The sequence below is a fragment of the Papaver somniferum genome, chromosome 9 (assembly GCF_003573695.1).
Source record: "Papaver somniferum cultivar HN1 chromosome 9, ASM357369v1, whole genome shotgun sequence".
Taxonomy (NCBI): domain Eukaryota; kingdom Viridiplantae; phylum Streptophyta; class Magnoliopsida; order Ranunculales; family Papaveraceae; genus Papaver; species Papaver somniferum.
In genome coordinates this window covers 88,928,097-89,000,185 of record NC_039366.1, presented here as the reverse complement: position 1 = coordinate 89,000,185, position 72,089 = coordinate 88,928,097, and the positions used below count along the sequence as shown (strand labels likewise).

Genomic DNA, 72,089 nt, shown 5'->3' with positions numbered 1-72,089 from the left:
CTATAAGTGTTAGATGAATGTGGTTAATACAAAACTGTTCATATGGCTAACTTCGATTAACTATTGTTGAGCCAACTCAATATACACGTTTAGGTAAGGCTACCCATATCTAAATGAAGGTTTATTTCATTTGTGTGTAACAAGCTAAGACCATCTAAAGGTGGAGAGATATTGCTTTGGTTTTAAGCAAACTTAGCTTGAATCTTAAATCAGGTTTTCATTTAACAGTGAATATTGATTGCTTTGTTTCAAAACTATCAAACCCTGATTTGAAGACTATATAAGGGGGAACTCTAGCAATTGGAAAACCTAATCCCCAAACCTCATGTGTGATACTATTTGCGACTAGAGTCGATTCTCCTTTAACCTAGGTTTTTCCTAAAAACATTATAGGTTAACGACTTAAAGACTTCATTGGGATTCTAAAGCCAGACCCAACTATTTTCTCTGTAGTTGTGTGTTCTGATCTTACTTGTTCTATCGTGTTGAGTACTATCTTCTCTAAGATTTGCTCGAGATTTATCTCTGATAAGTAAGATATAAAAAGTAATCACAAAGCTCTTCATCTCATTCTTTGTGATTCCACAATAACTTGTTCTACTACCATATAGTTAAGTTATTGTGAGGTGATTGATATTTTTAGGTTGTTCTTCGGGAATATAAGACCGGATTATCAATTGGTTCTTGTTCACCTTGATTTATTAAAAAGGGACAAAACTTCGTAGGTATTTCTATGGGAGACAGATTTATCTATCAGAATAGACTTTTCTGTGGGAGACAAACACCTAAGAAGAAAATTGATCCAAAGATATATCATATACTTGTGTCATTTTACATTTCTTCGTTTCATTTGAAAAATATGATTTAGAAATACTGGATAAAAATGCATGATAAGGAAGTGCAAGGTTTTTTATTACAGCCGAACCAGCAGGTGGGCCATCAAAAACATTGTCCCAATTCATATCAATATATGTGTATTATTAAAACCCAGTACATACCAATATGTACTGTTAAAAACCAGTACATATCAATATGTATGGTGCATTTTGAACTATATTGTGTTATTTAACTTTTCTCAGTTTCATTTAAAAAATGAGCTTTGAAAATAGAACACGCAATTGGGAGATATATAAAGTAATTGGGGGATATGATAATATGACAAAATAGGGATTTAAATAGTAAATCAGAGTCATCCCTTATCCATGTATTTTAACTAATTCCTAATCTACCCCTCACTAATCAGGTTTAGTGGTTAATTATAATTAGCTAAGTTAATAGATTAGTATAAATTGTAATCACTTCACTTGGGTGAGAGTAGAAGAATTTTTTTTGAGGTAATAGGAATTTGGTTAAAAAATGAGTACTCCCAACTTACAAAATTCGGACAAATGTTACAAAATGTACATAAAATGGGTACTCCCAACTTACAGTGCCGGCATTATAAGTTATTTATCGAGCATGTCGGCACCATTTTTCGGCATGGTATTCATCACTTCCAGCATGGCCTTCATCACTAATACAATGGCGGCGATGTTAAAAAAAATCACTTCCGGCATGGTCTTCATCACTAATACAATACCACCAACGATATAGAAAAAAAACGTTTTCAAAGTGAGAAGCCGACAGAGAAAGAAAAGAGAATTTGAAAGGGAGTGGAGAATATTTAGGTTTGATTTAGTTTTTATTTGTTTTAAAGGGTATTTTAGTATTTCTACCCCCAAAAAGCACCCCTTGGCAGAAACCATTGGATTGGGATATTAATTCATATCCCCAAATTACTTTATATATCCCTCAATTGCGCGTTTTAAAAATATTGAATAAAAATTGCAGGGTGTTTAGATGAAAGATGGAGATAATGAAGTGAAGGATGTTACATTACAGCTGAACCAACCGATAGGTAATTAAAAACGCTGTCCCATTCCATACCACTATGTACCGTTAAAAACCCAATGCATGCCAATGTGTACTGTTAAAAACCGCTAGTTGGTGGGTAATCAAAAACGATGTCCCATTTTATATCATTATGTCTTGTTAAAAACTCAATACGTGTCAATGTGTACTGTTAAAAATCGGTACATATCAATATGTACCGTGTCACATTTATGCTTGAATAAGAATCACTACATATTAATATGTGATTTTTTGGTCCTCTATCATACATATTTATTAGGTACATATATATGTACTCATGCAAAGAGAAAAAAAATGTATAACAACAACATGTTTTGACAATACATACTGATATGTACTATTGGAAAAACTTACTTCCGACAGTTCATATCCACCAGAACATATTATATATCAACATGTACAATTTGACATGTTTCTGATGCTTCTTTCATGTATATTAATATGTACTTTAGGTTTTTGATGCTTGTTAATTATGCATACATATTGAACTATATTTAGATGTATTATATGCTTGTTTCTGATGCTCGTTGATTATGCAGAAAAATGAAGTCCCCCCCCCCCCAGTCAAACGTCAAGTGATGTGCCACTGGCCACCATGGATGATGCTAAAAGGAAAGTAAATAATGGAGCAAACAGAGTTGTCGTGAACAGAGTACGAGAAATTATCAAGCTAGTGACTCGTACAAATCCAGTAAAGAAGAAAGATCCCACTTTCAATAGTGGTAGTAGGTTTTCTCCATCGTACAAAGAAAATAAGAAGAAGTCGAAAGTTGATGAAAATATAGATATGTAACTTACTTTGTTCTGAAAGAATGTGGATTATGGCAGTACATTTTAATTACCGAACTGATAAATAATTATTTCCTTGAATCAGGATGTTATTACGTTTATATATTTTTATGATTCTTACTAGCACTGTCATGTTTGTGTTCATTTTTCGAGTTCTATAAAAAGACAGTACTTATTCTTACATTAGATAGTGATATGTAATATGAAATATATATGTACCACATTTGCAGATTCATATTGTGACAGTACATATTAATATGTACTAGACGGTACATATGTATCATACCCACAGATTCATATTCTGACAGTATATATTGATATGAAGTATGATACATTGAATTCTTATTTTGCATCTTTGATCAGTACTAAAACCTATATGATATTATTGATAAAAATAACTAATAACGAAGGGACGCTACCCCCTCGACCCCCGAACCACATATTCATACGTCTTTCATAGAGGAAGCAGTCCACCCCCTCGACCCCCAAACCACATATTCATACGTCTTTTATAGAGGAAACGGTCCAAGAATTACAAAGTCTACTTCTCATTTTCAGAACATAATTCAGTTTGGGACACAAAACAAAGTTCTGGGGGAAAAACTTACAATCTCAAATAAGCAGTATATAAATGATTGTACTGTAAAACAAAACGTTAAAAAATGTGACAATTTTGTTCTAAAACAAATTGAATCCCAAGTATACAAAAAAAGTGTACTAGAATTAATTCTCATTGGTATTGACGGATATGATTGCATGTATCCTTGTTGTGATGAGCTCTCAAACCACAATTTGAACGTGTAACCTGAATTTTGCACTTTTGATGTGATTCGTCTTTTTTCTTCATAGTGGAGCCCTATAATTACAGTTGGTGACAGAATAAAATATTCTTCGGTATCCTCATCAGGCCTGAGAAAATTCAAAAATATGAAAATTAAAATAAGAAATCAATAATACATATCAATATGTACATAGTATATGCTTGTGTTGTTTTTTAGTTGATGTATCTTACACTACATATTAACATGTACTGCTAAAAAAACTAGTTTATAGTTGATATATACTCTTTAAACCTATATGCAATAGATATCACATTGACGTTTACTAAGACCATTTTGATATGTACTATAGGATCATACAAAGACAAACAAAAGCATATTATCTGCATTGTGCAAAAACAAAATATGTATTGATTAAAATGGTACACTATATGCAGTGGGTATCATAAAAAAAAAAAATATAGACAGTACATATTAGTATGTACTGCGAGATCATACCAAAAATCCAGAGTAAGAACAAAAATCATGATATCCTGATAAATTAAAACTAAACCAAATCAAACCTATTATCAAATGACATGTAAGCAAGAAGAATGTGATGATCTAATCAACAAATTAGGACGATTACAAAATCATATTCAAGTAAATCAACAGAAAAATACTAAATAACAAATAAAACGAGATTAAATCATGCAATTGAACAATCTACATCATAGAAAAACTATAAAATTTACTATATCGGGAAAGAAAACAGTAAGAAAAAAAACTACATGAAATCGATCTGATCGTTATGATTTAAGTTGAAAAAAATAAATAAAAAATCAGAAAGCATAACAAAAAACAAAAGAACAGAGAAGATGACTATTGAAATTACTTGTAGATTTCAAAGAGGAACCCTAAAACTGAGGAACACTAGTAGAACCGGTGAGAGATTCGGATCTAAGCTGAAAAACACGAGCTTATTGAATTTTCAGTTCTTATAAGTTCGGAACTGAAAAGGGTACTTCAGGAATTTCAAAAAAATACATAAGTTTCCCCGCACGTGGGACGGATCATGGAATAATATTTTCGATCCAAAATCATATTTTTGGACCAGGGAGTATTACTTTTTTGTGGATGGACCACCCGTTAAATGGGTCTTCTAGATTGGATTATCTAGCAATTCCTACTATTTTCGGATTGATTTTTGTTAAAGGGAGAGTGGAAATCGTAGTCGACTTACTAACTAGGTCGATTTGGATACTAAATTTTTATTTAGACTAGAATACCCCTCACACGCTTAACCACCACGTGCTCATAATCAATCCCCATATAACTCGAATATACATGACTTAAGAACAATATCTAGTCGAACTGCTTATTCCTCATTACTTCCTTTTATTCTTCTAACTTCAAGCTCTAAAACAAAACAATGGGTCGTTCCAACTCAATGAAATTGGCTCAAAAGGTCCATAGAATTTACGTTTCACGTCGTGCTATTGATCAGCACTAATGGCATACTAACCTATTATGAAACCCGTGAATCCTTCTCTAAATCATGCTTATTATAGTGGTATACCAGAAACATTATTGAGTCTATGTTCTTGCCACATCAAACATGTACGTGGTTGTGCCCCGTGGATTCTTGTACCAGAAGCTTATTATTTTAACGTCGAGAGTTGACGCCACCAAGGATTCAGTAAGTCATGATTTGGGGTTTAGGGTTTCACAGTGTTTTGGTTGTTGGTGATAATGACAATACAATTTCGATTAAATTTCCTTGAATTTTCGATTCAATAATTATACCTTATGTTAACTTATATAAGTTAGGTTTACAAGAGCGGTTAGGATAAATACATTTTGGGCAAAAAACCCTTAAAATTGACTCAGTATACAGACCCACCTAGTTAGTACAAGTGTATATTCTTCTCCAGTGTCTGCTCTTAGTCTTTTTTGTGTGTGTGATGTTAGCTTTCCCATCACTCTTAACAGAACCATTTATGTCTGTACTGTTCTTTAACTTCTGTTAGTGAAACACAACTCTAGATTACAGTCTGTCTCTGTAACTAACTCTGCCTGCTATACAAAGGCTTGTACTCTTCTCTGTTTTGTTTAATGTGAAAGAACCATTCATATCCACTTAATTCATTATGGTATCAGAGCCGATTAGGCCATGATAACCTGTTTGTAGCTTCCGCCATCAAACCTATAAATTCAAGCTTATTATGTTCTTGAAAATTTCTTGAATTTATCTTTTGATTCGATATGGAATCAAGTATTACTAAATTTCCTTTACATACTATTGCTAGTATAGTTCCCTCTAAACTCCAAGATTATAATTTTCTTACCTGGAAATCACTACTTCTTCCACTTTTCAAAATATACAATGTCCTAGGTTATATAGATGGATCAAAGAGATGACCAAACAAGCTTGTATACGCACAAAGAGGTGTTGATCCTAAAGAAACTATCAACCCTGAGTGGATCAAATGGAATGAATAAGATCAAATTTTTATCCTGTGGATTCAGTCATCTATTTCAGAAAGTGTTATATCATATGTTGCTGGACCGACTACTTCTTACGAATTTTGGAGGTCAATTGAAGAAAGATTTGCAAAAATTTATTCAAGTCATGTTATTCAACTCAGAACAAAACTTTCCTCAATCAAACAAGGTAATTCTACAATGATTAACTATCTTAATAAAATCAAGAAAATATTTGATTCCTTGTTTGCTGCTGGTTCTCCCTTGTGAATTTGAAATGATTGTGAGTGTTCTCAACGGTCTTGGATCTGCTTTCGATTCTTTTTCTACATCAATTAGAATTCGCAATCCACCAGTTATTTTAGGAGAGTTACATAATCTCTTGTTGAGTGAAGATATTGTTGTGTCTGAAAGAGCTAAACATGTAGTTAACTCAGAAGAAGCAAAAAATTTTGTAGCTTTTCGAGCAAATAGACCTTTTTCTCATAACAACAATGTTAGATCTAATTTTCATTACTCTTCAATACCTCAATCTCGTTCATACTATCCATCTACATCATCTTAATCTACTTTTCCTTCCAAACCTTTTACCACAAATCCTTTTACTTAACCACCACAATCACCATCTCATACTTCTGCTAGTGGTACATTCAACATGAGACTTAATCGACCAACTTGTCAAATCTGCTTCAAATTTGGTCATTCTGCCATTTAGTGCAATCAACGTATGAACTTTGCTTATCAAGGTCGACCAATACCTTCCAATATTCATGCTATGTTGGCCTTTGCTGATGTTCTTGGTGAGAATCCATGGTACTATGACTCAGGAGCAACAACTCATATTTCTTCGGATGCATCTGATCATCAAGATTTCCATTCTTACACATGCACTGAAAATATCTCCACAACTAATGGCGAAGGTATGCCAATATCTGATATAGGTACTTCTTCTAAACTCTTACTTACTAATGCTATCAGTTTTCCTAAACTATTACGTTTTCCAAGTGCTTCTCATAAGTTGTTATATGTTCATAAGTTTATTAGAGATAACAATCTCAATATAACATTTGAGGGTGACAATTATTTTGTGAAGGATCTCAAATATGGGAAGAACATTTTCCAAGGGCAGAGTGATAATGGTTTGTATCCTTTACATCTGGCATCTTCACCAACATCTATTTCAGAGGTTACTGCTTTGTCTGCTTTAAAGATTTCTCCATTTTTACTTCACAAAAGACTTGGACATCCATCTTTTCAATCTATGCAGAGATTGAGTCATTTAGAGTCCTTTAAGAATATGTCCACTCACCAGTCATTTACATGTAGATATTTTCAGTTAGGAAGAGCTCATAAGATTCCTTTTACTATTTCTACTATTGTGTCCAATAAACCACTGCAACTGTTGCATTTGGACCTTTCGGGACCTCAACCTATTACTTCTTGTAATGGTTTCACATACTATTGTAATATCATTGATGATTTCAGTAAGTATTGTTGGATATTTCCATTAATAAGAAAGTCTGATTTTATTTCCATCTTCAGCTCCTTTAAGACACAAGTTGAAAATTATTTTGATCTCAAAATAAAAGTAATTAGATCAAATGGAGGAGGAGAGTTCATAAATGAATTGGGTAACTTGTTAGAGCACTGCTCGGTCGAACTCGCAAGCGTTGCTATCTCAAGCTTGTTTGTCAAGTTTAGTTGCCAAAACTATAAGTCTTGATTTCTAGTATACTTATAGCTAAGTCTCGGACTAGGATAGAAAGTGTAGTTGAGCTCTAGACTCCATGACGTTCATCATACAAAGACGAAGAACTACTCAAGGAACTGGTGCAACTTTATCGACTAAAAGATATGTGGAGACTTGAACTTATCTATCATTCGAAAGTCTATGTACTTTATCTCCTATCTTGAGACAAAAGTCGTATTGCTATATAGACTTCGATTATACACATTTGCTATTTCGAGCCGAGTTTATCTCACTTATCTATTTCTCAAAATATGTGTTCGTAAGCTTTCGCTTTGGCCAAGTTCATCTTTACTAGCGACGAAAGTCATATTAGTTTCAATCACTTGAAAATCGCTTTGACGAAAAATAGTTTGTGTACAACAATTATATAACGTTCTCTAAGAATGTTTCAATGATTGAAATGAGAGTTTAGAATATGTAACCATCTTTGGATATAAGCATATAGTGTGTTCGCACATTAGTGGATAAGTCCAAAACCGGGAACCAAATGTATACATACTTGTGTGTGTACTAAATGGTTGATGGAGACTGGGTAAGTATGCGTACTCGTACGCATACTGGCGGAAGTTCACGACCGTGAATTTATGCTGAGTTTGGAAATCAAAATCAACTCAATTCGGTTACCAAAGTATGCGTACCCGTACGCATACTAGCCAAAAAGTTCATGTCCGTGAATTTCTGCTGAGTTTGAAAACCAAAACAAACTCAAATCTGGTTACTTAAGTACGCACACCCGTACGCATACTTAAGTGTGTTACTTTCTAAAATTTGTTTGTTCATGAACTAAAACATTTATATATTATGGAATGCAATTTGCAAACCGTGGCTATAATGTTCATGAATCGATTCGAGTGAATCAAAACCAATTTTGCTTCGATTATGTCTTGTATACTTCTATAATATCTAAGCAATTGAATAACTCTCTAACTAGTTCTTTTGAGTCATTTGAACTAGTTATGGTGAAGATGAATATGGTTGATATGAAAGTGCTCATATGGCTAACCATTTGGTTAACTACTGTTGAACCAACTATGTGTACACGTTTAGGTACGGTTACACAAACCTAAATGAACGTGCATTTCATTAGTGTATAACAAGCTAAGTTCGATCTAACGGTTGAAAGATATTAGCTTGAATCTAATCAGGTTTTCATCTAACGATGAATATTGAATGCTTTGTTACCAAGGTATCATTGATTACAAAACCTGATTTGAAGACTATATAAAGGAGAACTTTAGCAACTGGGAAACCTAATCCCAGCACCTCCTGCGCGATACTAGTTGTATAAGCTAGAGTCTATTCTCCTTTAACCTTAGGTTTCTTCTTGAGACCCTGTAAGTTAACGACTTGAAGACTTCATTGGGATTGTGAAGCCAGACCCAACTATTTTCTCTGTAGTTGCGTGATTCGATCTTTCTGTTTCTATCGTATTGAGTACAATTGTAAGATTGGCTTGAGATTAATTTCTACGATAGGAAAGATAGAAAAGTAGTCACAAAAATCTTCGTCTCATCATTTGTGATTCCACAATATCTAGTTTCGCCATCACACGATTTAGATTATTGTGAGGTGATTGATAATTCTAGGCGGTTCTTCGGGAATATAAGTATGGGTTATCGATTGGTTCATGTTCACCTTGATTTATCAAAAGACGGAACAAAACTCGTAGGTATTTCTGTGGGAGACAGATTTATCTATTACTGTAGGCTTTTCTGTGTGATATAGATTTGTTTATTAAAGTCTTCGACTTTGGGTCGTAGCAACTCTTAGTTGTGGGTGAGATCATCCAAGGGAATCAAGTGCATAATATCCTGCTGGGATCAGAGACGTAAGGAGTGCAATTGTACCTTGGATCAGTGTGAGATTCATTGGGGTTCAACTACAGTCCAGACCGAAGTTAGTTTGTAGTAAGCTAGTGTTTGTAGCGGCTTAATACAATGTGTATTCAATCTGGACTAGGTCCCGGGGTTTTTCTGCATTTGCGGTTTCCTCGTTAACAAAACTTCTGGTGTCTGTGTTATTTCTTTTCCGCATTATATTTTATTATATAATTGAAATATCACATGTTGTGTGTTTGTAGATGGTGGATTCTCGACAATGGCTAAAATCGTAAAACCATAATTGTACATATTCCTGATCCAGCAATCAGATGAGTATTGAGGCTCATGTATCTCATTGAAGCATGAAAACTCATGCCGCAAGAGTCTCTGACTGAGTTTATTGTCTTTCAGAGCATACGTGAATATGCAGTCTCTCAACTGAGGCAACGACATATCTCATGAATACTGAGCTATTTCAGTAATCACTTTTATATAAAATCGAACGATTGGACGGCTCCTAGACAGCTCGCCTGCTAGTATAGAGCATAACGTCTTCAGGATGTAACAATGTTTTCCCTGACTATATAAAAGACATGCATATATAATCTTAACAATTGGGCGGCTCCTAGACAGCTTGCCTTCTAGTATAGAGCAATAACGTCTTCAGGATGTAACAATGTTTTCCCTGACTACACAAAAGAAATATGACGCTTCAACAAGCTCATATCGCTCAATTATTGAATAATTAATGCTCATAGATGATCGTGCTAGTATAGAGCCATCAATTAATTATTTTTAAATCATTAGATTCATTAACTGAATCCTTAGAAAATATTCTACGTTCTTCATAACATTTCATTACTTCAATTCATGGTTCTTCCTAGCATAATTCCATGGGTTAGTGATAAATATTCAAGGTACGGGCATCTGATCTGCTATCGAGTAAGCCCCGACCAAAATGGTGCAAGTGTATTCAACAATAATGCACTAGCGAGCACCTGAATGCACGAACGAGCATTCCAAAATACGAAGGAACGATGAACCTATGCAAAATAGGAAGAAAAAAATAATAAAAAAATATTAACTAAGGCGCTAGGGGACTGAGCCCACCGGACGGCCAGTCATGTCGTGTCCAGTCCCACGCCTAATCCTTTATTTTATTATATTTTATTATTTTTCCTTGATCCCATGAAAATTTCTTCATTTGAACAAAACTCATTCGTTTGAGGAAACTCCTCAGTTTCATGGTGTTTCCTTCACACCAAGGAAATAATATAAAATTGGGAAAGGTGTCATGGGACCGGGTCTAATAGCCGGACGGCTATGTCCTAGTTGTGGCCGGTTCCACACCTCATAATTCCTTATTATTTTATTATTATTTCCTTCATCTTATGAAAACTCTTTAATTTCATGATATTTCCATCAAATCATGAAAATAATATAAAATTAGGGAAGACTCACGCCACATGTTACTACTATTCCTCCGAGTGCTGGTGCTCCAGTGATCACTCCTGTCAATGTTGTAAGCAATGCTACTGGCACTATCAACAATCCACCTCCTAGCGAATCTCCTGAAGAAACCAGAGGAAATCAGCCTACCATAGTTGATCTCATGAAGGTTCAGACCGAAATGGCTGCAATGTAGAAAGAGTTGTGTGTTTATCTCAAAACTCTCACGGACAAGCTTGCGTCTGAACAAACTCAGCCTCAACACGAGAAAGGAAAAGCTAAAGAAACGTCTTTAAGCGTTGATCATGAAATCTCTCCAATCCTTGTAGATGATGAAGAAGTCCGCAAAGCTGCAAACGATCCACCAGCAAAGGAACCTGCAAGTTTCATCACTCGAGAGGACCTGGAGCGCTTTTTAGAAGATCAAGGAAAAGACAAGACACCATCTGTCCACCGTCACCAACCTCCGTACCCTGCTGCTACACAAAGGATTCCTCTGCCAAAAGGTTATACCTCTCCAACGTTCACTCTTTATGATGGAACAGGCAATTCTCGAGAACATGTTTCTCGGTTTCTGGAATCACTGGGTGAACATGAGCACGACCATGTCCTCCGTTTGAAGGAATTCTCAAAGTCTCTGACAGGCAGAGCATACACATGGTACAACAACATTGCACCAGGAAGTATCACCAGTTGGGGAGAAATGATTAATGCTTTCTATAGAAAATACTTCTTCGTCTCAGAGCAGATCACTCTCTCTGATTTAGGAAAAATGTCTCAGAAGAACAATGAACATCCAAACAATTATGTGAAGTGGTTCAGAGTGCAAGCTTTGGATTGTCATGACCCGAATGTCACAGAACAACAACTGATGAACTTTTGCATCAACGGAATGACCCCGGTCTATAGAGCCTTGTTGGAAAATATCCGGTTCCAAACTTTCTCATAGCTTCATGAAGCAGCCAAACGATCAGCGACTACTGCACCTGCTTTACTGCAAAGAGCAAAGTCTGCAAGGTCGAGGAACCTCGAAGCAGCCGACGCCTAGTCAATAATCAGTACAATCTCCAGCCTTCAACAAACGTTGTTGCTGAAAGGAAAGCCGAGACACAACATCAGAACGCTTCTTCAACATCCCAGGATCCTCTGAAGGCACAAAGAAAAGATAACCAATCCTGAAATGCAGAAACCTCGACCCGGCATCAACGAATGGGGAAATGGTCAGACAGACTCAAACTTCTCTCTTCTCATGAAGGAGTGATCGAGTTACTGGAAGTCTGGGTTCAAGATGGTGCAATCAAATTGTCATTCATCGGGATAGAGCCAACTGAAGAAGAAATGGAAAATCTCGGGTACTGTCGCCTTCATAGGTTCATCAATCATCCAACAAGTAACTGCAATATTTTGAAGCACGTCTTCAAAGAGAAGGTCCCTAATAGCTTCAACTGGGGACTGAAGGAGTACACAAGAATCCTCTTCAGTCATAACCTTTACACTCTGAACAACCAATCAAAGAATCAGTTCAATCGTTGATCGAGCATATTTGTGAAATTGCTCTATCTGTCTAAGGCACAAAGAAAATACATGTTCACAACACCGAATTACATTGTGTCAGGCGTCTGTCCATCCCGGAAATACTCCTTAAACCTTCATCCACAGACAAGGAGATGCACGACTGAGGACTGCTTACCACAGACCATATCAGAGGAAATGAATTCGGAAGAATGCTGATCGATGCTGACACCACCATTAACATCATTTCACTGAAAACCCTCAGAGCCGCAAGCATCACTTGACAAGAAGCTACTTGTGATCTATCTCAATCAGAGACCTTGAAGGAATGCTCGGAAATACTTATGGTTATATTAACATAAGTTCAACCTAGGCAGAAACCAAGTTTCACATAATCAGGAAGATCCAGGACATGACATATTCTTCAGAAGAGCGTGGATTCATGCTGAAAAGATGGCTACTGACAAAGCACCTTTGGTTGTACATCTCTCCAATGAAGAAAATTCTGATCCAGAAGATTTGGCGGGTATTCCGTCATCAGAGCACTTAGAGGAATTTTGAACTTTGACGAGGTTGAAGCAAGAACCTGCAAAGATGCATAGACATTCATCAAGAGGTTCCGCACTCAGGCAAGTCTCATTCCTCCCATGTCTATGTCATTTATTTCCTCACATGCTATCCTAGCATGGGGACTTAATATGCTAGCAACTCTGCTATTGCAAGACGAATGGTAGCTTTACCGCATTAGTATTTTACCAAGTGGTTGAATCTGACATTTCTCCGAATCGAACACTGATACATTCATTACTGAGATGATTTCTAAGTTTGGGAAAGAACACTTTGGACGTAGCCTTGCAGGAGTGTTCATGTGTGCCACAAAATCAGAAAGCTCTGATGTCCGCACAAGTGTTGAATCCCACTACTGCAACGAAAGGAATGCTGAATCGACAGAAGATACTCAGGGCCGAGATGATCAAACCTAAGATCTTAAGGGATATGACGTTTCAACGCTCAAGCATCTAAGAAGCCTTCAAATTGTACTCCCAATCAAAGAGTACACCTTCTATAATGACGCCTCTAGCTTCAGCACAAATATATCGACGATGACACACTGATTCAACACCAGCACGATCAAAGTGTAATTGAATTTATCCCATGATAAGACTTCTGAAGCAGATGCAACATCATTCATCCATGGATGGCACAAAATCCTTCAACATACACCGGGGACTTGATCTTATTGGAGAAATCAATTCTATTTCAATAAATGTTATCCACATAACAAGTTATTGCAACCTGATGCGATTCCATGAAACTTCATCAACGGGTCTCTCTACATTACAAGCCCCTGCAGGACTGAGGAACTTCCTTTCTTCACCGATCACATCCAGAATGGAAACTGTCGCTGCCATCTACCGCAACAACATCGATTCCTTGACAAGGAACTTCATAGTAAAGGTTCGGGAGAATTTTGGTTAAACCCTACACCCTCATCTTAGGGACGCTCAACTCATCAACTAGTTCGTGAATGTAAAGGCTCACTGGAAGAAGGAGTAAATACTATGTCGATAATCATGGATCTAGCCTTTTCGGTATCTGGAAAAACTCCGACCATAGTATCGGCATCAACAAGCATTTATGGAGAAAATTCCATCGTGATCCAGCATCAACGACGGTCTCAGGGGCAACATCCTCATGACCAGCTTCATCAACTATCTGTTCTATGAAGTGTTACTCGATGGATCGGACTTCTCCAAGCACTAATGATTCATATCAAGGTATGTAGACATGAAATATGTTCATATGAGGTCTTTCCGAAGCTTACACAACAGGCGGGCACAATCCGAAGTCTTCTACAAGATGTTCTCATCACCTCTACAAATGAGATACAACATACTTCAACCCATGGGTTTACAAAAATGTACCAATGAGTGAGGAATGTGATAATACTTCCTCAACGAAAGATGTTCGCCTATGTCTCTTCTACAAAAGGGCGCATCAATCGGACGTACAGGCTGAAAGATATGGCCTCCACACTCAATTTCATGGAATCTGAAAACTTGCACGGGATTACAAGTTACAAATGTGCACGCTTCGTTGGCTGACCTAGCCAACTCCAAATTGGGCGATTCTTTTCTCATATGATAACTCAGTATCTTAGATTCAAAAGTTGGTGTCAAGCACCGAATTCCGACGACGTATGAGGGTCCTAAAGCCTCCAGAGCATGCAACATGCAAGCAGAAATTCGTGGACGGGATTCAAAACCTCTACAGTCGATCGATGTCCACCAGGTATTTTCGCTAAGTCCTTCATCAAGGTACCTCTTACTTCGACCACCTAGGAGTTTACATCAAGTTTTTTGTACCTGGGTCCTCTATCTAGGTCTTTCCAGAAGAAGGGAAAAAGAAAGGGAGAGATTTAACAAAATACTGGGGACTGACGGTCCACTGATCATGACGATCAGTTCACAGTCCAAGACTCGTGACTGATACCAAGTTCACCTGCGCCAACTATTCATCATAAAATTAATGCTACAACCAAGACATACAACCATGGTCATTACATCATTCCCTCTTGAGAGCAACCTCAGTTAAGGTCCCATGACCAAGGTTTCAGAAGTGATGTTTCTACGACTGACAAAAACAAGATGGCACTGCAAGCACCATGCTCATGTATCAATCACGGGTCCTGATCTCAAATGCGTCAACGTCATTAAAATCCTTCACCAACCGTTCAAGACATAAGCGAATGGTCTAAAAACACAATAGGAGTGTTTTACAACAAGCTCGTCTAAGATGATTTTACAATGTCCCGCACAAAGAAGCAAGCTGGGAGAAACTGGTGAAGAATCTAGGTATGACCATTCTCTTCGTATGGATGTCCTCTACAACATATCCAAAATTCACAACAATTGGATAAACTATCTAAGAGATGTGGTTGAAACATTGGACTACATGCCAGCTGAAAAATTTCTGAAAGTCTCTTGGAAGTTTACTGTTTCGTCGATTTCGACCCTTAAACGTGCTCAAAAGCCGAAACGCTTCTTTACTAAAGCTTGGAAATTTTCTGAGGATGAAGAAACATGGGTAGATAGCGAAATCCCGACATTGGACGAATATTCTACAACATTTTTGCTAGAAGACCTAACTTCTGAATTTTTTGATGACGAATTATGACGAAATTCGTCATTCATCAACATCTGAATCAGGAGCTACACCATCAACACGAATCCGAATTTCATATTCATATGATAATCTCACTTGTTGAAGTCCGCGGTGCTTCTGCTGATGAGATATGAGCTTTTCATCTTCAGCTCTTTTCTTCTGTGATATTTCATCACGTCCCTGCTTTCCCTCCGCATCTGCTAATACCAATAAAGCATATATCTTAGCACGGACGACTCCCAGATGATCGAGAGACATACAATGTGTCAGCCTTCCAGCATCTCTGAAAGGTTGATTCACCTAGACATGAGCATCCGCATAAGTCTTCATCTTTGACTTCATTGAGCGTTCCCCGGAAGCGTCAGAAGAGTGGTTGTAACCAGAAGTCACCACTATCTGAGGCGAAAGACATGGAGTCATAGATATACCAATAACAAACACGTAACAAAATGCTAACAATCCAACTCTTACCTATTTACAATTTCACTAGCTGTAGTGATTATAACGTCAGAATTTCGAAAACTTGCTCGTTCCTTCAAACCTGCAAAGACGAGCAAGATTCATTACAAAATCATGACTTGATTTTCATAAAACCATGAACAACCCACGTGAATTTTAACATCCGCTGGTTTTTCGAAAATTGGACAGACGTCCATTCTACAATTGTGAAAACTCACGTACAGACATTATTTCACCATGTATAATTGTCTACTTTCAACGTTTGTTCAAAATCAAAACATTGATTTTACAAAAAATACGTTTTAAACGTGGAACTCACGTAAATTTGAAAAACATGCATATATATATATATACCTGCTCCCTCGAGAGTATATTTTCAAAAATTTGTGAAAGCTTACATATCGACAATAAATTTTTCATGAAAGCTCATAGACAATTTTTTTACTAACAGACGCACATCTATTAAAAAAAAAAAAAATCTCCCGTACAAGCATCCACCTATGAAACAAGAGTTTATTAAAATCTCACATATTTAAAAAAATTTCTCCTACATTAGGATTATTGCTAGTTTCTTAAACTAACGACCGAATGAACGTTTGTTCCTAAAACAAGGGTTTTTACAAAACTCACGTCTATACATGCATATGTACATATAATTTTAACATGAACAACTCATGAACAAGTTATCAACTTCTTAAAAAGAAATAAAAAAAAGAGCGGTGCTACACCAATTTACGCTCGTTAGACGATGCTCTGTCATGCTACTGGGATCTTCGTTCAAGCCATGGTTCGCTCGTACAATCGAAAATCCGGTGACATTCTATCTTACAACTAAGTTTAATTACTTATTTCGTCTGTAACTAAAAAAATCACCATCCAGTGCTGACTGAGGAACATGATTGTCCCTCACTAAGCAGGGGACTTAATATATATGGTGGATTTTCGATAAAGGCTAAAATCGTAAAATCATAATTGTACATATTCCTGATCCAGCAACCAGATGAGTATTGAGGCTCATGTCTCTCATTGAAGCATGAAAACTCATGCCGCAAGAGTCTCTGACTGAGTTTATTGTCTCTCAGAGCATACGTGAATATGCAGTCTCTCAACTGAGGCAACGACATATCTCATGAATACTGAGCTATTTCAGTAATCACTTTTATATAGAATCGAACGATTGGACGGCTCCTAGACAGCTCGCCTGCTAGTATAGAGCATAACGTCTTCAGGATGTAACAATGTTTTCCCTGACTATATAAAAGACATGCATATAAAATCTTAACGATTGGGCGGCTCCTAGACAGGTTGCCTGCTAGTATAGAGCAATAACGTCTTCAGGATGTAACAATATTTTCTCTGACTATATAAAAGAAATATGACGCTTCAACAAGCTCATATCGCTCAATTCTTGAATAATTAATGCTCCTAGATGATCGTGCTAGTATAGAGCCATCAATTAATTTTTTCCAAATCATTAGATTCATTAACTGAATCCTTAGAAAATATTCTACGTTCTTGATAATATTTTATTACTTCAATTCATGGTTCTTCCCAGCAAAATTTCATGGGTTAGTGAAAAATATTCAATGTACGGGCATCTGAGCTGCTATCGAGTAAGCCCCAACCAAAATGGTGCATGTGTATTCAGCAATAATGCACTAGCGAGCACCTGAATGCACGAACGAGCATTCCAAAAATACGAAGGAACGATGAACCTATGCAAAATAGGAAGAAAAATAATAAAGAAAAATATTAGCTAAGGCGCTAGGGGACTGGGCCCACCGGCCGACCAGTCATGTCGTGGCCAGTCCCATGACTATTCCTTTATTTTATCATATTTTATTATTTTTCCTTGATCCCATGAAAATTCATTCATTTGAACAAAACTCCTTCGTTTGAGGAAACTCCTCAGTTTCATGGTGTTTCCTTCACACCAAGAAAATAATATAAAATTGGGAAAGGTGTCATGGGACCGGGTCTACTAGCCAGACGACTATGTCCTAGTTTTGGTCGGTCCCACACCTCATGATTCCTTATTATTTTATTATTATTTTCTTCATCTTATGAAAACTCCTTAATTTCATGATATTTCCTTCAAATCATGAAAATAATATAAAATTAGGGAAGACTCACGGAACCAGGCCACTAGCCGACCGACCATGCCCTAGCCATGGCCGGTCCCACACGCCCCTTATTTTATTATTATTATGGAATAATGCTAGCAGGGGGCGTTTTATTATTATTATTATTATATAAAGGATATTACATTAACTAGTTGGAAGCCTAACAAGCTAAGCTCCAACGACATACTACTACATTAATTGAACAGGTTGCCGTGCTAACCTACCAGCGAGCCTCATGGGTAACCTAGCCAAGGGAGCCGAAGAGGATGGGGGACTGAGATTGTGTCACAAGGGGAGCAAGCTAACACTACCTTCCATGTTAACTCATGCAACGCCATTGGGGGCTCGAACCTGGGACCTCCTGGAGCGCATGAAACTTTGGGAAACGGGGATGACCAGCTGAGCTAGGTGCCCGTTTTTATTATTATTATTATTATGAAAAGGGGACATGAAGGCTTTTATTAACAAGAAGAAATATACTGAAGTTTACAATGATTTGGCAGGGAGACGAGCGACAAGTTTACAATGAAGGCTTTTATTATTATTATTATTATTATTATTATTATTTTAATTTTTTTATTATTTTTTTTTTATAAAAGGGAGCCACTAAGGCATTTATTGATCAAAATCAATATTACAAGAGATGGTGGGTATCCTAGCAACAAGTTGGGCACCAACACCTTTCTGAATAACGATTCCTAGCCTATGAAAAAGAGAATTGCCTATCTTAAAGTTGGCATCATGTCCTACCATGCAATTCCTTAATCTCTTCAGGAAAGTTAATAAATCCGTACTAAGCTCGCCAAAAGTGGAGAAATCCAAAACACCGAACCCATATCTGAGAGAAGTGCAAACATCTAAGTATTTAGTGTTCTTGCGAGTAATTGCTGCAGAAATGGCGTGACCTGGTACGAAGTGGCGTGACTTAGCACTGGTAAACGGAGAGACCCCAGTGACATCGAGACAAACATCCTTCCCATCTATCCAATTATAAACCATGATGTCCGCTGGCCGAAAATCCTTATTATTGATGACGCCCAAAGAAACCTCTTTTCTAGCCACAACCCCAGCTCTGTAACACATGTCTGCCAGAATATCTTTTACTAAATCATGTCTGAATTTAAGCCCGACCTCGCTAGCACAATGGATAGCGTGGTCTCCAAAGATATCCATGAGTTTGCCACAACAGGTACATTTATTACCTTCCTCAAAAAGGGGTATAGCTAAACGATATTGTAAGACCGAGCTAAACTGCCTGGAACCAACTTCCTGGTTGAGCCCAGGAATAGGTATTGCCTTAAGGAAATCCATAGCATGATCAGATCTATTACATTGCCAAACAGTAGCTTCACGTGTAGAAAAAGAAAAGCGAGTAAGTACCTTTTCCCTGATAGCTCCAAAGTAGATAGCAGCCAATGACTTCATGTAATGAAGGGCGGCATCATTAATGTTGAAATCAGGGAGGGGGATCTCACAAGCTTGTGTGAAACTCTGTAAAGTAGTATGGAAACCAAGGCATAAGTCGGTTGTTGCAGGCAGCCTCAAAATAGAATTCTGCAAATGCTGGGTCTGTGCCTGAGATGCAAGGTAACAGTACTGCATAGTATCTGTCATAGTAAGAATACCCAGACCACCATCTTTGATGGGAAGAGTGGCTAGTCGCTGTTGGACTAAGCCAAAACCAGCCCCATCTCCGACTATAAGACGACGAAGATATCGCATAAGATAATCATCAAAGCGCGTGGCAACATTCTGAATCTCCTTGGGGCAAGTAGTGCGTAAGGCAAAATATAACCTCGAAACTCCAGTACAGTTGCGCAAAAGCAAAAGCTCACACTGAGGATCATGCAGCTCTTGAATCTTGTCAATGAGCTGAGAGGTTTTGTCAATCCTGTTCAACACCACATTACTACAGAAGTTCATATCTAGGATGACTGGTCCACCAAGCAATTTAACACCATCTTTTAGCTTACCAATATTCGCAGGAAAGGCAGTATCGGAATCCCTTCTCGGGTCATAAGAGGGCCAAAGTAATTCAGTCTTCGAAATATTCAAATGTAACCCGTAGACAGGACCGTCCTCTTGGAGAATCTTCAATGCCTTAGACACTTCCAAAGTGTCACCTGCGATGGTGCCATCGTCTAAATACCAGGCATGGAAATCCAACATACAAGTGGATGCAATCTTCTCGATAAGAGGGTGCAAAGCTAAAGCAAAAAGAAGGGGACCAAGAGGGTCACCCTGCTGAACCCCTTGTGCCGAGGAGAGTAAGTGTTCCTGATAATATAGCCTGGCGGGTTGCATATAGCAGAATTCAACCCAACGAGAGATGTTAGGGCAGTGTGTTCTTACCTCACAGATAATAGTAGATCGATCAACCATGTTGAAAGCGTTTGAAAAATCTATCAATAACATAGATCTGGTGTTATCAGATCCATGCATTTCAAGCAATCTATTCGCCGCATGTAGAATACTTTCTCCGCCGCAAGGGATGCCAACTCCATATTGGTGATTGCCAAGATAGTTGTTCAAGTTTTTGCAAACAGAAGTAGCTGCTAACTTAGAACACATCCTGCGCCATATGGTGCCTACCGCAATTGGCCTCAAACCACCACCAGGTTTAAGTAGTGGGGTTAAGGGAGCACTGGCTACAAATATACCAAGGGAAGGAGGGCATTTACCTGCAAGCCACAGGTTCACAACGCCAGTAATCGACAGCAGCAAATCATCAGAAATCGCAGCACCAGCTCCACTCATGGCGTCCAACAAATGCTGAGCACGTAGACCGTCTCTGCCACAAGATGTCCCCTTGGGGAAGCTCTTAAGGGCTGCAAGTACAGCCTTGGAATCAACAGTCAGAGAAGGTGTTGAGACAGCTTCAGTGGGTATAGTAGGGGGTGGAGCATATGGGTGTTTCTGCTGGAGTTCGAACAAAGTGTCTGCGGTAGGTTGAGCAACGCCACTAGAAGAAAGAATGCGAATTGCTGCTGTGTAGTGGCCATAACTCAGCTTTTTACGACAGGCTTCTATATGTCTCATCGTCTTCTTTTTGATAGGAGCACGCTGTGTAGAAGCTCTTTTGGTCAGGCCTAGCAATTGTTGTACCAAACTGATGCAGCCGGCAGGTTCCCTCCAAACCAACAAAGCTTTGTTTACAGCAGCAGTCTGCAACTTCTTTCTCGTACCGGAGCGTTCCTCACTGGAGCTCTGAGGTTCATACAGGTTTAGTGTACAAATTGGAAGCAGTAACAATCGTATCCAGGCCGCAATGTTCATGGGATTAGCAAGAACAGAATCTAATGCAGACTTGAGAGCACGCGAAAAATGTAACCTGCAGTGTGGAGGAATACTAACATTCGTATGTATTTGTCGTTGCAGCATCAGGTTTAGTATCTCCACATTAAGGCCTGCAAAATCTTCATCACCTGCAAGCTCTTCACTCACTGAAACACCTGCACCAGCATTATCCACTGCACCAGGCGAAGCAGTTTGAGGTTTCGCAACACCATGAATCAGGAAATCTGCACCAATTCCATTGAACGGCCCTGGAACGACATCTGCAGCATGCAACTTGTTTTTGCAGGACATTTTCCATGTATGAGTAGTCATGCATTTGGTGCATAACCAAGATTCCAACATCAACAGATTGCTTTCCCATGCAGTGAAGCAGCTCTCGTTAGTCCGAATCCTTTCAATGCAAACCAATCTGGCATCCTCTGTTGGAAAGTGGTGGTCTTTCATATGTCTTGATAATCCACTCTTGGAGTAACCTAAACCACCAGGACCTCCTTGACAGCCATCAAAAGTTGCGAAAGGACACGGAAGCTTATCACTCTGCGAAGAAACCTGCCATGCATCCCTACGGACTGAAGAAGACGAGGCCGTGGAGGAGTGGTAATCAGGGCTGTCATTCCTACGGACTGAAGAAGCTGAAGAACGAGTTATGGGCATAGAAAATTCTAGGGGAAAGCTGCGTATGAACAGAAAAACCCTGGAAGAAACCTGCCATGCATCCCTATATGCAATCAAACAATAAATACAGAGGAAACAGGGAGATTATGCGTTGAAATCACGGACAAAGGCAGGGGAGATTTCTGGTTTTCAGTCGCCTGAAAATCCCCCACACAATCGCCGGAGCTTCTCTTTCCTAGGGTTTATTATTATTATTATTATTATTATTTTTTATTATTTAGTTTTATACGAGATAAAGAGTATTACACTAACTAGTTGGAGGCCTAACAAGCTTAGCTCCAACAACATACTACTACATTAATTGAACAGGTTGTTGTACTAGCACACCAGCGAGCCTCATAGGTAACCTAGCCAAGGGATCCAAAGCGGATAGTGGGGATGAGATTGTGTCACAAGGGGTTCAAGCTAACTCTACCTTCCATGTCAATTCCTGCAATATTACGTCATTAGGGGCTCGAACCTGAGACCTCCTGGAGCGCATGAAACTTTGGGAAACGGGGATGACCAGCTGAGCTAGGTGCCCGTTTTTTTTGTTATTATATATTATTGTTTCCTTCATCTCATGGAAACTCCTTCACTTCAAGGAAACTCCTTAGTTTCAACAAACTCCTTGATTTCGTGATATTTCCTTAAAATCATGAAAATAATATAAAATTAGGAAAAGTGTCATGAGACCGGGCTTATTGGCCGGCCGGCCATGCCTTATCCATAGTCGGTCCCACACTACATGATTCCTTATTTTATTATTATTATTTCCTTCATCTTATGAAGTTTCCTCAGTTTGAGCAAAAACCTTGATTTCTTCATATTTTCTCACAATGTTGCTCAAACGCGCATCAGAAAATATCAAAATTCTCAGAACTGAGACAAGAACACTTTGGTGACATGAGCATATTACCTTGACCGAACAAGGTTGGATCTTTGGCTTGCAAGAGGTCGATCCCACACATTTTTATCATTTGACCTAATTTGCTCACATTAGGTTTAAACTCTTCCAAACAACTTGGAATTTCATAAAATAATCGTCAGTCGATCCCATGACCAACCAGGGCCGGTTCCATGACCCCTTGGTCGGTCCTTCATTTTCTCATAATAAAGTTTTATTATCTAACACTCAGACGAGCATTATTTTAATGAATGATTAAACCAGCATTTAATCATCCTTTCACCAACTGGTCTTCAAGAGACTTTGGTATTTGCTCACTCGAGCATCTTAGCGCTACATGGTCGACCCATCATCCCATGTATCCGATCCCTCCTTCACTCCATGGTTGATTTTCAATAAATCATCAATTGATCAGCAATTGATCAAATTTAGGGTTTCGAATCCGGGGTTCATAGTTCAAGATTCAAACACTAATAATTTTATGTTGATATTGTAATCAAAACTTTAATTATCATATTCAGTTCAGTTGCCAGTATTTAATTAATATTTTCATTTGGTTCTGTTACCAATAATTCATCAAACGAGCAACGTTTGCTCAGATGAATAATATTTGCTCAGACTAAGGAATATTGGTTCAACTATCAATATTCAACAATTCATCAAATGAACAATATTTGTTCACCTTAACTATCAACATTTATTCGACAATTATACCTATGTCTCAACAGACACGTTCAATTCATGAGTCCCTGAATATTTGTTCGACTCAGCAATACAAAGACTCATCGTCTCATCAAGTCACAACTGACTAACGAAAATCACGAGACATCAATCGTGTCACATGGGGGATATCAACTAGGGTTTTTGGTCTGGAGGTATACAGCACGTGTTCATACACGATGAGAATGTGAGCAAGTCGTGCAAGCAGTTAGAGGAGTTAACAAGGTAGTGGGTAGAATCAACCAAGTCTCCGCACGATGAGCAACTAGTTTTAATACAATTTCCACTTCCCCACTCTGTGACTCCAGCAACTGTCACACTTCATGGATCAAGGTGTTTGCAATTCTTGCAATATAAATAAGTCTCTGAATCATGATTGAAACAACAGACACTCTTTCGTCGAACAAACAAGAGAACACGAACTCATCGTCTGAACAATTACTCTCAACATAGCAAATTCAATCAGTCGGAACTTATCTTATTTCTTCACACAGAATACACAACACACCAACAATTTCAATCACCATTGATCTCACACATTTCTCAACTTCCCTCCTACAGATCGACCCATCCTCTCTTGTGACCAAATTGACTCTGGAACGACCATTGTCTTGGTTTAGGCCGGAGTCCTATAGAATGATCTCTCGAATTCAAAGCATTCCCTTTTTGCAGTGCATCTGTGTGAGGTTAGACAGTTTGCTCGGTTCAAGGAGTTTCCTCCGCACGGTCGTCTCCTCAATTCCTTAAAATCAGCAACTCGTTTCGCCCCATCTACAATGTTGAATCAATCAATTAGGAAATCCGACCTTTGGTTGTTGATTGAAATTGATTGATCCTTGAACATTGGTCTTTGGTACCATTCAAGTTAATTTCTCTTATATTCAATTAGACTCGCAGATTTCTATTTGCTTGAGTAAAGTATTGAATCGAGAAATTGAGATACAACTCTTGATATACTTTTTATAAGATTGAGTCTGACTGTCTAGTTGATTCTCTTAAAAGTATATTGGAGTTTGTCCATACAGATTGTTAAGCGAAATATTGGGTGTGGTTGTTAGATCCCCGCTTTTTCATAAACTTTTATCTACTCATGGAGTAATACATCAATACAATTGTGCATACACTCTAGAGCAGAATAAGGTGGCTGAGAGTAAACACAAACATCTTATTGGATTATGCATAACCTCACTGATTCAAGCTAATCTTGCAGAGATACTTCGCAAAATGCTAATTATTTAGTTAATAGGTTACCTATAACATTTATCTCTTTCATGACACCTTATGAGAAACTTTATGGAAGTGCACATAACTATTCCACACTTAGAGTTTTTGGTTGTGCCTGTTATCCTTGGCTCAAACCTTACACTCACTCTAAGCTAGAACCAATAAGAAAGGTGTGTATTCATCTTCTCAAAAAGGTTATAGATGTCTTGAGCCATGTTCAGTCAGAGTTTTCAATTCTAGACATGTTACTTTTCATGAAGATCAGTTTCCTGCTCTACATTTCAAGCTTGATAAGATTTCCAACACTGTCTCTCAGTTGTCTCAGCTATAGTCTTCACTTTTGGATTCTTCTTCAGCCACACCACCAAAATCTGAGTCACTCACTAATTCTACATCTACTTCAGCTGTAATACTTACTTCTTCAACTGAATTACCTACTTCAACTGCCAAACCTACTTCTTCAACTGATATATCTACTTCAACTGAATTAAATACTACTTCTTCTCCTGCAGTAATAAATGCTCATTCATGACAACAAGGGGCAAAATGGGGATTTTTAAACCTAAACCACAAAAGGCTCATTTCAGTATTAAATATCCTGTTTCTGCAGCTCACTTAGCCTCAATTGAAGAAAGCATTCCTAAGACAGTGGCTCAAGCTAAGAAACATCCCAAATGGCTTCATTCTTTAGTTACTGAATGTTCTGCACTCAAAACAGTTGGTACTTGGACACTAGAACCTCCTCATCTATATCAGAATTTGGTAGGGTGTAAATGGGTCTTCAAAATCAAACATAACCCAGATGGAACCATTGATAGATTTAAATCAAGATTAGTGGCAAAGAGTTATCTCCAACAAGAGGGCATAGATTATCAAGAGACTTTCAATCCTGTTGCAAAACCAGCCACAATAAGAATAGTTTTATCTCTTATTGTTCATCACAACTGGCCAGTTAAGCAACTTGACATTAGCAATGCATTTCTTCATGGTGATCTTAAATAAACTGTTTTCATGACTCAACCAGCAGGTTCTGAAGATCCAAACAAGCCTCATTATGTTTGCAGATTACACAAATCCATCTATGGTCTTAAGAAAGCTCCTAGAGCTTGGTATGAGAAGCTTATGAAATGTCTTCTTGCTTTAGGTTTTGAGACATCTCTTGCTGATACTTATTTATTTACTTTCAAAATAGGGTCTCTTATTATCATCATTCTCATCTATGTGGATGATATTCTCATCATTAGTTCTTCTCCGTCATCCCGTGATCAAGTCATTTCTCAACTGTCTCTTTCTTTTCCAGTTAAGAACTTAGGTCACATTCACTATTTCTTGGGCTTAGAGATTAAAAGAATGACACTGCTATGCATCTCCTTCAGACTAAGTACATTTTAGATCTTCTCAAGAAAACCGATATGCTAGAAGCCAAACCTTGTAATACTCCAGCTATTGCAGACTCTAAAATGAGTAAGTTTGATGGTAAGTTACTACCAAATGCTACAGATTACAGATCATTGGTTGGTTCCCTTCAATATGTTACATGGACAAGACCAGACATATGCTATGTTGTGAACCAAGTTTGTCAATACATAAGCAATCCTACTGATGTACATTTAATTGCTGCTAAGAGAATTTTGAGGTATTTAAATAATACGCTGGATTATGGGATTATTCTTCAGGAAGGTATGCAAGTTATTTCTTCTTTCTCTGACTCATATTAGGCAGGCAATCCAGATGATCGTCGTTCTACTAGTGGATATTGTGTGTTCTTTGGGCCTAATCCTGTTTCTTGGTCTTTTAAGAAACAACCCACTGTTGCTAGATGCTCTACAGAAGCAGAGTATCGTTCTTTAGCTCATACTGCAGCTGAGGTGTTATGGAATGCCAGATTCTCAAAGATCTCAATGTGTTTGTTTCTTCCTCTGCTACACTGGGATGTGATAACAAAAGCTCCATTTTTGTGGCCTCTAATCCAACTATTCATGGCAGGATGAAGCATGTCGCAATTGATCTCACTTCATTCATGAATTGATTCAGTCCAAGGTTCTGTGTCTTCACTATGTCTCTACTGACACACTTGTTGCAGATGTCTTCACAAAGGGCCTTTCAGCAGCTAGATTTGAGTTTTTGCGCAACAAGCTGAACATTCAGTCATTTCAGCTTGAGGGAGATAATACAAGTGTATATTCTTCTCTAGTGTCTGTACTTAGTCTTTTCTTTGTGTATTGTTAGCTTTCCCGTCACTCTTAACAGAACCATTTATGTCTGTATTGTTCTTTAACTTCTGTTAATGAAACACAGTTGTAGAGGACAACTTGTTTTTATAACTAACTCTGCGTGCTATATAAAGGCTTGTACTCTTCTCTGTTTTGTTGTGATGTGAAAGAATCATTCCTATCCACTCATTTCATTACTAATTAGCTTGTCGACAACGATTTAGGCTATGTTCAGATCGCCTTTTGCTTTCCTTATAACAAAATTTTTTGGATTTAGATACGGATGTGGTCATATCCGCACCGGAATACATCGACCTCTCTTAGTTGGCCCAAGATGGTTAACACTATGAATCTAACATGGTCAACCCTTTTCAGTTTTCAGGAGTATATTCCAATTTCAACCCTTGAGAACTGAAAATTCGATGAAAGTCTAATCTTCACTGTGATTTTATCCACATTTCACAGGTTTAATTTAATTTTTAAGCATCCTTCCACCTTCAGTTTTAGTTGACACATTAAAAATCTTAAAATGCTTCCTTAATTGAAGTTGAATCAAATGGAAACCTAATCAGCTCAAAACAAGTGTAAGTTAGGCATTTAACTTGAACCCCTTGTTTCTTAAAAGCACAGTGAAGAAAGAGTTATATGTTGTGGATGATGATGGGTGTGACACATCTATATTATTGACACTGATGCATTTAATATTCGTAGAAAATTAAATAACCATTTTTCATGATGGAATTCTTTTTGATCTTAATTAATATTTAGATTGGTGATTTTGCAGGTCTAGTCTATATTTAAGAATCTGTAGCTTCTCGGAAAAAGATGGCTTCTTTGGTTGGAAAAGTTGTTTCTTCAATAGATCCTGCCCGTAGAGTATGGGAAGATCCATCTTTTATAAAATGGAGAAAGAGGGATTCTCATGTGTCCTTGCGCTGCCATGAATCAGTTGAAGGTGAAGAATCTAGTTCCTGTGTTTCATTTTCTTTCACTCACTGCAGTAGACATCATTATTCGCAGTTTAATTTCTGCACTTTACTGTTCTTTAGAATCTTATATATGATCTGAGGATCCTTTTACACCTCAAAGGCACACAACTACCAAACTCGTAATTATGTAATTATATATTATCGCATCAAGTTCTTCTTCTTTTTTTCTACTGTGGTACAGACCTTATGTCTGTGACAAACTTTAAAGTTCCAAATTACTAAAAGAACTTGTTACATTTGTTTATCAACGCAACTGGATTGAAACTGATGCAAATCTTCACAGTTGAGAAAATTGGTACTAAATTGTAAAGTTATGCCTGCACAACCATAATCACACAATTGGACATTTCAAACGTATTTGTATCATCATTATCATTATTATCATAATGCGAATGCCTTTTATCATTTCTGTCCTCTGTTGTACCCCATCCCTTTCCTCACTTTGCCTTTTCATTTATTTATTGTCAGCTTGTTTTTGTTGAGACTCATTTTAGCTGATTCATTATCGGTGTCTTATACAAGTGATTATCAATATATATTTCATAATTGAAGCTTTTTCTAACAATTGATCTTTAAGAGTCAAAGCAGTTCTGCAGTTGACGTGCTTAACATATTTTATATCTCCATAGGTTCTCTCAAATATTGGTATGATCGCAACAAGGTGGGCATTCTAGAATCGAAACCTGCTGTCTGGAATGACGATGCTGTAGCTGAAGCCCTAGACAGTGCAACTTTCTGGGTGAAGGGGTTGCCTTTTGTTAAGTCCTTGTCTGGGATTTGGAAGTTTGTCCTCTCTCCAAGTCCGACAAGTATCCCTACGAACTTCTACAATAGCGATTTCGAAGATTCTTCCTGGGAAGCTTTGCCAGGTAAAGTATATATATTAGCCATTCGATTTATACTTTTGGTTAGTTACTTGTTCAATCTCTTAATCTTTAACACTTGCAAAAGTAAGATTACAATAATGACAATTTTAAGAAACAAATGGCTCTCTAGAGTATCTTAACAAAAGAGTGGTGTTTTTAGAGGAACTATTACATTTCTATGAAGCATAGATTACCATGTGCTTTCAGCACAAGTGGGACAATGGTTGGAGTATATAATATTCTGGAATGTGTATGTATATGATCCAAGTCACACTAGTCAGAGGTTTTTGTGTTCCCTGACCACTATGGTACGGGCACCACCGCCGAGGAATATGATTGGTGGATACGAACTAAGAAAATTCGTACATTAAACTCAGTGAACATGAATTGAAATAATGATTTGTTGGAAGGGGAGATATCTATTGAGCTCCATTCTCACTCCTTGTTAATTGAAGGCCGAAATGGAAAGCACTAAGAAGCTTGGATTAACTTTTTTTTTTCTTCCTTTTGGTACCCTAAATAGCTTTCTGTATCCATTAATGTGTATACCCTAAACAGATGCTCTCTTTTTCGTTTCCTTATTAATATTTTCTCTGAATTTTGTTTTTAGTTTCTCATATGTTTTTGTTTTGCATTGATATTGAAACAGTTCCTTCAAATTGGCAGATGCATGGATTTGATCGACCAATTTATACGAATGTTGTATATCCGTTTCCACTAGATCCACCTAATGTTCCTGTTGAGAACCCCACTGGTTGTTACAGGACATACTTCGAAATACCTGAAGAATGGAAGAGTACGGTTAATTTTCTCTTATGCCAATGGTTCATTGTAGCTTCTCACTAAATGCCGATTGCACTTTCAATTTTTCGGCGGACCTCTTATTATATACATCCATTGACATTTGTCAGATCGTCGCATCTTTTTGCACTTCGAAGCTGTTGATTCTGCATTTTACGCGTGGGTTAACGGGATTCCTATTGGATATAGGTTTGTCCACTCCATTTTAGATGTTTTCGTTAAATAAAGTGATTGCGTATTCGTTTGTCCGTTTGTATCATTTTTTTTTACCTTTTCAGCTACTATTATGGAATTTCTTCTTTTATCGAACAGTTGTAGGGTTCTTGTCTATTCATAACAATTAGCAGTTTCCGTGAGTCCAGTTGCGGTGTTGTGACTACATAGAGAACGTTTGGAAGAGATGTATAGAGAAGAACTCAGGCTTTATGTCCTATTTTTATTTTATTTTTTTTGGTGCAAGGTTTTTCTGTACTTTACATAGAGAAAGGCTTAACTACTGAACCTCTGATTAATTTTCTTTTTAATCTAGCTAGTGCTTTTTCCTTTTGTTTGTTGTGCAATAATGTTTGTCCTTATTAACGGGTGCCTAAAACATCCCCAGATACAAATGTTTTAATTGTACTTCAGTTTTTACCAGGTAGTTTAACAAAAGTTAAACATAACTTTAATGCATAGGTCAGTCAGGACAGTAGGCTTCCTGCGGAATTTGAAATCAGTGATTTCTGCCATCCTCGTTGTTCGGATAAGAAGAATTTACTTGCTGTTCAAGTGTTGCGGTGGAGTGATGGTTCTTACCTTGAAGATCAAGATCATTGGTGGCTGTCTGGAATTCACAGGGATGTGCTTCTTCTTTCCAAGCCACAGGTTGGTACTTATATCTTGTTTACTTCTTATCTTGTCTCAGTTGGCATGTGTTAAGAACGAGCTTGGCAGAGGCAGACTGCTCTGTAAACTTGGAAGAATTTTAGTTCTCCTCTGTGGTTGCTAATCCTATTAGAAGGGGTTGACAACCTCCTGATTACTCAGGTGATTATCCTGCATATGCAGCCTGAATGTCTCAAGATACTCTTTATGCGGAACCCTTAATTATCACAGTGCTGAAACGCGGCTTTGTATCAACTCGGTGTTAACCAAACTCTGCTGTACATAGAGTGTCAAACAAAATGGAGTGTGAATAATGAAATCAACCAGGATTAGTATAATCCATCTTAAAAGTTCTTGAATGCCAGTACTAAGAGAAACTTGTAGTTATCCCACCCTGAATATTTTTCTTAACAAAAACAGCATAAGAATGCTTGCAGAACCCTAGGTACAATAATGTACTAAACAAAGCTCATTAACTTAGTACAACCACAAGAAAACTTAGAAAAGGATTGACCTAATCTGGAATATCTGTACCTTCATTATCTTATGGTGTGAAATGCAGTGTATGACCTCAAATTTAGTAAGAGGTGCCATTGTTGTACTACATCCAGTTGAACTTTGCATTTTCAGATTTTTGTGTACGGGGTATGCACTATATTATGTTTTTTGTTAGAAGAGCACAAAATTACATTTACAGGTATAAAACTTATGCAGTAGTTGCATTAACATTTATAGATTATTAGATTTTGCTTGAATAAAGAATTTCTTCGCCACCCAAAGCATTGTTTCTGGGTTGAGCGACAAAACAGTGGGATACACTGCAAATTCAGTATCCTTGTACATATGATAAATCTTGTGATACAAACTTATAATGCTTATTCATTATTTTTGCATCTTCTCTGGTTTATTGTGAACCTTGTAAGTATGAATTATCTCCGATTAAGGGAATGATTGGTTTACAGGTTTTCATTGCAGATCACTTTTTCAAATCAAGCTTGAGTGAGGATTTTTCCTCTGCAGATATACAGGTATACAGAACTAAATCCGTAAGCTCCACTAAAAGTTGACAACAAAATACAATTTTGAACACTTCAGAGTCTTAAATCTGGCGAAATCCAGTTGATCTGTCTTCATTTTAGATTATTAGGAGAGACTGTTGTAATCCCCTAAGGGGTCTGTTATCAGAAATCTAAAATTGCATGCAGTTTTTAATTTAAACTCTAATGCTGAAAAGACACTGTACAGCTTTACCGAGTATTCTATTATAGTATTATTAGATACATGATGATTTCTAGTCAGCTAGTGAGTATTTCATTTACCGGATCGAACGAAGAATTCTCTGCTGATGATAAAAGTCGCATCTTTATACATGTCATTTTCCACGTTTTTTGCCGAGTCAATTTCATTATCTTATTTAAGCATTTGCATATGCATCAACTTCATTTTTATCCTTTGGCTCTTTTGTAAATGTAAAGGTTGGAATCGTTATCTGTGAAAAATGAAATACGTACCAGTGTCTGATGTAAATAACTATACTTGCCTGGAGAACCATAACAATAGATGTTTTTTCTAAAATATCCAGGTTGAAGTGAAAATTGAACCTGTCAGCGACTGCTTGCTTACCAACTTCTCACTAGAAGCTGTGATTTACGACACTGCAAGTTGGTATGAACGTGATGGGAAAGTTGATTTGCTTGCATCCAGTGTTGCTCATTTGAAACTTCAACAAGTCCCCAATCCAGTTCTTGGCTTTCATGGCTATATACTTGGTGGAAAACTTGAATTGCCAAAGCTTTGGTCTGCTGAACAGGTCTGGGTTCTGACTTGATTCATTTTGTCTTTATATATCTGAGTTAAAATGATGAATTTGTTGCTTGATTTGACACATGTGAATGGATTCCTGCATGTGTTAAATGATTTTTCTCTAGGAGTATGAGTAACTAGGTGAATGTATGAACTGTGTTCACCCTGTGATTCTAGCAGAGTAAATATCTCACATAATACTTGTGAAATATTAATGATACTTAAAACTGAGTGTCTGTTATCCCAATTTTGTATGCAATCACTATTCGGCAGTTATTACTGTCCTTTTCCTTCATTAGTGCATGTTGTTTTGCCATTTTCAAATATTATTAGTTCCCTTAAAAATATGGATTGAATATATCTTTCTCTAATGAATTGTCTGTTTGGGTGATAAACAGCCAAACCTTTATACGCTGGTTATCATCCTCAAAGATGCATCCGGCCAACAGGTGGACTGCGAGTCATGCCAAGTGGGCTTTCGACAAATCTCGAAAGCAACAAAAGAGATACTGGTTAATGGACATCCAGTAATTATACGGGGTGTCAACAGGCATGAACATCATCCACGTCTAGGGAAGACAAATGTGGAGTCCTGCATGGTGAAGGTGATTACTTTCTATTCTGTAGCAATTGATATTTGACTCGTCCAAATCTGTGATACACTCTTTGTGCTCATATATATGAAATGTACAACTTGTTGAGATTTCTATGTTATCTTTGCCTTTAGGATCTGATTTTAATGAAGCAAAACAACGTCAATGCTGTGAGAAACAGCCATTATCCCCAACATCCGCGGTGGTACGAGTTGTGCGATTTATTTGGTTTTTACATGATAGACGAAGCTAATATTGAGACACATGGATTTGATTACTGTGGATATATAAAGCACCCTACACTAGAACCAAGTTGGGCTTCTGCTATGCTAGATCGTGTAATAGGCATGGTGGAAAGGGACAAAAATCATGCATGCATTATCTCTTGGTCATTGGGAAATGAGGCCGGATACGGACCTAATCATTCTGCTTTAGCTGGTAATTTGTTGTTTTCTTGAACATGTATTTGCTCAATCATTGTGTCATTATTTTGTTAGTTTTATGCCACTCACCATTTCTGGCTTTAGGTTGGATTCGAGGGAGGGATCCCTCAAGGATAGTGCACTATGAAGGAGGTGGATCAAGAACTTCATCAACAGATATAATTTGCCCTATGTATATGCGTGTCTGGGACATAGTTAAGATTGCAAAAGATCCTAATGAAACTAGACCAGTAATTTTATGCGAGTATGTCTTCTACTTTTTCTCTTCCTGTCTTCATATTAGTGTACACATGCCTTTCATCTCCTCTGTGCTACATTCATCTGTCCTATTTATTCATAGTTGTAACTCCCCACTCTTTGAAGGTATTCTCATGCGATGGGGAATAGCAACGGAAATATTCATGAATATTGGGAGGCAATTGATAACACATTTGGTCTTCAAGGAGGCTTTATCTGGGATTGGGTTGACCAGGTGGGTTGAAATGTTAAGGCTTTTGTTCTATAAGCAGACTAAAAGAGCAACTTGGGCAGCTGGTCAGATAAGATCAACCCAAACACAGCAAAAGCTTCAAGCCATTGAATCTGGGCCCAACCCAGCCTCAGGTTTGGACTGTAGAGAGCCAGAACCTGAGGTTACTTGAAAACAACTCTTGTTCTGAGTTCTCCATGCTTTTATCCATTTTCTTCCGTTTTGTGAAAAAATATCATAATAAAGTGAGGGAGGTTTTCTTTGGAAGCAACACTGAGGAACCTTAGAGAAACAAGTCTAAAAATTGACAGAGGCCACCTTCCGTCTCATCCAATATAAATAATTTTTTCTTTTCTTATAACAATATATATCCCTGTAACGGAAAATCTTATTTCTTGGGTGTTCAGGATGTTTGTTGGTTTTCATAAATTTAGTTTACCTGGCGATGCAGAGTTAGTTTTGCTAAGATGGACAAAATATATTAATTTTTGACGGGTGTGTTCAGTCTAGAAGTTGAAAAAGGGAGCATGGAAAACCACGATGCCAGGGGATTATGAAGATGATTATTACTGCTTTCAAATCGGACCATTTTACTCTTTTTAGGATAGAACTTACGGGATTGTATCATGGTTGACATTTTTTATGTTGTATTTTACCATGTTTGCCTTCCGTAATTAAACCTTTGCAAACTTTGTGTAGGGGCTGCTGAAGGAAGGCTCAGATGGTTGTAAGCACTGGGCTTATGGAGGGGACTTTGGGGATACTCCTAATGATTTGAACTTCTGTTTAAATGGTCTTATATGGCCAGATAGAACCCCTCACCCTGCACTAAATGGTAACTTGATAGTAGTATCCATATGTACCATGCTAGACATTTGTAGACATGTTATTTGTGACATTATGGGTGTGTATCTACTCAAGCTTTCAGTTATTTTATCTTTCAGAAGTTAAATATGTCTATCAGCCAATAAAGGTCTTATCCAAGGATGGTGCCCTCAAGGTAATAACTTTCAACTAAATATCCTATCTGGAAAATGCAATTACAAGCATATGAAGTTTTTCATAACAGTGGGATGGTACTTTGCAGATATTAAACTCACATTTTTTTGACACAACAAAAGAATTGGAGTTCAGCTGGGCAGTTCATGGGGATGGATCCCTCCTTGGATCTGGGTTACTGCCTCTCCCTGTCATAAAACCACAAAGCAGTTATGATATAGAATTTGTATCTGCTCCATGGTATTCTTTGTGGGCGTCATCACCGACAACAGAAGTATTTTTAACAATCACCGTCAAACTCTCGAATTCGACACGCTGGGCTGTAGCAGGTCATATCCTTGCTTCCACACAACTTCAGCTGCCCACCAAACAAGAATGCGGGCCACATGTATGTTTTCTTCCTATCTTAACAAGATGTCTATAATACATAAATACTACCATTTACATTTCTGAGGAAAAACATGTGTCTTCAGGTAATCAAAGCCACAGATGGTCCAGTTCTTGGCGAATGTCTTGGTGACACTATCAGAGTCAGCAAGCAGGATTCTTGGGAGATAAAAATTAATTCAAAGACGGGAACAATTGAGAGTTGGAAGGTAGGTTTCTTACTGTCATAGTGTTGCTTCTACTTGTAAGCATCTCAGAAGGAGTTTGTTTATTCAGGCACCCTTTTGAGATCTAGTAGAGTGTATCAGCTTTTCCCCAAAAACGAAAGACCAAGAAAATATCAAAATAGCCAAGGAACTGGGTTCCTAGTGCAATGAAACTCCTAATGGAGAAAAAACAAGAAGCAAGACTTATTGTCCTTCTGACATCTTCCAAGTTTTGTCTTTTTCTTTGCTTAACGGCACCTTTCACGTTGATAAACAGCGCTATACAATGTACTGGTCATATATAAACTTTGTGAAAGTTTATCATGCTAACAGGTTGAAGGAGTTTCAGTGATGAATAAGGGCATATTTCCGTGCTTCTGGAGGGCACCTACAGACAACGACAAAGGTGGAGGTGAAACTAGCTACGCTTCCAAATGGAGGGCTGCCCTTCTGGATAACCTGTACTTCCATGTTGAGAGCTGCTCTATACAGAATATGACAGACTGCAGTGTCAAGGTTGCTATAGTCTATTTTGGTATCCCGAAAGATCAAGGGACCCCCCTTTCCAGTTCTGAAAGATCTAATACTACTTTTAAAGTTGACATGATGTATACAATATATGGTTCCGGAGATGTGATTCTAGAATGCAATGTATGCCCAAGCACTGACCTTCCGCCATTGCCACGTGTTGGAGTTGAATTTCATGTGGACAAATCTCTAGACCAAATCAATTGGTATGGAAGAGGGCCATTTGAATGTTATCCGGATCGGAAAGAAGCTGCCCATGTCGGGGTATATCAGGAGAATGTGGGTGACATGCATGTGCCGTACATTGTTCCTGGGGAATCTTCTGGTAGAGCTGATATCAGATGGGTTGCACTTCGAAACAGTGTCGGGTATGGCGTTTTTGCTTCCATGTATGGCAGCTCTCTTCCAATGCAAATGAGTGCTAGTAACTATGGCACTATGGAGCTTGACAGAGCGACACACAATGAAAAGCTTGTCAAAGGAGACACCATAGAGGTAAGTGCTCTTTAAATGTTTGTCACTCTATGTACAACGTCAACAATAAGTTAAAGGTCTAATCCAACTAATTATTTAACTTTAATATAAGGACATTAGTCTGACACCGCTCGTAAAATTGTGTAAACCTCTCTGCTCTACTCAAATTAGGCTTAAAGTTCACATAACCTAGAGACTGGAATAAAAACATGAAATAATTTAACCCTGTTCTAAAATGTAATTTCCGAAGGATTGGATTTGGCTCAGATCCACTGCAGTTTGGTTTAATCATTTCCTTATTTTTCTTTATATCTGAATAGTAATTTTAAGATCTTGTGGTAATCAACAGGTGCACCTTGATCACAAACACATGGGTGTAGGCGGAGATGATAGCTGGACCCCTTGTGTACATGATAAATATCTGATTCCTCCAGCACCCTATTCATTTTCGGTCAGGTTTAGCCCTATCACTCCATCTACAACTTCTTCTGATGACTTGTATAAGCTACAGCTTCCGAGTTAATAATATCCATCTACTGCTCAGTTATGGAACAGGACAAAAGGGTAACACAAACTTGTTGGTTAAAGATGGATGTTTTGATTTCTGTTGTACCTTGCTAAGAGTCGAAAACTTGAAATCCTACAATGTATTCTCTAAACAAATACTGTAGAAATCAAGTTTTTACCGTGCAGATTGATTGCATAGAACACACATTAAATATCAATGAGTTGAAGTGTAGTTTGTGGCTTGAATTCCGAACTCTATTTTCATTGCATCCCATTCTCACCCGCACTTCCATCGGTGGCTTCATTTACTTTCATTTTCTTGTATGCTTTAGTTGAGTTCAAGATTATGACACTATGCATCTACGTTAACCAGTTGGCTACAAAATAATTTTGTGCTGGCGGGAGCAACATACAACATCCAAATAGGTGCAAAATTTTAAAAAGGAAGAAAAATACTCAAATCGAATTAATTACCTTGATAAACAAATTCAGATCCCAATTACCATTACATTTGTACCAAAACTGACATAATTTTCAATTTTCGTGTTTTCTCTTCTCAACCCATGGTATGGCTTAAAGAAGATACACACAGAATTACAATCACTTGCTCAATACCATATATATATATATAAAAAGAGCAAATTCACATGAACTCGATGTCTTCTGCTTTCTGTTCAAGAATGATAGTGGCCAAGGCAAGTCTATAGGATACAGATCTCGGATTCCTAACCAACACAAGTATCTCCTGCTCTTTCTTCTGCTTTTCCTGCATACTCTCCCACTGCTCCCTTCTCAGCTCAGCAAGCAAATATGCCTCACAGAATGCTTCAGCTACTGGTTTCGCACTGCAACCAGTACATTACCAAAATTAAAATTCCAAACAGGGACAGAGCAAATTTATTGGTATGATAACAGAAATATACACTAACCTTCCTCGAACAAATCCAGCAGTTACAAAGCCTATCGGACACCTAAAAGAGTCCCTCTCTGTGGAATGTTCTGGTGTTATAAGTTCCGATTTACCATAAGGTCTTTGAACATAACATGACTTTATATATGACTCTGGAATTTGAAGTCGTCCCTCTTGATTGTCTGATCTGCAGTAATAGACAACCCAATAACACAATCTAACCCAATTAAAACAAATACCATCTAACACAATTAATAGGTGCATCTCTGCTTTTTTCTGCACATAGGATAAATAGCTTCTAATTTTAGTGAAGGTGACTGGGATAAATTGATTACTTCTAACTGTAACATTCAACAAAAGTTGAAAGTCGTCATTAACGGAATAATCTTCCAACCATTTTCGTACTAATACGAGGTTATGGTTGACACATTTTATTTTATTTTTTGCTGAAAATCAAGACCACAGAAAATGAGTTCATAGTAAAATATATCAAACACAAAGATAATGATAAAGAGAATAATAAACCTGGATATCCACAGTGAAAAATCACTAAGGCGGGGTACACAAACAACAGCTCCATCCTCGAAAACACCTTCTTTGTAGGCACGTATATGGACCCTAAGGAAACACGGTTTCCAATCAGCAGGTCTAGGATTAGCCAGTTGTGGCGTCTGTATGACATTGCCTTCACTATTCAGCATCTCAGACAAAGCCTTCAACCTCATTTCTGCATCAGGGAATAAAAGTAAATGATCTCCATGGATTTCATTCATGTAACTGCGTAACTTATCGGATGTCCTTGCGATAGATCCTTCAAAAAAAGACTCGTCTTGTTCTTGTAATGATGAATGAATATTGTTGTCTAAGTTTGCACATGACTTGCCAAGGTTTATCTTTGTACCAGAAGATTTCTTACAGGAAGCTTGAATACCACCCTCACTAATAATGGAACCTTCGACAGAAAACTTGATGATACTCCATGGAGGTGGTATGGGCACCCTTGAAGGCCTCATAGCTGGAGGACGGAGTTCCAATTTTTTGTCAGAGACAGCAGCTTCTTCAGCCTTGAAGGATGAGTATGCCTTGGAATCAGGAAAACCAAATGGGAAAGAAGGCAACCCAACCTGAAGTGAACAGTTCGTTAATGGCGAGACTTGAAAACTTGTCAAACTAGTGACTCCATAGAGATGTACTTACATCACATGCAATCTGGTGCTTCTCTCTAAAGCCAATAGCGCGAGCTCCACTGGAGACGAGAGGAAGCCAGAAGGCCTTGACCCAACTTAATGGAAGAATGATACACCACCTAACAATTTGTAAAAAAGTTAAAAAGGAAGTTAGGTTTGTCGAGAATATAAAGCGGAGAAACCTTGAATTCAAAAAGAAATAACATCATTATTTTCGTAGAATGAAGACTGATTGAATCTTATAGAACTATAAAAGCTTGAGATATATGGGAAACAGGAACAGTAAAACTCAAAAAAGACGGTTGATAGACCTTGCGTAAGAGTTCCGTTGGTCATTTTCCTTCAAAAGCAAAACAGGGCAAGATCTAGATGATTGTGGCATACATTCAGAACTGGATACCCTTGAATTTGTACCGTTCATATTAAAATAAGCCACGCGTCTTTCATGTTTCTCCATGCACAGAAGATTCTCTTCCAGCGGAAGACTTGAAGAATTCTGACTGCGCCACATGTCCTCATTGTCAGATAGTAAAACACTATCTGCTTCAGCTTCCGACCACAGTGATGATATGATTTCTTGATTCTTGTCCAGTGACCTACCCAAGGTAGCACATCCATCGAGACAATTTTCTTGTGCGTCAATCTTTCCAGAATGCGCATCCATGACACCTTCAATACCCTTTTTGGGCAAGTCACGAGGGTCTTTCACTGTCATAGATAGAATTGCACCAGAAGGAAGGTGCTCAGCATGCTCAAGGATGTAAGATTTTGAAATCTGGCATTCAGTGTTACTGTCGGTATCTATACATTTTGTCAAATGGAAAGACGTGTCCAAAGACCTGCACAACCAAGCAGCTACTGAGACACATGCACCGTCTTAACTTGACTAGTAAATACATGTCAAAGATGTGACTCACTCAGAAACAGCATGTAGTATCTTTTGAAGAACTTGAATTGCCTCAGAACCCATAACTTCCAGCTTCGAAAGGTGGCCGTCAAGCGGGAAGCAGTTGACACAGATGCCCATCTCTTTACTATTCTGACACCGATAGAGACAATGAAAAGTGAAAACGAAATCAGATAAGGTGCGTAGGGGTACCTTTATCCTACTTTTCTCACAGCATATTGACATCAACCTCTCAGTCCCACATGGATATATAGACAGAAATGCCTGATTTCTCATAGCTCTTTTAGGAATAACTCACTTATAGGTACCTGTTTTTGAGTGGCATCCCTAAGAGCATCATGTCCTTCAGTGAAAGCAGCAGCATGTATCCACACCCACAGTTGACGAAATGGAGAACTGCACGCTGAGTTAGATGTGATCCCAAACCCAGCTGGGCTAGAAACCTTCGAAGATTCACTCTCCGTATGTTTCCTAGTGACAGGTCGCCACATGTATGTTACTGGCGCTATCGATGCTCCAGCGTGATATAGCTGCAAACATTGGCAAGGTTATATTCAAATTTATGATATCCTTCTAACATGAGAAAGGTGACAATAGAGTCCTTACCAGAGGAATGACCTACCATAGAATTTCCATAACAAACTCCTGAAAGTATAGAAGTGGATTCCGAAGGGGTTGGGACCAAAACCATTCTTAAAATTGACATTAATGAATCCTGTACAATAAATAAATTTTTAAAGGGCAAGTCAAAGGTCGAATTTTTGTAATGATTATGCTGATAGAGAAAAGATTTCACACGGCTACGCATACAAGCAAAATTTCCAACAAAGTTTAAAGAAAAGGGGAATGCCTGCCTCGGGACCTTCCAATTGGACAGGACAATAGTAGCTCGCATCATGTACAACTGTACCGCGCTTAAACCATTTCAAAAGAGCCCTTGAACCTCTTCCACTGCATCCCATTGACACAGAAACCACCATCATACATTTGATCTAAAGAATAGGACAAAGAACTAATCAAAATTACAAGTAAGAGAAGCCAAGTATTTCACCTGCCATGCAATCCTTCAGGAAGATGAAAACCCCAATGTTTTGCCATACGAAACCGTTTTGCATGCCAAAGATGTGTTCTAAGCCTCTTTGTCCCATCTCCTGAAGTACAGAAACCTCTCTCTGGATTACTTGATAATTCAAGTCTCCGACGAATTCGACGAGGAACCTTTCTCGTGTTCCCATTTTCTTCTGCCGATTCAACTTTATCAATTAATCCTATTTTTCTCCTTTTCCTGGATTTTTTCTTGGTTAGACGATTATCATGACTTGTAGTTCTTCTTCTCTTGTTCCGCTGAGATCTAAAATTGTTGTCTAATCGATTTGAAGCTACTGAATGCAGAGATTCCAACTCAGAAGCTCGGGATTCCACAAATTTTTGTACATTAAGGGTTCGAGGAGGGTGAACTAAAGCCGGTCGACTTCTGATTTCTTCAACCGCCATCAGAGATATACTAAGTTTTCAGGATTTTTTTTTCGACAGTGTTTTATCAGGGTTTAAGCGAGGAAGACAATAAGTAAGGGTTTTATGTGGATTTGGGGGGTTTAATTGCAAGCTACTGGATTAAAACGACCGATTGGGTGTGTTTTGTTCACCCACGTCAAATCCGAGTGAAACAAAATGACGTATATTTACCAGATTCCACGTTGCTTTATGGAATCTTTCCTCGTTGCTTTATAGAATCTCTACAGAAGAGGGTAGGTAGCAGTAGTACAGTGTTATCCAGTTGGGCGGCTGGAAGAAGAAGTAGTTTTCATTTCCGTGCCCTAATTTGATCCATGGCGATGAAGAATCTGCTTATCTTCCTATCAGCGTTACTCGCTGCACTTCTTGCTGTCTTCTTGGTTCCAACAACTACTACTGAAAGTAATACTTACCCTAAATTTTACAAGAAATTGGTCATTTTTCATTTTTATAATTTGTTGGTTTGTTTTTGTTTTTCAGGGTGGTGGAGTTTGAAATCACGGTTGTCGTCTTCTTTGGAGGTTGCTGATCTTGTGGTAACAAATGCAGTTATCTACACAAGTGATTCGTCACTTCCGTTTGCACAAGCTATGGCTATACGCAATGGTCGCATTATCCGAATTGGTACTCACTCTTCTGTTCAGGTATTAGTTACAAAAGATGTCGATCTCTTATTCAGGCATGCGGTCCTTTCGCATTGCAAAAAACTGGTCTATTGGTAAGTACTAATTGATTCTAGTGGTCGATGTACTGGTAATATACTTGGCTCCTGATGCTGGTGATATGAAAATTCGACGGAATAGGATGTTGTTTTTATTGTGGGTTCTGTAGAATGATCTTCTATTATCTGAAAAAAATATATGTTATGCCTTTCTCTCTTTTTCTGATGCACTTGTAACAATGCAGGATTTACTAAGACTTGGAACTAAAGTGATTAATCTTAATGGAAAGATTGTAGTTCCAGGTTTTATAGATTCACATGTGCACTTCATTTCTGGAGGCTTACAGGTGCAGCGGCTACTCTTTATCTTTTATTACTAACTTAGGTTGTCTTAACTTGAATTTAGATAATTCTGTTTGTGAAGTGTGGGTTTTGATCGCGAGTGTCAATGACACCGTCTCAAGTCTGACTGACTAATAATACGAAAAGGTCATCTAAACTAATGGTTTTGAAGCTGTTTGGCTCAAAACCCAAGCTAATGAGCTCAACCAAAAACCTGCCAGAGGTTGTAATATACCTTCTTTTTTTTTATAAAATGGAATGTTGGGCAATCTGGCACTGTGGACTAAAGCCGTTAATGAATGTGTTTAGCTTTTCTATTTGGCTTCTGGATGTTGATTGAACCCCATCTGAGATTGGACCTAACAAAAAAGACAAAAAACAGTCGCTATGAATTAAATTGCCTACATATCCGGTAGACTAGAACATTAGAGATAACTTCATAACTGAGAATCATGTATATGAGCTTTTCCATGGGAAAAGTTGTCATTTGAAAGGCGAAGCCTGGGTGATAATACTGCTCGTTTAGATAGGATTTTTCACTTCCATCTCCAAACATAAGGATGCAGTATATGAAACTCACTTTACAACTGTGTTCTGGTTTATGTTTTGTAAGTCAAATACATACTTAGTGCTATTTTTTGAAATATAACTTGTGTTATTTGGAATATCATTCACTGAGACTTAGATGGCGCAAGTTGAACTCTATGGCGTCAATAACAAAGACGAGTTTATTCGAAAGATTAAAGAAGCTGTACGAGGTAAGTTTTCTTCAGTATGCTAGTTACGTTCCTTATCCTTTGTATAGGCATAACCAACAAAATATGTGTAAGAGATAAAAATTTCTCAAATCAGTTGTCTCAAGCTTGTGCAAGGAACTCGGATCACTTTATCTGATGTTGTTTTGTTGGCAGTATAATTGTCTCCAGACTGAGACAAATTTGTTGGCAGTGATGCTGTTAGAGAGTTCTGTATATACCAAGTAACGATTGATGTGTCTCTCAAATACCAAATAGTACAAAAAACAGTAAAAAGGGCACCGTGAATTGCGAACTTGCCAAGATTTTCTTTTGTGATAGCTTCAACAGCACCACCTGAGACCTAGCTATTGATGTGCAGCATTACTGCTAGTCTCTGTGCTTGGCACAATTTATGTTATGTTCACTTCAGGAGGCATGGACAAATCCCCAAGAAAGCCTATTTAGCCTTCTGTTCTCTCAACTATCAAAGCTCTCAGATGCAGCTGTCTCTTACATCACATATGAAACCAATAGATTTAAGCAAGCTAAAGTATGATACACATAACACATATCCTAGCAGAATAGAAAAATATTTCATATTTGTTGTCCTTCCTATCTCTCAATGATTGTATCTGTACAAAACTTTTCGAGCTCTACTTGAAAAGTTAAGAGATGGCTCGACATTGTAGTATATGAGCATTCTGTTGTAATTACATATTTTAAACAACTCATTACTTTACTTTTCCCCAGATAAACAACCAGGTTCATGGATATTAGGTGGTGGTTGGAACAACGACCAGTGGGGAGGGGATTTGCCGATTGCATCGTGGATTGATGAAATTACACCTAACAATCCCGTGAGACATTAAGCTCAACCAAATTTGATTAAAATAATGAAATGCTATCTATTAATAATGCTTTAGATTGCAGGTTTGGCTGTCACGCATGGATGGTCATATGGGCTTAGCAAATTCATTTTCTCTAACGATGGCTGGAATAACTAATTACACACAAGATCCAGTGGGTGGAACTGTCATGAAAACCGCTGATGGAGGTAAAATTTGATCTCGTCTCAGCCTTGTTTTTGACTATATTGGTACGAAGTCATGATATTTCTCGGAACTCCAACTGGATAAAGATATGCAAATTATTCTATCAGCGTCGTATGAGGTCCTAGGTTATGCTGCTAGAAAAATTACATAGATTGGCAGTATACAGATCCGTTGCTTGTCCAAGATATGCATGTTTATTGCAATTTTTGACCCTAAATAACTGTATTTTAAGGCCTTCATGATGGTGTTGAATTTTGTCGTTTTTACTACATAAAAAATAATCATATTTTATTTCATTTTTATTTTCTTGATTATAACAGGCGTAGTACTAGTTAGATTCGTACCGAATCTACTCATAGTGACCTATGGGATGTTGTTTTCTTTTTCTGCAAGGATAAGTTTCGCAGTCGTGTGCAATCAGCAGAATCATAGAAAAAGTGTGTTTACAATTACGGTATTGAACTTTTACTAGAATTTGTTTGATAAAATTATATATTCCTTTCTATCTTCTGCAGAACCAACAGGCTTGTTGATTGATTCTGCAATGAAGCTTCTTCTGTCAATTATTCCTGAGGTGTCAGTAGATGATAGGAGGGATGCACTGGTAAGAGCGAGCAAGTTTGCACTTACAAGAGGAGTGACAACAGTGGTTGATTTTGGGAGATATTTTCCTGGAGCAGAAGTAAAAAATGTTTGGGATGATTTGTCAGGTTTCATTTATCTCTCGCTTTTGTTTTTTCTGTTTTGTGACGTATTCTGTTCTGAAGTTACAAAGTATTTTATTTATCTGTTTATTGTTCTACAGGTTTAAGCTCAATGCCTCAAATTTGAGTTTTTCGCTTTTCTTCTTCTTGTTTGACCTTTATACAACTTCACATAGTGATTACAGTTTCTCGATGTTCACAGATGTATATCAATGGGCAGATTTTAAGGGAAAAATGCTGATCCGAGTTTGCTTATTTTTTCCAATGGAGACATGGTCACGTTTACTTGTATGACATTCTTAATTGTTCTCCTGTTAATTTCGCATTCATTTCGTGCATATATATCATCTTGATGGTAATAGGACTTAGTATAGTTGTCTTGGCTAGCCAAAATATTCAGTTGTTAACTTCATGAGACGTCTCACAGCTGAAAACATACATATCTGCTGTGTTTATTTGGAAAACTTTAATGGACAGCCCAGGGTTAGACTATGGCATATCACTCTAGTAATTATTGAAGCTTCCCCAATGAGCATTGTAGATAAGTAAGTTTTTGAAATATGTGAAAGTTTCAGATTTATTCAGTTGATATAAATTCTCCCGCATCACTATCCATTTCATAGTTCATTCCCTTTATTTCAGATGTCAGATAAGTTTTATCAATAGGGATTGCTCCAACTCCCTTTGTTTACTACTATGTTCAATCTTAAGCCCTAGTTTATAAGCAACTGTTCTTCTAGGTCTTTCTTACTTACAGCAACTTCCTAAAAGAGAGGGACCTCACAGTCAAAAGTCTAAAATTATTTATCCAGAACTTCCATATCTTCTTTACCTAAGACTACTTAATTAGTTGGATGGTTTTCTGACTTCTGCTGAGTGAAACTTTAAATAGATCTTCCTCATTATTTATGATATTTATCTGCTAAACATTCTTTGCTCTTTTTAATTATTTTGCATTTTCATCATTTAGGATCTTATCAACAGAACAGGTCGGGTTTTAAGCCAATGGATTTATCTAGCTGGTGTTAAGGCTTTTTCTGATGGCTCCTTGGGTTCCAACAGTGCTCTTTTCTATGAGGTGATTCACAGAAATTATGTCTTTATTTCTCTTGCGTGTGTCCTCTTTATCACGCATGCAAAATGTTTTATTTTAGCTTAAATATAGACATGTAAGTTTCATCTTGTGTTCTTCTGGGATCATAAATTGTCAAGAAAAGACTAAGTATTACTGTCGACAGGTAAACACAAAGAAAAACACCGTCTTACGTAGACTTGTTCATCAAAAATTTCATATAAGTTTTGGTGCACTTAGAAACAAATACATAGCCTCCGAAACAATCTAAGTCTTACGTGGACCGTTCATCAACTTTTTCATTATTAGTCCATTTGTTTTGTATATTTCTTCCATTGAGCACAACTTCTTGCTAGCGCGTATGTTTCTTTCTTGTTACTTCATTCAAATGTTTGTTGGTTTCAGTTCTTCTAAGTAGCAGTTTCGTTCATCAGCTATGCCTTAATTTTTCTGCAGTTTTATTAGTTTATACTTTAAATATTATATCACTGTCGTAATAGATTCACAATTATTTGTGTAGCCTTACATGAATGAACCTGACAATTATGGTCTTCAAGTGACACAAATTGATTCTCTTTACAACATGACACTGGCATCGGATAAATCAGGACTTCAGGTTTCCTACTCAACTTACAATTCATGTTATCTAAATTTCTTATTTATCTGAATCTAATATCATTACTGAAAGTTGAAACTTTCTCCAAAATATCAGGTTGCAGTTCATGCTATTGGTGATAGAGCAAATGATATGATATTAGACTTGTATGAATCAGTGGCATCTTCAAATGGAAGGAGAGACCGAAGATTCAGGGTAAGTCCACCTGCTAAATGGCTAACTCTTTGAAGTCCAGCGTCTGTCAAGTTGTTATTTAACTCTTTGATTCAGGGTAAGTCTTTAGTTCATGAAAACCAATTTGTTTCAGGTCGAACATGCACAACATCTGGTACCTGGAACAGCCGCCCGATTTGGTGAACAAAGGGTCATTGCTTCAGTTCAGGTCAAGTTACTCTATTTCTTCATGTATCAATTAATAGTGAAATTTTCTTTTCCAACAGTTACGAGTTTAGATAAATTAAATTTAATCAAAGCCGTTGATGTCGATATATCATGCAAGTTCCTTTATCTTGCCTATTCTTCTCACAAATTTTGAAATGATAAATGACAATTTTATTAGTTTGCCACTCTCTCTTCCACGCTTTGTGGACATAAACTGATTAATATTTCTCAACAGCCAGATCACCTGTTGGATGACGCCGGTTCTGCGGAGAAGAAGCTTGGTTTGGAAAGGGCTGTAACAGGATCATATATGTTTGGGTCACTCTTAGCTGGCAACACAATTCTAGCCTTTGGTTCTGATTGGCCAGTGAGTTTCAATTTCTTAATCCAGTTGCTGATACTCTCCAAATTGGCGATTTGAATATCGTGCTCTGTAATAATGGTTTCTTGCTATTTATTGAGTGATTCTGAAAATATTGCTAAGCTCCATTCTTGCAGGTGGCAAAGATTAATCCACTGGGTGCAATAAAAACTGCAATGAAGAGAACACCTCCTGGTTGGGAAGATCCGTGGATTCCATCGGAGTGTGTTACCCTAACCGATGCTTTAAAAGCGTAAGGAAACTTATCCTATTCCATATTTGCCATGAGTTGTATTCCTGTTTTATGGTTCCCAACAATTTTTCTTGTGATATCATTAATTATGTCTAGTTCGATGACTCCTCGATAGTGTCTATTGAAACTGTGCGATAATCGCATATTTTAAGCTTAACCTTTTCCTCACTATGGACGATCAAGCATAGAGACCCCCTATGTTGTCATCAACATAAAATGATGGTATTCATACCATATGCACATTCAGTAAAATCAAGCTTGTTTGTGCAGATATAATTGGAAGTTTTACGCTAGCAACTTATAATGAATCTGTCAATCTTTCTCTGGTTTGAGTATAACTGATTGATCTCTCTAGCTCAGTTCTCTGGGTTCATGAATCAAGGAGATTCTTGTTTGGATCCACCAACCGAACCTATGAGGTCTGTAATAGTTTTAATTTTCTCAATGTTTGCTCCGGACCAGGTAAAACTAGATTCATTAAGCTTGTTTCAATGTAGCACAATACGAGACAACTTTTGCAGTTAGTTATACGGCAGTTAAGTCCAGCTGCGGTTGGTTATCTTACTAAAGTAACAAATCAGTTCAATATCTTAATTTGTCTTATAAATCCGTCAACGCTCAACATTTCTATGCTTTACGATTAAAATTTTAGTGTTTCTTGTTCATTAAATCGGATTTTTATCTTATATGTCAGGTCCACTATTTCAGCTGCCTATGCCAGCTTCCTTGACAATGACTTGGGATCTTTATCTCCTGGAAAGTTTGCAGACTTTGTTGTGCTTTCCACCAACTCATGGAATGAATTGGAAACAGATATATCAGCATCTGTTGAGGCCACATATGTCGGCGGTATACAAGCTTACCCAGAGTTGGAATCTGACATCTAACAAATTCTTCTGCAAAAGTGGGAAGTGCTTCATTTGTTATTCAAGGATTGAAAAATTAGTAACTATTACTTCATTATTTAACCTTAGCGGACTCTTTACATGAAAAAGAAGAGATGTAGGTAGGAGAAAATGATTAATGAATGCAATTATGGTAAAAGCTTGTGATGGTGTGAACATGATTATCCTGAAGTAATAGTATAGGGGCTGAACCCTCCGTCTAAGACGCCTAGTATAGGGGCTTCTCCAGGATACCCAGTGACTAGGAGCTTGGTTAGGGGGTGTCCTAGGGTCCCTTCTATCACGATTAAACCTAATAATTAATTTTTTAAAAAAAAGTTTCACCTATTTGCCACCCACATTAATTACCACCCTCATTTATCCTATTTGCCACCTATGGACTTTATGTTTACACCCACCAGTAAAACCACGAGAAAAAAACTAAACCCAAAGAAAAACCTAGGTTAAAATTTCTTCTTCCCCTCCACCACCGGTCACCTTCTTCTACACCCATCTCTCCCCACCTTCTTCCACACCTGCACCATCTCTTCCCACCGACCGCCACTTTCACTCATCGTTTCTTAGATTTTTGCTTCTAATTGGTCGATTGTATATCAGAGGACACCTCTAAAGAAAGTTAGTAATGTCCGACAATTGTGTCCAAATTTACAATCAAGCACAGTTGGTTCATTAGCCAATTGAATTCGTACTTACAAGACAAGACATCTTTGCCACCATTTTAATGGTATTGCACTTAAGGGTCCCAAACAACGATGGTTGGATCGTCACCAACTGCTAAGATTTCTTGGCCACATAGACACGTTTCTATACACGTATGATGATTGATAATCAATCGATTCAACACAGATTGGCCACTTTGATTTGCCGATTACAACGTTATTTGTATGTGAACAAATGATAAACACTAAAAAAAAAATATTGGTGTATTTATTCAAATCAAAATTCTAACCTCGTATTAATATTTTTTTAATGGTTTTATACTGGAAACATAGATTAACGGAGAAGGAGACAAATAAGAATGGTGATAGTTATAATCAAATTTAATTTGACTTTTATAAGTGGTAAACATGAACAAGTAGAATTACAAAGTATATTCAGTTTAGAAATTTTAATGAGAATGACAAATAGGAAAAGCGTGGGTGGCAAATAGGTGACACAAAAAAAAAACACTAATTTTCTAATTCTAATCTAATCAACAACTCATTATCAGAAAAAAATCCGTTTTGCTTTCCCACGAAAAACCCAAAAAATAACCCGTTATTTTCCTTCCCCTTCTTCTTCCCCAAAATTTCTTCGAATTTTCTCAAATTTTTGGTGAATCTTTCCACCTCATGAGCAGCGAATCGGCTGTTCATGGGCCCTAGTGGCTACTGTTGGCTAGAATTTTGACATGGATTCACAGAATTTTTTATGGAGACGGAGAAAATTATGCTCTCTGCAGCAAAATCTTTTCATATCCCTAATTCAATTTCAACACGCTTTGTCTGGCCGATACAGAGACTTCTTTAGTGGCTAAATCAGGTAATCATTAACCTAGACTTGGGATTAAACGTATTCAATTCACCCTATTTGATTTTATTAAGAACTTGTGATTTGTTTAATGGAATTTCTTAATTGTAATTTGACATTTGGTGAATTTCCTTCCCTACTGTTTACATTTGTTGCTCAATCGCTATTTCTATCTAAACCCTTGTCTAATCTTGGGTTAATTTTTTTATGCTCAGTAATCATGATTTCCTTGGGAACTAAATTTTTGATAAGTCAGTCGGATTTCCTTGCTCATCAATCAAACTTACCCCTATATAAATTCTGTGTTGTGGATTTGTTATTAACCTGTGTTTTGTATCTATCTTTGTAGTTTCAATTTTAGTTGTTTTTACACTGTGTTTTCTTTAAATCCTCTTGCATATTACCCTGTGGCTTTAAGCTGTATTTTGCTCTGTCTGTATCATCATGTGTGGTTGGCATGGTGATGTTTCCCAACTTTCTGATCAACTACATAACTCTCTGATTTTAAACAATGGTAATGACTTTGTTTTAAGCCAAATAATACCTTTTCGTTTTCAAAACAATAGGCGCTTGTGGACCAGTACTCTCCTTGGCAGGTTCATGGCACTAATTCCAGCTAATCGAAAAAACTTTGATATTAGGAATGTTCTTGTGTTTCTCTGGAAAGTCCAGGTAGGCTTTCTGTTAAAAGAACTAGTAAAAATAGATTTGTTGTTTTCCTTATTCGTTTCGAAAATGGGCATGAGATGAATCGTGTTTTATCTCTTGATACTATGAGAGTTTTTGGGGATCTTTTTTGTATCAAAAAACTTGAAATCACAGATGATATTCGCTACTGGTTCCCTACTGTGGAAATGTTCTTTATAACTTTTCACAACCTTTTTCCTGAGCAAGTGACTCTAGTGAAAACTTAAGAAGGTAGTTTTCTTTGGTTGTCATATTTTAGTTCCAAAACTCGAAGCTGCTTGACTTAATTACTAGAGTCAACTTCGTTAGGTTTAGAGTAGGAATATAGAAATGTCGAGACTCGCTCTTATTACTCATGAAGAACCTGAAGGCGTATCAACATCAACGAACACATTATCCTTCGATTTGAGGTTAGTAAAAACAGACTTGATTTGTTCCTTTTCTATCTTTGCTCTTTCAAGTCAGTATCTATTGAAAGTATAACATACAAAGTAAAGTTTGTTTATATTCCTCTAGTGTCGGCGGCTTGGTCATTATACTAAAATCAAAGTACCAAAGAAATAAATATATTGTTTTGTACAACTTGAGTATATGAAGCTACAAAGTATAGTTCATCTACGGACTTCGTGAATCAGCATAATACTAATAGGTAACTTTTTATCATTTAGTGTATTTAACTTCTGAAATGAATTTAACCTTCAGGATTATATATAATGGAATATCATAAACATAATTTAAGGAAGTAGACTTGCGAAATTCTGTTTCGTAGTGAAAATAGAATTCAGGACCAATTCCGATTGTAAGACCGTTCCCTTGTGGAAAAAACCGATCAAGATCGATTTCAGGTGCAGGACCGATCCATGACCGATCATGTTTAATTTTAATACGAGTTTACATTTTCGATATCTTTGGTGATCTTCGGGTTTGTACAAACATCGAGATGTACATGAATTGAATTCTGAATGTTCACATAATATCGACGTAATGATTTGAACATGTGCTAAACTATTATTACTTAATGTTCAAGTATTTTCTTTTGATATTTAAGGCAAGATCCTGAAACCGAAATATTTTATATCTTTTAGATATCGAAAAATATATGTTTTCCATTTCCCAGAGGTTTGCATATCTCTAGTTACTATATTAATTAGTGAACTATATGAATGTATGCTAGCTAATATTAGTTGTCAACTAAGAGTATTTTCGGTATATTGGTTAGAATATAATTGGAATTTTTCAAAACCGAATATATACATTTATTGCATATCTTAATTATTTCCGGATATGGTAATTCCTTGTCTTCCAAAAAATCCTTGGTCATAACACTATAAATAATGGAGCCAGTATTCTTATAAACTCATCCATTGACACACTGCCTAACAGTTTTTGTCGATTTTCAACCCGTTGATAAAGGAAAGTAGTATGATTATGTGAAATCTCTTTTATTTCCTTCGTTCAAAAGCGTCTTTGTGATCAAGAAGCTTTTAGTAGTATCGTTGGAGGGAAACTAAATCGTATTAGTACTATAGTTTTTTATTATTAATTTGATTGACTAACAGTATAGTTATCCTTTATAGAGACTTGATTATTCCATGGTCCTTCTCTTATGATATAAGGTCACTCAAGTTTTTTTGAGGATTGAATATTACATATCTAGTGATTCGATATCTGTAGATAGAACTAGTGATCATCCTACATTAACAAACTCATTCTGTGAGTGTTGATCATTAGGAGGAATCAAGTTGTTTGTGCGAGATACTTTGAAGATTGAAGGCTTGAACACTTTATCCTTTTGGTTTCTGATCTTTTTGATACTTTGTGCAAACTTGATTATCTGGGATCCACACAAGCAGTTTATTTAGATAGACATCGTACGCGTTGAAAGATTGAACAAACTGTCTAGTTGTTTCTCCTTGTAGAGTTGCTTGGATAGAGCTTGTTCACTAAGATAGATTATTTCTATTTATTTATTTACTTTTATCTTGGATTGATATTTGACCATGGGAGTTTATATTTATTAAACGGAAGATCCTTTATACTCAAATTTTATCTTTGATCATTATCGAATTTGAGAGATATACATTGACATGGTTACTGGGACAGTTTAGTCCTTTACTATTTCGGGTTACGATACAAAGGAACTGTTGCAGGGATACTGAAAGAACTGAATAAGTAGGAGTAGTTTACTTCGTCTCAACTATACAAAATTGCGGTAGTCAGTTTGTATAGTGGCTTAATTCTGAGAGTATTCAAAGCTGGACTAGGTCTCGGGGTTTTTCATCCTTGTAGTTTTCGTCGTTAACAAAATTTGTGATATGTGATTTACTTTGATTATGCATGATATTGTTTATCTTTATAACTAAATTACACTTGTACATTAATTGAACTTGTTACGTTCATTAGATTGGTTCAGTCTCGAACTTAAGTTATATACCAAGTTACATCTTGTTGAAGTAATCATATGGCAGTTATTGTTTCAGTAAGATTACACAAAGTATGTCTATAGTAGGTTGATACGAAAAGATTGCGGTGTACTCAGTACCATCATCATTCAGAATAAACCTGGAACAATCATTGAGATGGATCACAGAACATTCAAGAGATATTACAAAGCACTGCATAATGTTGAATAGAGTTCACAATTTCCAAATGCTTTTATCATCTTCCAGAGAAAAAAATAGATATGCTTTATATTTTATTTATTGGTTATGTAACTCAAATGGCTGACTCATGAAGCTTAATTTGGCTAGGCAATGGGGGACCGGATCCTGTCCGGTGTTACCATTTATTCCAGAGTAGTAATTACAGTATACCAATGTTGTTAGAGCACTGCTCGATCGAACTCGCAAGCGTTGCTATCTCAAGCTTGTTTGTCAAGTTTAGTTGTCAAAACTATAAGTCTTGATTTCTAGTCTACTTATATCTATGTCTCGGATTAGGATATAATGTGTAGTTGAGCTTTAGACTTCACGACGTTCATCGATTGAAGACGAAGAACTACTAAGGGGATCTTGTGGAACTTCGTCAACAAAAGGTATGTGGAGACTTGAACTCATCTATCACTCAGAAGTCTATTCTATTATATCTCCTATTGAGACAAAGTCGTATAGCTATATATACTTTACATTATACACATTTGATATTTCGATCTGAGTTCAACTCGCTTATATCTTTCTCGAAATATGTGTTGGAAAGCTTTTTGCTTTAACTACGCCCATCATTATTCTTGACGAAAATCAAAGTACGATCATGTGAAAATCACCTGGTAACATCTTACATGACTCGTGTGAGACAATCATTTGATGTAGATTCGGAATGTGTCGTACTGAACATTCAATCACTTGATAATTGCTTATAAGCTAATAGTTTGTGTGAGACAACTATTGCCGTCTTCTAAGAATGTTTCAATGATTGAAGTGGGAGTTAAGAGCTAAAACCCATGTCTGGATACATCACGGTTTGTGTACTAAGTGTGCGAACTATTATGTTCCGGAAGTTAATCAGGGTACTTAAGTTTCCATACCCGTTCGCAAACTGATTTAACTGTTGAAGTCCGGGAACCAAGTTTGCGTACACGTTCGCAAACGGTTTCGAATGAGTTCGGTCCGGAGCTAACGTTTGCGTACCCGTTTGCAAACTGTCGGCTTGTGACCAATATCCGGAACTTAAGTTTGCGTACCCGTTTGCAAACTTAAGTGGTTCAAGTTCTAAAATTGGTTAAGTATGATTTCATACTCATGAACAAATACATTTATATAATAAGGAATGCAATCTTTGAAAACTGTGGCTAAAATGTTCATGAACTGATTCTTTTGAATCAATCTGATTTTGCTTCAATTATATCTTGTATACTTCTATGAGAATATAAACAATTGAACAACTCTATGAGTAACACAATTAGATTCATTTGGTTATTAACTGATCTAGAAGTGTTAAGATGAACATGGTTAATACAAAAGTATTCATATGGCTAACTTCGGTTAACTGTTATTGAGCCAACTCAATATACAAGTTTAGGTACGGTTACCCATATATAAATAAAGGTATATTTAATTTGTGTGTAACAAGCTAAGACCATCCAACGGTGGAAAGATATTAGCTTGAATCTTGAATCAAGTTTCATTTAACGGTGAATATTGATATCTTTGTTCCAAAGTTATCAAACCCTTATTTGAAGACTATATAAGGAAAAACTCTACCAACTGGGAAACCTAATCCCCACACCTCGAGTGTGATACTAGTTGCAACTAGAGTCGATTCTCCTTTAAAATAGATTTTTCCTAAAACCATTATAGGTTAACGACTTAAAGACTTCATTGGGATTCTGAAGCCAGACCCAACTATTTTCTCTATAGTTGCGTGTTCTAATCTTACTTGTTATATCGTATTGAGTACTATCTTCTCTAAGATTTTCTTGAGATTTATCTCCGGTATGTAAGATATAAAAAGTTATCACAAAGCTCTTGCTCTCATTATTTGTGATTCCACAACAAATTGTTCTACTACCATATAGTTAAGTTATTTTGAGGTGATTGATATCTCTAGGCAGTTCTTCGGGAATATAAGACCGGATTATCAATTGGTTCCTGTTCACCTTGATTTATCAAAAGACGGAACAAACTTCGTAGACATTTATGTGGGAGACAGATTTATCTATCATGAAAAAGTGGGGGTACAACAACCTCACCCAATATTTCGCTTAGCAATCTGTATGGACTAACTCCAATATACTTTTAAGAGGATCAACCAGACAGTCAAACTCAATCTTAATAAAAATTATATCAAAGAGTTATATCTCAATTTCTCGATTCAATACTTACTCAAGCAAATAACAATCTACGAGTCTAATTGAATACAAGAGAAATTAACTTGAACGGTACCAAAGACCAATGTTCAAGGATCAATCAATTTCAATCAACAACCAAAGGTTGGATTTACCAATTGATCGATTCAACGCACAGCCTATGATATTTCAATTATATAAAAAAATATATGCGGAAAAGAAATAACACAGTCAATATAAGTTTTGTTAACGAGGAAACCACAAATGCATAAAAACCCCGGGACTAGTCCAGATTGAACACACTGTATTAACCCGCTACAGACACCAGCCTACTACAAACTAACTTCAGTATGGACTATAGTTGAACCCCAATCAATATCACACTGATCCAAGGTACAGTTGCGCTCCTTACGTCTCTGATCCCAGCAGGATACTACACACTTGATTCCCTTAGATGATCTCACCCACAACTAAGAGTTGCTAGGACCGAAAGTCAAAGACTTTAATAAACAAATATGTATCACATATATAGAAAACTCTACATGAATAGATAAATCTGTCTCCCACAGAAATACCTACGAGTTTTGTTCCGTCTTTCGATAAATCAAGGTGAACAGGAACCAATTGATGTACCGGACTTATATTCTTGAAGAACGGCCTAGAAAAATATCAATCACCTCACAATAATCTTAATCGACTAGCGAAACAATATATTGGGGAATCACAAACGATGAGACGAAGATGTTTGTGACTACTTTTATATCTTGCCTATCGGAAAAATTAATCTCGAGTCAATTTTACAATTGTACTCAATACGATGGAAACAACAAGATCAGATCACGCAACTACATAGAAAATAGTTGGGTCTAGCTTCACAATCCCAATGAAGTCTTCAAGTCGTTAACCTAGGGGTCTCGGTAGAAACCTAAGGTTAAAGGAGAATCGACTCTAGCTTATACAACTAGTATCACACAGGAGGTGTGGGGATTAGGTTTCCTAGTTGCTAGAGTTCTCCTTTGTATAGTCTCCAAATCAAGGTTTGCAATCTAAGTTACCTTGGTAACAAAGCATTCAATATTCACCGTCAGATGAAAACCTGATTAGATTCAAGTTAATATCTTTCAACCATTAGATCGAACTTAGCTTGTTATACACAAATGAAATGCACGTTCATTTAGGTTTGTGTAACCATACCTAAACGTGTACACCTAGTTGGTTCAACAGTAGTTAACCAAATGGTTAGCCATATGAGCACTTTCATATCAACCTTATTCATCTTCACCATAACTAGTTCAAATGACTCAAAAGAACTAGTTAGAGAGTTGTTCAATTGCTTAGATCTCATAGAAGTATATAAGACACAATCGAAGCAAAAACGATTTTGGTTCGCTGGAATCGATTTATAAACATTATAGCCACGATTTGCAAATATGCATTCCTTAGTTTATATATATCTTAGTTCACGAATAAACCGTTTTTAGAAAATAACCCACTCAAGTATGCATACCGGTACGCATACTTAAGTATCCGGTTTGAGTTTGTTTTCAGTTCACAAACTCCAGCAAAAATTAATGGGATGTGAACTTCCGGAAATATGTGTACGGGTACGTAGACTTAGCTTCCGGACTTCCTGAACCAGTAAAGTACGCATACTTTAGTTCAAGGATTTTGGACTTACACAAGTATGAGTTCACATACAATGTTTATATCCATTCAAGGTTATATATTCTAAACTCTCATTCCAATCATCGAAACATTCTTAGAGGATGTTATATAGTTGTTATTCACAAACTATTTTTCATCAAGGCGATTTTCAAGATATTTAAATAACCAACATGACTTTCGTCACTTGTAAAGATGAACTTGGCCAAAGTGAAAGCTTACCAACACATATTTCGAGAAATAGATAAGCGAGATAAACTCGGCTCGAAATAGAAAATGTGTATAATCGAAGTCTATATAGCAATACGACTTTTGTCTCAAGATAGGAGATAGAGTAGATATACTTTTGAGTGATAGATAAGTTCAAGTCTCCACATGCCTTTTAGTCGATGAAGTTCCACCAGTTCCTTGAGTAGTTCTTCGTATTTGCATGATGAACGCCGTGGAGTCTAGATCTCAACTACACTTTCTATCCTAGTCCGAGACTTAGATATAAGTAGACTAGAAATCAAGACTTATACTTTTGGAAACTAAACTTGACAAACAAGCTTGAGATAGCAACGCTTGCGAGTTCGACCGAGCAGTGCTCTAACAATCTCCCCCTTTGTCAATTTTAGTGACAAAACTATCAATACATATGGAATACAAAATAAATAAAATTTACAGCTTCTCTTCCACATGCATGATCTCCTTGGTTCTTCAACATTACTCGAAATCTTCGTCACTTCCAAGTACTCCAATGATTCCAAAGATATTCAAATCAACATCATCGTTGCTGAAGATCCGTAGCCATAACAATGAGAAAACAAAAGCTCTCAATCATTTTTACACAGTGTCATAGTACTATTACACAGCATCAAAGTTCAATTGTATCTGAAAAAGCGGGGGTTCAATTGTATCAAAGTTCAATTGTATCGATTAATAAAAAGTGCAAGTAGTCAAAAAAAGAATTAATATAATTATCATATGCGTAAAGAACGGCTTCCTCCATCATCCCAGTGTTGGGGTTTAGCTAATCATAATAATCATGTTCTCAAAATATATATTTGATGCTCAAAGTATGATTAAAAGAGTCAAAAGTTATAAAACAGTGGTTCTGAGACTCACAAAACACGTCCAGAAAGAAATGATACCAGAAAACTGCCGCTAAACTGCGACACTTCTCCACTGCTGCTGGAACTGTTGAAAAACGACGGTCTTTGGCCGTCCGTTCTTCGTGTTCTTGAGCTCCTCATTCTTCTTCAGCAGCAGCAGGTGAACAATCCTGCAAGTCCCGATTTCTCGCTCCTCTCGGCTCTGGCTAGACCCCAAACTCTTGATCCCCCTTCTATGAGACCCTAGGATGCTATTTATACACAACAGGAGCAACGAATCACTCACAATAACTCCACATAATTCTCATTTACTCGGAAAATATTTTTTTCATTTTCTTCACTGTCAGCCGAGATACGATCTTTTCCACCTCTTCTGCCTGCGCAAATGAGCTGTAATACTTCCATAAGTCACATACAAACTTTATAAGAGAAGATATCTTCCCCTGTTTGTCCACAAACTTTCCAAAATCGGCTCACAGTGCACCCGATAATATCTTCCCATGTTTAACTTTGATTTCCTCCCACGGATTATCTGGCCCATTTTGATCGATCAAATTGCTTACAATAGCCCTGTTTAGCTCTATCAAGTTAAGCTCAACTGATTCTTGGTATTGAATCTCTTTAGAAATCTTCCAAAATCAAATCGAAAATTCAACAGCGTCTGCATGCATGTTTCCCGCCATTTTGAATTTTCAAATCGTGAAGAAGGGTGTCCCCTTAGCAACTGGGGTGGAAACATCCTTTTTGGGGTGTAAATATCCATGGGGTGCCCTTATCCAACCAAGGGGTGCCTTTAGCAATTCTTCTGGATATTTTCCGCACTTTTTCAGGGTTCCTCCGGGACATTTCCGGGGTACTTCCGTCACACTTCTGGGGCGCTTCCGGTATACCGTCAACGGAGCTCCAAACGCCGCATTTTTAACCAATTTCGCCGCAAAACCTTATTTTTCCAAAAACACCTATAAATAAATAAAACACCATAATAAGTACAAAAACGGGCACTAATAGTATATACAAATGAGATATATTAGACACATAAATGCGTCTATCAACTAGACAGTCAGACTCGATCTTAATCAAAGTATATCAAAGAGTCATATCTCACTTTCTCGATTCAATACTTACTCAACCAAATAGAAATCTGCGAGTCTAATTGAATACAAGAGAAATCACTTGAACGGTGCCAAAGACCAATGTTCAAGGATCAATCAATTTAATTCAACAACCAAAGGTTGGATTTCCCAATTGATCGATTCAATGCACAACTTGTGATATTTCAATTATATAAAAAAATATAATGCGGAAAAAAAATAACACAGACACCAGAAGTTTTGTTAACGAGGAAACCGTAAATGAAGAAAAACCCCGGGACCTAGTCCAGATTGAACACACACTGTATTAAACCGCTACCGACACTAGCCCACTACAAACTAACTTCGGTCTGGACTGTAGTTGAACCCCAATCAATCTCACACTAATCCAAGGTAAAGTTGCGGTCCTTACGTCTCTGATCCCAGCAGGATACTACGCACTTGATTCCCTTAGTTGATCTCACCCACAACTAAGAGTTGCTACGACCCAAAGTCGAATACTTTAATAAACAAATCTGTATCACACAAAAAAGTCTATGGTAATAGATAAATCTGTCTCCCACAGAAATACCTACGAGTTTTTATTTCGTCTTTTGATAAATCAATGTGAACAGGAACCAATTGATAACCCGGACTTATATTCCCGAAGAACAGCCTAGAATTATCAATCACCTCACAATAATCTTAATCTACTAGCGAAAAAAGATATTGCGGAATCACAAACGATGAGACTAAGATGTTTGTAACTTCTTTTATATCTTGCCTATCGGAGAAATAAATCTCAAGCCAATCTTGCGATTGTACTAAAACACGATATAAGCAACAATATCAGATCACGCAACTACAGAGAAAATAGTTGGGTCTAGCTTCACAATCCCAATGAAGTCTTCAAGTCGTTAACCTACAGGGTCTCGATAGAAACCTAAGGTTAAAGGAGAATCGACTCTAGCTAATACAAATAGTATCACACAGAAGGTGTGGGGATTAGGTTTCCCAGTTGCAAGAGTTCTCCCTTATATAGTCTTTCAAATCAGGGTTTGCAATCTAAGTTACCTTGGTAACAAAGCATTCAATATTCACCGTTATATGAAAACCTGATTAGATTCAAGCTAATATCTTTCATCCATTAGATCGAACTTAGCTTGTTACACACAAATGAAATGCATGTTTATTTAGGTTTGTGTAACCGTACCCAAAAATGTACACTTAGTTGGTTCAACAGTAGTTAACCAAATGGTTAGCCATATGAGCACTTTCATATCAACCATTTTCATCTTAACCATAACTAGTTCAAATGACTCAAGAGAACTAGTTAGAAACTTGTTAAATTGCTTAGATCTCATAGAAGTATATAAGACACAATCGAAGCAAAAATGATTTGATTCACTCGAATCAATTGGTGAACTTTATAGCAACGGTTTGCAAGTATGCATTCCTTAGTTTATATAAGTTTAAGTTCACGAATAATCGTTTTTAGAAACTAACCCACTTAAGTACGCATACTGGTACGCGGACTTAAGTACCCAGAATAAGTTTGTTTTCATTTCACAAACTCCAGCAGAAATTCACGGGATGTGAACTTCCGAAAGTACGCGTACTGGTTCGCGGACTTCAGTTCCGGTTTTCCTGAGCAGCAAAGTATGCATACTTTGGTTCAAGGAATAAGGACTTACACACGTATGAGTTATCACACAATGTTTATATCCTTTCAAGGTTATATTCTAAACTCTCATTTCAATCATTGGAACATTCTTAGAGGACGTTATATAGTTGTTGTTCACAAGCTATTTTTCGTTAAAGCGATTTTCAAGTAATTGAAACTAATATGACTTTCATCACTAGTAAAGATGAACTTGGCCAAAGTGAAAGCTTACTAACACATATTTCGAGAAATGGATAAGCGAGATAAACTCGTCTCGAAATAGAAAATGTGTATAATCATAGTTTATATAGCAATACGACTTTTGTCTCAAGATAGGAGATAGAGTAGATAGACTTTTGAGTGATAGATAAGTTCAAGTCTCCACATACCTTTTAGTCGATGAAGTTCCACCAGTTCCTTGAGTAGTTCTTCGTCTTTGTATGATGATCACCATGGAGTCTAGAGCTCAACTACACTTTTTATCCTAGTCCGAGACTTAGCTATGATTAGACTAGAAATCAAGACTTATAGTTTTGGCAACTAAACTTGACAACAAGCTTGAGATAGCAACGCTTGCGAGTTCGACCGAGCAGTGCTCTAACAGTATCACAACTTTGACAACAATACTATGGTGATACGTATCACTCCCCCTTAGTCAATACTTCATATCACATGAAAACCACTCCCCCTTACATAATGATACGAAAACCATATGTATTTGTAGTGTGAATTACACATTAATTCTCCCCCTTTTTGTCAATAAAATTGGCAAAGGTACGAAAACTAGTGGGATCATAATGAAATTTCCATAGAGACACTTTATGACCAAAAGAAAGCACATATCAACTTTTTAGATGCAATCATATAGCCGAAACTAAATGCATTCATCAAGGAGTTTATAAAGATACAAGATAACCCCTATAATATTCTACAGCCGCACTCCCCACAAAGATTTGACAATTAAGCACAAGTTCAATTAAGAACTCTTCCCTATAAAATGTCATTCCCGAAAGAACAACAAGAGCGACCTTACTTTCACAAGAAAAGAAGGATTTCTTTGGACAATACACTACGATACCTGACAGAAAATCAACTACTGAAACAAATGTAGAATTGAAGCTAACACTTGCTGGAATTATAAACTCAATTTTCCAAATGATCGAGATAAGCATAGGGGCAAGAGTTTTAGAAATGACTAATGAACCAAAACAACACCAATAGACTGTCGTAAGTGTTAAAATGTAGCAGTATCTAATGTTTTGGTAAGAATATCAGCCAATTGTTGTTCGGAAGGAACAAATTCCATATTTATGATACCATTTTCATATAGATCTCGAATAAAATGGTACCTTATATCAATGTGCTTTGTTCTTGAGTGCTCAACGGGATTCTCAGTGATTCGAATCGCGCTAGAGTTATCACAAAATATCTTCATTATTCCAGTATCAATTCCATAATCAGTCAGCATTTTTTTCATCCAGAGGAGTTGAGTACAACATGAGCCGGCATCAATATATTCTACCTCACATGTGGACAGGGATTGTGAATTTTGTTTCTTGTTATGCCAGTTCACAAGATTCAGTCCTACATAGTAGAAACCCCCTGATGTGCTTTTTATGTTTTCCATACACCTGACCAATCAACATCTGAATAAGCAGAAAGATCAGTTTTAATATCAAAAATGTAAGATAGACCATACCCGACCGTGTGATTCACATATCGTATGATTCTTTTTGCAGCTGCAAGATGAGATTCCTTTGGATTAGCCTGAAATCTAGCACAACAACCCAGACTAAACACAATATCAGGTCTAGTAGCTGTAAGATATAAAAGGCTACCAATAATTGATCGATACAATTTTTTATCCACATTTACTCCTTTCTCATCTCTATGTAGTTTACCAGTGGTGGGCATAGGTGTCAGTTTTGGAGTTGACTTATCCAGACCGAACCTTGAGACAAGATCCTTGACATATTTTTCTTTAGATAAGTAAATTCCATCCTTATGTTGTTGAATTTGTAATCCTAAAAAGAACTTTAATTCACCAACATTGCTCATTTCAAATTCTTTGCCGAGAGAGACTTGAAAATCTTTTGCAAGTTTTTCAGAATTTTAACCATAGATGATATCATCTACATAGACTTGAGCAATGACAACATCTTTCCCACTCCATTTGGTAAACAAGGTTTTATCAGCTCCGCCTCTCGAAAAACCTTTCATAAGAAGAGAAGTAGTTAGTTTTTCGAATCAGGCACGAGGTACTTGTTTTAACCCATATAATGCCTTTTTGAGCTTAAGAAATGATCTGGGATATCTGGGTTTTCAAAGCCCTTAGGTTCAGCGACATAGACCTCTTCCTTCAAATTTTCGTTTAGGAACGCGGATTTTATGTCCATCTGAAACAGCTTAACCTTTAGAAAACAAGCATGAGCTAACAACAACCGAATGGACTCAAGGTGTGCCACAAGAGCAAAGGTTTTGTCAAAGTCGATACCCTCAATCTGTGAATATCCTTGAGCGACAAGTCTGGATTTATTTCTGACAATTGTGCCAAATTCATCAGACTTATTCTTGAATATCCATTTGGTACCAACAATATTGATATTTGAGGGACAAGGTACTAGTTCCCATACGTCCTGTCATTGAAATTGATTTAACTTTTCATGCATTGCATTCACCCAAAAGGGATCGCTAAGAGCTTCATCAATATTTCTCGGTTCTACTTGTGAAAGATAAAAACCAAAATTGCAAATATTTTGAAGTTGTCCTCTTGTCTTAGCAGTAGAATCTCTACCTCCAATAATACTGTTGGGATCATGACTCCTTTGAACCCAGAGGTGTCGAGGAGGGACACGTTCTTGTTCGACAGGAGCATCCTGATTAGTGCTCTTCTCCTCGTCACTATAAATATCAGGATCAGTAACAGTTGGTATGACTTCAATGGATTCTGGGATTTCTTTGACTTTCTCAATTGTCTCTGTTGGAGGAAATTCAGCAGAAGGATTATCATGATGAAAACTACTAATATCATCAATGATAAGCAGACTTCATCATAACTTGGGTTCTGAGATTAGACACTCGAAAACCACGACTATCAGAGGCATAGACAAGAAAGATACCTTCATCACTTTTAGTATCAAATTTCCCTCTCTGTTCTCGATCTTTTAGAATGTAGCACTTACTTCCGAACACTCTGAGATAGTATAAGTTGTGTTTTCTACCGTACCACAACTCATAAGGAGTGTTTAGGGTTTTAGACCGTAGGTAGACACGGTTTATCAAATAACATGTCGTGAAGACAGCTTCTCCCCAAAACCTTAAAGGTAGATTTTTGTTACGGAGCATTACCTTGGCCATTTCCTTGATGTTCCTATTCTTTCTTTCTGCAACTCCATTAGCTTGAGGAGTAATGGGTGGTGAGTATTGTTGAATAATCCCCAGTTCGTCACAAAATTCAAACACCTTAGTGTCCTTGAATTCAGTTCCACGGTCGCTTCTAATTTTCTTTAGTTTGCGACCTTGTTCGTTCTGGATTCTATTAACAATAATCTTGAATTCATCAAGGGTTTCATTCTTATGAGATAGAAATGCTACCCAAGTGAATCTGGTGTAATCATCTACCATAACTAAAGCGTACTTCTCACCTGCAATCGTGGGTTGTTGAATAGGTCCAAAGAGGTCCATATGAATTAAATCAAGTGGAGCTTTAGTGGGAATATTTCGCGATGATTTATGGTGAACTTTCGTTTGTTTACTCTTTTGACATGCACCACATACACCATCAATCTTTGCATTGATTTTGGGAACGCCTCTAACAAGTTCTTTATTAATGATCTTAGTTAGAAGATGATAATTGATGTGACCAAAATGCTCATGCCAAAGATGTGTAGATTCCACCTTAGGCAAGTTGCAAAAATTACTGAACTGAGTATCCATAAGATAACAGTTGTTTTTGCCACGAGTTCCCTGAAAAATTACTTTTCCAGCTTTGTCTACAATGTCACATCCATTTGTATTGAAGACAACTCTGTGGCATTTGTCACAGATTTGACTAATAGAAAGAAGGTTTGCAGTCATACCTTTAACATATACTACATCATGGATTTCAGGAACGCCAAGAAGTTTGATCGTCCCCTTCTTGCTTATGTAGCAGCAACTACCATCTCCAAATGTTACCGGACCTCCTTCATAGTCGTTTGAAGTTACAAACCACGAGAGATAACCAGTCATATGTCGGCTACATCCACTGTCAAGAAACCATTGAAAGGGCGATGTTGACTTTAAAGCAAAAGCTCCCATGCTAACACTACTATCCTGTTTAGGATTTCTTGTTAGTTTTGTACATCCCTTCAGAGAAGTAAACAATTGTTCGGCTTTCTTATGAAGAATACTTGCAACTTTTAAACTTTTCCGGAAGGACATACATGTATGTTGAAAGTGACTGTAGGAGTCACAAAACATACATGAACCAACATATTTAATCTCGTTTGAGTAGTTCTGAGTCCTATCAGTTTTCACAAAGCCTAGACCTCGTTTATCATCTGACTTACGACCATTCTTGAGTGAAGAATGAACAGCGTTATTCAAATTTATTGAAGGAATTTTGACAGATTTCAAATCCTTATACATTGCAATTTCTGCAACAAGATCAGAGTTGATCTGGATTTGTTCATCCAACTTTCTCTGGAGAATAACAAGTTTTTCAGAACTTTCTCTACGATTATGATTTAATCCTGGTGAAGCGTTTATAGAGACTTTACTGTCCATATAGTCAGATCGCTTACAAACACGGACTTATGAGGTCTTAAACGTGTTTTCGTACTCTGATACCAATTGAAAAAGTGGGGGTACAACAACCTCACCTAATATTTCGCTTAGCAATATGTATGGACTAACTCCAATATACTTTCAAGAGAATCAACTAGACAGACAGACTCAATCTTAATAAAAAGTATATCAAAGAGTTATATCTCAATTTACCGATTCAATACTTACTCAAGCAAATAACAATATGCGAGTCTAATTGAATACAAGAGAAATTAACTTGAACGATACCAAAGACCAATGTTCAAGGATCAATCAATTTCAATCAACAACCAAAGGTTGGATATACCAATTGATCGATTCAACGCACAACCTGTGATATTTCAATTATATAACAAAATATAATGCAGAAAAGAAATAACACATACACCAGAAGTTTTGTTAATGAGGAAACCGCAAATGCAGAAAAACCCCGGGACCTACTCCAGATTGAACACACATTGTATTAAGCCGCTACAACCACTACCCAACTACAAACTAACTTCGATCTGGACTATAGTTGAACCCCAATCAATCTCACACTGATCCAAGGTATAATTGCGCTCCTTACGTCTTTGATCCCAGCAGGATACTACGCATTTGATTCCCTTAGATGATCTCACCCACAACTAAGAGTTGCTACGACCCAAAGTCGAAGACTTTAATAAACAAATCTACATCACATAGAAAAGTCTACATGAATTGATAAATCTGTCTCTCACAGAAATACCTACGAGTTTTGTTCCGTCTTTTGATAAATCAAGGTGAACAAGAACCAATTGATATACCGGACTTATATTCCCGAAGAACAGTCTAGAAATATCAATCACCTCACAATAATCTTAATTGACTAGCGAAACAACATATTGTGGAATCACAAACGATGAGACGAAGATGTTTTTGACTACTTTTCAATCTTGCCTATCGGAGAAATTAATCTCGATACAATTTGCAATTATACTCAATACAATAGAAACAACAAGATCAGATCACGCAACTACAGAGAAAAATAGTTGGGTTTGGCTTCACAATCCCAATGAAGTCTTCAAGTCGTTAACCTACGGGGTCTCGATAGAAACCTAAGGTTAAAGGAGAATCAACTCTACCTTTTACAACTAGTATCACACAGGAGGTGTGGGGATTAGGTTTCACAGTTGCTAGAGTTCTTCTTTATATAGTCTCCAAATCAGGGTTTGCAATCTAAGTTACCTTGGTAACAAAGCATTCAATATTCACTATTAGATGAAAACCTGATTAGATTCAAGCTAATATCTTTCAACCGTTAGATCGAACTTATCTTGTTATACACAAATTAAATGCACGTTCATTTAGGTTTGTGTAACCGTACCTAAACGTGTACACCTAGTTGGTTCAACAGCAGTTAACCAAATGGTTAGCCATATGAGCACTTTCATATCAAACTTATTCATCTTCACCATAACTAGTTCAAATGACTCAAAAGAATTCTAGTTAGAGAGTTATTCAATTGCTTAGATCTCATAGAAGTATATAAGACACAATCGAAGCAAAAACGATTTTGATTCACTCGAATTGATTCATGAACATTATAGCCACGGTTTGTAAATATGCATTCCTTAGTTTATATATATCTTAGTTCACGAATAAACCGTTTTTAGAAAATAATCCACTCAAGTATGCATTCCGGTACGCATACTTAAGTACCCGGTTTGAGTTTATTTTCAGTTCACAAACTCCAGCAGAAATTCACGGGATGTGAACTTCCGGCAGTACGCGTACGGGTACGTGGACTTAGCTTCCGGACTTCCTGAACCAGTAAAGTACGTATATTTTAGTTCAAGGACTTTGGACTTACACAAGTATGAGTTCACATACAATGTTTATATCCATTCAAGGTTATATATTCTAAACTCTCATTGCAATCATTGAAACATTCTTAGAGGATGTTATATAGTTGTTATTCACAAACTATTTTTCATCAAAGCGATTTTCAAGATATTGAAATAACCAACATGACTTTCTTCACTTGTAAAGATGAAATCGGACAAAGCGAAAGCTTACCAACACATATTTCGAGAAATAGATAAGCGAGATAAACTCGGCTCGAAATAGCAAATGTATATAGTCGAAGTCTATATAGCAATACGACTTTTGTCTCAAGATAGGAGATAGAGTAGATAGACTTTTGAGTGATAAATAATTTCAAGTCTCCACATAACTTTTAGTCGATGAAGTTCCACCAGTTTCTTGAGTAGTTCTTCGTCTTTGCATGATGAACGTCGTGGAGTCTAGAGCTCAAGTACACTTTCTGTCCTAGTCCAAGACTTATTTATAAGTAGACTAGAAATCAAAACTTATAGTTTTGGCAACTAAACTTGACAAACAAGCTTGAGATACCAACGCTTGTGGGTTCAACCGAGCAGTGCTCTAACATATCAGAATAGACGTTTTTGTGGGAGAAAGATTTGTTTATCAAGTCTTCGACCTTGGGTCGTAGCAACTCTTAGTTGTGGGTGAGATCAGCTAAGGGAATCAAGTGCATAGGGTCCTACTGAGATTCAGAGACGTAAGGAACGCGCATATACCTTAATCAGTGTGAGATTGGTTAGGGCTCAACTAGATTCCAGTCCAAAGTTAATTGTAGTAGGCTAGAGTCTGTAGCGACTTAATACAGTGTGGTGTTCAAATCTGGACTAGGTCCCAGGGTTTTTCTGCATTTGCGGTTTCCTCGTGAACAAAACTCCTGGTGTCTGTGTTATTTCTTTTCCGCATTATATTTGTTTAATTGAAATTTAACAGGTTATGCGTAGTTTAATCAATTGGTAAATCCAACCTTTGGTTGTTGATTGAAATTGATTGGCACTTGAACATTGGTCTTTGGTAATGTTCAAGTTGTTTCTTATAATAATCAGACTCGCGGAATTCTATCTGTTTTACATTGAGAAACTTAGATATAGCTCTTGGATATATTTTACTTGATTGAGTCTGTCTGTCTAGTTGATTCTCTTGGAATTATATTAGAGTCAGTCCATACAGATTTCCTAAACGAAATATTGGGTGTGGTTGTTAGACCCCGCTTTTTGAATTGGTATCTTTGACAAACGCATCACTAGAGGCAAAAGTTATGATTCTATGAAATCTATTAAAGAGAAACACTTGTCTATCTCGCATATATATGAACATTATGTTCCTACGAAACAGACAAGTATTGACAAGTATTACCCTGATTATCTTACTGACGAGTCTGACTCCGAAGTTGAAAGGGAAACAGCCTAAGAGAGTGTAGCGATTCTAAAACTTGTTAGAATCCAGTCAGTTGAAATCAATAGGATGAAACACAAGGTCAATATGATGATTGGTATGGTAAAAGATTGTGATTCCAAATTAAGGGTTCTTCGTGAGGAAAATGTTGATATTCGTTCATCTCGAACCTTACTCGAGGCTAAACTCAAGGAAGATGCCCTGGAAATAGAACGCCCATTGAGTAATCTCTCTATTCAATGTAAAGGATGCTCTATGGAGTCCACTATACCAATCACTTATGATTCTACAACGATAATGGAAAATATGACTACATGTAATCATGTTTCTCCGAAGAAACCTGTTTCAGAAGCTAATTTGCAAACCCTTTCGTCTGCTAAAGATGCGGTAGGTACTTCCATTAATCAAGGAATCACCACATCTCACGGAAGGAAGAAATATTCTAAGGTTGTTAATCCTACTCTTTCTAATCACACCAGTGATCAGAAAGTATGTCTCTTTTAGGATTCAAAAGGACATGTTCAACAGAAGAGCAAACTGAGGTTGAATGACAATTATTTTGGTCGACTTCAACATACCTTGGACTTAATACTCAAAGGTATAACTGACATTCGGATGTCTAAAACTACTGATTTTAGTACTCACCCAGTGAATTTTTCCAGGAAAGTCAGTTCAATCTGCTCTTCGAATGTTCAAACTAATTGTAGCATTAATACAAATCGGTAAAGAAGATTTCAGAAAGATCCTTCTCATTCTAAGATGAAGGATGATGTTCAAGATGTGAGAAAGGTACCAGTAGGTGAAAACAATAATGGAGATATGAAGGACAACCTTAATCTGATAATTGAAGGATACAAGGATCTTATCAACAGGCTGTCAAAATGCTCCAAACAAACTTCTTCTGGTGAGGATTCAAACTCAGTCTCATACTTTGATGATAATAAGTTTTATGATACTTTTTCACATCAAAAAGGGTTTCCTCCAAAAATTAGAAGGAAAAAGAGGATTAACCATGAACAATATTCATTTGATGAGCGTAAAGCTAATACTTGTGTTAATTAATCACAAGGTTGAATTCTTACTCATGAAAAATCCTGTTGAGTAAGATATGCTAATAATCAGGTATACTTATTGGTAAAATGCCTTCTGCTTAGTTGAGCTATTTTCTTATCGTCCATAGCTAAACTATTGTCTACAGATAGCTTTGCCTAAGTATTGTTTTGTCTCGAGAATCACTTCGATTGTCTTCTTTTTATTTTTTGAAAGAGTTTTTGTTGCAACTAAGTTGTATGCTACTCTTGTGCTCTAAAATTTTCTCTCTGTGGAAATATAAAATTTATTGAGCCAAAAATTGTGAAAGAAAATCTTCACGTAGCAAAATTTTGATGTATTCATTTTACCTTGTAAAAAGGTATGTTACGGTTTTAGTTTTTCTTGTGTTCGTACGGGTACCCAAATATTGCTTGCCACAAACCATTTCTAAACACCCTAAAGTTTTAGAAACCATTTAAATACCATTCTTATTGAGTCACGTACACGTACTCCAAGTTATTTTCTATTTGTCAAGAATGTCATCACCTTCTCACATTTGTGATTTTGCAAAAAGTTTTCTTGATAAGGGTATTGGTTTCGAGTCCAAAGGAAAGAAGAAAAGAACACTGGTAGAAGATGACTTTGTCGAATCTCAAAATTCTGATGAAGAAGATGATGAGATGATTTCAGCTTCAGTTGTTCTTGATTTTCTAAAATACTTTGAGGAAGCAAAATTGCAACTCGTTGATACTATGCAAGGTCTTGATGTGTTACGAACTGAGTTGAAAAAGGTTAACTCTGACCTTGTTCTCATGAAGACACATGTTAAAGATCTTATCAATGAGTATATCTTCTTTGAAGAAGCAGCGGATGCTGTCAATCACAAGCTCAAAGAACTCAAGACTCGTGAGGGTTCCGGAAGTGCACTTTGAATTCAGTTCCTGATCGATTTTGTTGGTTTAGGAGTCGTTTGGTTTTAGCTTGTTGATATTGATTTTGTGTAGGAAACTTCTTATGAGAATTTATTCTTGTGTTTTAAGAGGGATAACTAGGGTTTCGAATGGCATATATTGTGATTACACATAGCTATTGCCAATGATTTTCATCTTGTAATGTTTTTAGATTTATTTATTTAAATTCTAAGTTATTTGGAAGATGATTTTGCAGTATTAATCTTTATTGGTTTTATATATTGCAAAAAAAAAATGTTATGGGATATGTGTGCTTACGTCCGTGAACTATGATTGTCCCATATAAGTCAAAAGTTAAGTCTATTATGTCATTATGCAAATATTGATAAAATATATAATGAACTTTTGAATATTCCGTAGTATTAGTCTTTCCTTGAACCACTTCTATGTGAAAGTACTGTATGGATCCGTAAGTCTTCTTATGTTGAGTATTTCCGAAATTAATCATTAAGGTTCCTTTGTGGTTAATTTAATTGATTTTTCTAGATACAAATTCATGTCTCATGTAATTTGTTAATGTCCAAAAAAATTCCTTATTTTCTTGTAAAAGTAAGGTCGCTCTTGTTGTTCTTTCGGGAATGACATTTTATGGGGGAGAGTTCTTAATTGAACTTGTACTTAATTGCCAAATCTTTGTGGGTAGTGCGGCTGTGGAATATTGTAGGACTTATCTTGTATCTTTATAAACTCCTTGATGAATACACTAAGTTTCGACTATGTGAAATCATCGAAACAAAGTTGATATGTTCTCTTTTAGTCATGAAGTATCTCTTTGAGAATTTCATTATGATCCCGCTAGTTTTCGTAC

The 72,089-nt window shown here is 37.0% G+C and overlaps 3 protein-coding genes across 3 annotated transcripts; 2 read left to right on the top strand and 1 right to left on the bottom strand.

The window, feature by feature from the left end:
- Nucleotides 1–27,389: 27,389 nt before the first annotated feature.
- LOC113307645 (beta-galactosidase-like) lies at nt 27,390–37,417 on the top strand. The gene is made up of 18 exons (XM_026556095.1): nt 27,390–27,819; nt 28,020–28,190; nt 28,854–29,093; nt 29,740–29,886; nt 30,002–30,080; nt 30,572–30,755; nt 31,718–31,783; nt 32,338–32,565; nt 32,957–33,163; nt 33,286–33,589; nt 33,679–33,838; nt 33,958–34,066; nt 34,763–34,898; nt 35,008–35,063; nt 35,151–35,450; nt 35,536–35,658; nt 35,989–36,678; nt 37,007–37,417. Exons 2-18 carry the CDS (start codon nt 28,061–28,063, stop codon nt 37,178–37,180), a joined length of 3,333 nt encoding a protein of 1,110 aa, XP_026411880.1. The 5' UTR covers nt 27,390–27,819; nt 28,020–28,060; the 3' UTR covers nt 37,181–37,417.
- A 203-nt stretch (nt 37,418–37,620) lies between these two features.
- LOC113308981 (ribonucleases P/MRP protein subunit POP1-like) lies at nt 37,621–41,730 on the bottom strand. The gene is made up of 10 exons (XM_026557417.1): nt 41,220–41,730; nt 41,023–41,119; nt 40,791–40,883; nt 40,477–40,698; nt 40,179–40,300; nt 39,573–40,100; nt 39,272–39,380; nt 38,600–39,198; nt 38,094–38,261; nt 37,621–38,009 (listed from the first exon to the last, which is right to left on the bottom strand). The coding sequence occupies exons 1-10, from the start codon at nt 41,660–41,662 to the stop codon at nt 37,808–37,810; spliced, it is 2,583 nt and encodes an 860-aa protein (XP_026413202.1). The 5' UTR covers nt 41,663–41,730; the 3' UTR covers nt 37,621–37,807.
- A 191-nt stretch (nt 41,731–41,921) lies between these two features.
- Nucleotides 41,922–48,923, top strand: LOC113310845 (protein LONG AFTER FAR-RED 3-like). The gene is made up of 15 exons (XM_026559645.1): nt 41,922–42,085; nt 42,164–42,327; nt 42,590–42,691; nt 43,372–43,444; nt 44,174–44,280; nt 44,354–44,477; nt 44,991–45,185; nt 45,382–45,467; nt 46,150–46,257; nt 46,772–46,867; nt 46,964–47,062; nt 47,175–47,249; nt 47,484–47,615; nt 47,747–47,862; nt 48,557–48,923. Exons 1-15 carry the CDS (start codon nt 41,998–42,000, stop codon nt 48,747–48,749), a joined length of 1,758 nt encoding a protein of 585 aa, XP_026415430.1. The 5' UTR covers nt 41,922–41,997; the 3' UTR covers nt 48,750–48,923.
- The last annotated feature ends 23,166 nt before the right edge of the window (nt 48,924–72,089 follow it).

What these genes read in the sequence shown, in the direction of transcription:
- LOC113310845 (XM_026559645.1), top strand. Translation starts at nt 41,998, where the DNA reads ATGGCGATGAAGAATCTGCTTATCTTCCTATCAGCGTTACTCGCTGCA. An exon ending in AGACATGGTCACGTTTACTT is followed by an intron (nt 45,468 to 46,149) that starts GTATGACATTCT and finishes TTCATCATTTAG; the next exon opens with GATCTTATCAACAGAACAGG. An exon ending in GGAGAGACCGAAGATTCAGG is followed by an intron (nt 47,063 to 47,174) that starts GTAAGTCCACCT and finishes AATTTGTTTCAG; the next exon opens with GTCGAACATGCACAACATCT.
- LOC113308981 (XM_026557417.1), bottom strand. Translation starts at nt 41,662, where the DNA reads ATGGCGGTTGAAGAAATCAGAAGTCGACCGGCTTTAGTTCACCCTCCT. An exon ending in TTTGTTATGGAAATTCTATG is followed by an intron (nt 40,699 to 40,790) that starts GTAGGTCATTCC and finishes CAATGTTTGCAG; the next exon opens with CTATATCACGCTGGAGCATC. An exon ending in GCTGGATTTGTTCGAGGAAG is followed by an intron (nt 38,010 to 38,093) that starts GTTAGTGTATAT and finishes TACTGGTTGCAG; the next exon opens with TGCGAAACCAGTAGCTGAAG.
- LOC113307645 (XM_026556095.1), top strand. Translation starts at nt 28,061, where the DNA reads ATGGCTTCTTTGGTTGGAAAAGTTGTTTCTTCAATAGATCCTGCCCGT. An exon ending in AATACCTGAAGAATGGAAGA is followed by an intron (nt 29,887 to 30,001) that starts GTACGGTTAATT and finishes GACATTTGTCAG; the next exon opens with ATCGTCGCATCTTTTTGCAC. An exon ending in TTCTTCTTTCCAAGCCACAG is followed by an intron (nt 30,756 to 31,717) that starts GTTGGTACTTAT and finishes ATTGGTTTACAG; the next exon opens with GTTTTCATTGCAGATCACTT.